We start from the raw sequence: 72,089 nt of genomic DNA, 5'->3' as shown, positions 1-72,089 counted from the left end.
TTGTCTCCAATTAGCACTTTCCTCTTCACATCTCCGTATCTATAATCTAGAATGCCCCTCCAAACAACATTATCTTCCGTCAGCATCCTCCATTTCCACTTACTTAATAATGTCGCGTTCATCACTTCCACGTTTTTAACGCCTAGTCCACCTTCTTCTTGAGATTTGCAAATCAAATCCCAACGGACCCAACTGATTGAGCGGTCAAGATCACTACCATTCCACAAGAACTTCCTTTGAATAGCTATAATCTCCTTTATGACTTTGTTTGGAGCTTTGTAAAAGGAGAGGGAATAAATAGGAGTAGCATTTAATACAGAATTAATCAAACAAACTTTACCCGCCATGTTTAGATGAATTCCTTTCCACACGGCTAGTCTACTCTTCATAACTTTTAATAAATCTCTCCATATTGAAATCTTTCTCGGACTATCTCCTACTCTAACTCCAAGAAATTTAAAAGGAATTCTTTCAATCTTACATGAAAGAAAATAGGAGGTTGCCCCGAGATACTCTTCCCCTACATTGATGCCGTAGACATTGCTTTTGTGGAAATTAATCCTTAATCCCGACATAACCTCGAACCCCCTTAAGATTGCTTTCATACTCCACAAGTTAGATGTGTTTCCCTCTCCGATGATTAAGGTGTCATCCGCGAATTGGAGTGTCGTCCTCGGTTTTTTGTGGGATGCGAACTAACTCTTCTTTTATTTTTGAGTTTGTGAAAATCAGAGAGTCGCCACCGACTTTTATTTTATCTAATTAAGGAAAGGTTTATAAAAGAAACAGAAAAAGACCTTTAAGAGATTTTGGGTTCGGGGGTAGGTTATACAAAGGGAATGTATTAGCACCCCTTTGTATCCATGGTTATCCATGGGCTCTTAATTGCTTAGCTCACTTGTTTGAATCATTTGTCTTGCTTTGAAATGCTTGTATGTGGTTTTAAATACCTTTGTAAATTAACTTTGTAATGATCCTTGTGCGGATGTATACAAAGTGTTCTATCTTTCGAAAAATATTTTGAAAAAAAGATTTTTTAACTTCGTAATGATCCTTGTTTGGATATATACAAAGTGTTATCTTTTTGAAAGTTTTGTTTTGGAAAAACAGTGATATGTGAAACATTTGTTGTTTTGTTTGATTTTGAGCAAGCAATTAGGAGATCTACCCAGGTCCTTTCCTATTTTCTTTTAGAAAATTTTCTTTGACGGGATACAGAAAGAAATTGTTTGAATTGTATTTGAAACAGTAGAATTGATTTTGAAAAGAGTAACAGAGGGATTACCCTAAGAGGTGCAAGTGTGATTGTGTTTTATTTTCAGATTTTTTTTTTTGTCTTTGAAATTAGTGATCTAACGCTTCAGTTATTATCTTTGACATACACGCAGTTTTATATGTACAGAATTTTAAAGTGCGAGAATGTAAAATGCGGAAAATAAATCTACGCTATTACATCGATTGTGCGAGAAATGTAAACTACGCTATTTACATAAATTTGACAACCTATACACTCATCTATGAATTTAAATTGCAATAAGATAAAAGGAGAGTATTTTTTTTTGGATTTTTGGATGGTTGATTTTAATTAAAATTAGTGCATAATTAATTTAATTAAAATGTTAGGAATTACAAATAAAATTTAAACCTAAGAAATTAAGTCTAAAATATGTCCAAATTGTGTGTCAATTAATTTTAAAATAAAATTAATTTTTTTGGGATTTTTGAAATTTTTTTTGGAGATTATTAAATTAATTAACATACAATTATGCAAATAATTATACACATAATTTAAACTTAAAGAGAAAAATATTCTAAATATATACAAAATTATTTTATAATATATAAACTTAATTTAATGAAAAGAAATATTTTTTTCTGATTTTTTTTGATAGGTTAGTAATTAATTAAAGCAATATTTAAAATAATTACTAATTAATTAAACCAAATAAATTATTTTCGAAAAAAATAAAATATTTTTGTGTCATAAAATAAATTAAAATTTTATTAACCTAAAATTAAAATTAAAATAATTTTCTGATTTTTAGAACTATTTTTTTAATAATTTTAGAAGTTATATTAAAAAAGAATTAAAAATATTAAAGGAAAGATCCTGTGTGGTGACTTATGATAGACTATGGTGGTCTGCGTATGCTGGTGCGTTGGATCAGATTACTAGGAGATCTGATGGCTTTAATTGGAGGTCACATGGTGCACGTGGATAGAGAGGCAGCATTGGATCAGTCAGCATTCAAAAATTCCAGGTGGGACCCACGCGAGCTGACCAGCGAATGAAAAGAAGAGGAAATGCCACGCGAGCGGTCAACAAGTCCTCTTTACTATTCATCATCTTCTTTAATGGTACCTGCGGATTTTGTTACGCATTTTCCTGCAGTTTTACCTGCGGATTTCCACCTTCGAATTTCTGGATTTTTGAAACCTACAAAAAACGCGTGAAACAAAAACAACAATGGCCCAGATTTACTAAACAAGACCTCCTGAATCCAATAGTGATGTTAGTTTTTTCATTTGGCCACGTTAAGTATGAAAACGAAAAGGTTGAAGCTTTGAGCTTCAACCATGGCACACCATGACTCAAGGCTTTAAGCTCACATGTGACACGTTAAATCTACTCCATATAATCTCAAAAAGATAACAAAGGCATTAGCTTTCATTTAAACACGCTTATAATGAAGATATTAAAAGTTGATAATATGCATGAATATGTTACTTTTGAAACATGAGTTCTATGAGCATATAACCATGAGTAATGATCCCAACTTACTATATTAGGTCCCAGGAGATGATTAGAATGATTAGTTTGTATTGATAATGGTTGGAAACTAGAAAACAAAAATTACAAAGTTTTGAGATTTTTTTGAGAATTTTGTGAATTTCTTGGCTATTCCTTTGATGGATCTTTGCGTGTGTCTTACTACTGAAGTATCCTAAGTAATATATAAGCAATAGAGTGCTGCAAACTTAAGCTAAGAAGCTTTGATTGCTTTTGAACTTTTGGTTTTTTTAATATTAAAAAGTTTGAATTTCTTGACCATGGCTTCATTTTCTTCATCCCTCTTGCTATAGGCCTGCTACACACCTCTATGCTGCAGAGTTTGGATCAATTTTGATGGCTTATGCTAAGGACAAAAGCCTTGAATCATTATCATGAACCATTTCTCTTTTAATTTAACTTTAAATGGAATAAAATTAAATTAAAAAAGAAATAAAAATGCCATGGGCCTCAAGTTGGTCGTGGAAGCCCTTTAATATCATTAGAAACATGTTTGGATCATGAATACTTGGCCTCTTTTGGAAAAAAAACATTTTTGATCAATGTTGGTTTCATGCATTTTCCCAAAAAATAGCCAACTTCAACAAGGCATATCTCCCTCAATTTTGATCATATGAAGGAGTTCTTGTACTTTTTAGAAACCTCAAGATGTCCTCTACAAGCTACTTTGGAAACTTTTTTGCATTTGGAGAAGTTATCTTGATGTTATGGCCTTTGACAAAAGACCACTTTTTGTTGACTTTGAAAATGACCTGTAATGTCCTGACTCATATTTTTCAAATGGTGAATCCAATGACCATGGGATCAATTTCATTTGAAAGATAATTGAATTTCCTTCAAAACAAGCTTTGGTTGGAATATTTTGAATGAACGAGGAGAGAGTTATGGCCGGTCAAAGTTCAGTTGACTTTTTAGGAGAAAACCCTAATTTTGAAACTTCGGGTTTTGTTGATTTCTGATCTTTTCTCGATGAATTATGATCACCCATTGATCAAATGATGAATCTTTTGACAAAAAATGGATGTTGACAAAAAATTTCATTTTTGACTGTCTGTTGACTTTTCGGTCAAACGGGTCGTCTGTTGACTGTTTGAGCTGCTGATTGTGCGTCTGAGCGAATCGAAGTTTGAAAATTTATCTGGGGGTACTTTGAGACATATGGAGATCCATGAAATCCATTTGAGGTCTCAAAAAACTTGTTCTCCTGAAAAAAACAAAAACCCTAGTTAGGGACTGTTTGTGTAGGAGATAGTTAAGCGTACCTGATTTTTGTGCAGTGTTGAGTCTCTGTTGATCATGTGATTATCAGAAGACTTCTAGAACAAAAATCTTGAAATTTTGAAATTCAAAAGATTGATTTGAATGATGGTACAAACACGGAGAATTTTGCTGTCAGCGGGTTTGACTGTTAACTGGCTGTCCGGGCATTAACGTAACAGTTAAAGTGTAAACTTAACAGTTAAAGTTAATTTTTGTTTTTTTGTTTTTTTTGTTGTGTTAATGGTGAAAATTTATTTACATGAGTTGTTAGAAAAACACAAACATAATAAATAAATAAAATATACCGTACGCGAACGAAATTACCGATAATAATCTTGAAAAATATTTAATGCACAGAAAAAATAAATATTTAACTAGCAATAAACACACATAATATTATCTTGATAATTAAACTACAGTACGACAGATAAAATGACATTTAATACTGACAGTACAAATATTACATAATATAACGAACAGTACGACAAATAAAATGAACGGTACATTATTTGAAAGCGGAAGATACGACAAACTTTAAAAATGACGATTAAAAACCCATGCTATAAATAACAGCATATAGATGCACGGGAGTGTAAACATTCCAGGTCCGCATTTTTCAGGACTATGCAGACAGAAAAAGGACATGATCACCACCAAAACAGTGATGACCATAAGAAAAAACGTATCCATCCACTTTGCTATTTTTGCCGGGGAAGAAGAGAAAATAATTATGAGGTAGAAATTTGGGAAATGAGTGAAATTTGATGTGAGAATTTATGGAAAAAATGAGGGGTATTTATAGAGTGAAAAGAAGGATAGAGACGTTGGGAAATGAAGTGATACCGTACAAAAAAGGAAAATTTGAGTGGTAGTAGAATTTGAAAGAAAGTGTATGGTAGGGTTTGAAAAGAGAGATGTATAGAATAAAGTTAGGATTTGATTTGAGATTTGAAAAGAAAGGAAGAGATTTAAAAATAATAATATAGTACAAAAATTAGTGGGAAACAAAACCAATAATAAATTAATTGTTACCAGTACAGTCTGAATCCCCGGACTTTGTGCGTGCAAAAATTTAATTCTGTACCAATTACGTCAGTATTATTTATCTGCAAATAAATCTCAAATAAACAGCGTGTGTAAAGTGATAAACAGTACTTGGCGTTTGTGTAAGAATAAATTCAACAACGAACCAAAATACCGTATAAGAAATATTCTAAAAACCGAGTATTCATAAAATCAGGATATTTATGAAATAAAATCCAAGATTATATGAAACTCCCAATTTTTTAGACAGAAGTCTGCTGCCTTCTTTCTGAAAAAGATGCGGGAAATTTTGGGGTATAACATGGAGTATACCAACCTCCTCCACCTCGTTGATCTTGAAAGCTTGGAAATCACCATTAGATATAGCCTTTTTGTTAGAACAAGATTTGTTCTGATCAATATTCTTAGTTTTGATGATAACAAGGATATGAATTTTGTGTGAGATAATGTGGTACTCTAATACATTGCAATTTCCCTTTCAGGAAATATATATAAAGAGTATGCACAAATCAGCGCTCAGAAGCTTTGACTCAGAAGGTTCAGCATGCAACATCAGAACATGGTCTGGCAAGACATCAGAAGATGGTCAAAGCAGAATCAGAACATGGGTTTATGGAAGCATCAGAAGAACTTGAGTTCAGAAGTAGAAGCACTGAAGTTCTCATGGTATCACGCTCAGAAGCACTTCAAGGTCAGAAGACAAGAAGATGCTATGCACCAAGCTGTTTGACTCTGATGATATTCAAACGTTGTATACACAAACATCAGATCAGAAGCAAGTACAAGTGGCAGGCTACGCTGACTGACAAAAGGAACGTTAGAAGCTATTAAAGGCAACGTCAGTAGACACAGCGTGAACAAGGCTCGAGGTAGTTGACAAAAGAGTGAAACATTAAATGCAATGCTGTACGGAATACGCAACGCATTAAATGCTCCCAACGGTCATCTTCTCAAGTGCCTATAAATATGAAGTTCTGATGAGAAGCAAGGTTACCAATTCTGAACGAACTTATTCTGAAAAACTTGCTGAAACGTTGTTCAACTCAAAGCTCAGAAACTTCATCTTCATCAAAGCTCACTACATTGCTGTTGTAATATATTAGTGAGATTAAGCTTAAACATTAAGAGAAATATCACTGTTGTGATTATAGCTTTTCAGAAGCATTGTAAAACTCTTATTTGATTACATTAATTTGTAAGTAACTAGAGTGATCAAGTGTTGATCAGGATACTCTAGGAAGTCTTAGCTTGTGTCTAAGCAGTTGTAATTAGAGTGATCACGTGGTGGTCAGGATACTCTAAGAAAGTCTTAGCTTGTGTCTAAGCATTTGTTCCTGGAGTGATCAGGTTGTGATCAGGATACTCTAGAAGACTTAGTCACGGACTAAGTGGAAAACCATTGTAATCTGTTGCGATTAGTGGATTAAATCCTCAGGTGAGGTAAATCACTCTGTGGGGGTGGACTGGAGTAGTTTAGTTAACAACGAACCAGGATAAAAATAACTGTGCAAATTGTTTTTATCGTTCAAGTTTTTAGACTACACTTATTCAAACCCCCCCTCTCTAAGTGTTTTTCTATCCTTCATAGTCAATGCCGTGAACACCTCCGTAACCAACACGAACAAAAATGGGGATAGAGGGTCCCCTTGACGAAGAACCTTCTCCATTTTGAACTCCCTCGTACTACTTCCATTAACAAGAACGGACATAAAGCTAGCAAACACGGTACCCTTAATCCATCTAAGCCAATTTACACCGAAACGCATTTTCTTTAAGACATACTCCAAGAATTTCCAACTTACCCGGTCATAAGCTTTTTCAAAGTCCACTTTCAAATCACACAACTCCGCTTTTCTCTTTTGGCTAAGTCCATTATCTCGTTCGCGACTAGAACCCCATCCAAAATGTTTCTACCTGGGACGAAGGCCGTTTGGGAACAAGAAACCAGCTTCCCGATCACCCTCCTCAACCTCATAGCCAATAATTTTGATATGATCTTATGTAAACAACCCACTAGGCAAATTGGTCTAAACTCCGATAATGATTGAGGATTTTTAACTTTTGGAATCAAAGTTAAAAATGCCGATGAGCAGCCCTTTGTGAGCCTGGACTTCTTGAAAAATTCCCTTACGAATCTTACCACATCAACCATGATGATATCCCAACACTGCTGAAAAAAATTAAAAGTAAATCCGTCCGGCCCCAGACTCTTACTCCCGTCACAATCCCAAACTGCATCCTTGATCTCTTCAATCGTTGGCTCCCTCTCCAACCACTCTTGGTCTTCCAAACTCAAGCTGTTTAAACTCAGATTCTCCGGAACAACCCTCTCCATGTCTTCTTCTTTGAAAATATTCTCGAAATGTCTCATAACTTCACTTTTCACCTCCTCCACCTCCTCGACCATACCGTTCTCTCCATCTAGCCCCGTTATAGCATTCCTATGATACCTCTTCTTAAGACTATTGTGAAAAAATCTCGTGTTCTTATCACCTTCTTTTAACAACAGTTGTCTCGACTTGAGCCTTAACATGCACTCCTTCAAATTCAAATTTTTCTTTACCTCCTCTATGGCCTTCCTTCTCACATCAACTAGTTCTTCATTACTGTCCCCAAACTTTTCTACCAATAATTCATCCATATCGTTGATTGTATCTACCTCTTTGTCCACATTTAAATCACTCCACCCAAAAACCTCCCGGTTCCACTTTCTAAGAGCCTCCTACAACCTTTTTAGCTTCTCAAACAACACAAAGTCGCCTCGACCCCTCACCTCCATCTTCGACCATTCTTCTTTTATGAAATCTTTGAACTTATCGTGTTTGAACCAAGCATTATTGAATCTAAAAGGCTTTGGTTCCCAATCCAAAACTCCAGAATTTAAAGTTATTGGAGCATGGTCCGAAATGTCCCTTTTGCCTGTTCTTTGATCCGCCACCCCCCAAACATCTAACAAATTTCTAGTTATCAAGGATCTGTCGAGTCTGCTCATGGCTTTACCATTATCTTTGAACCAAGTGAACTTGCCTCCTACATAAGGAATATCTATAACACCCATTCTTCCAATGAACTCCCTGAACCCGTCCATTACGCGCCTTCCTCTATGATCTCCTTCGCTTAATCTTTTGTTGATTCTTGTGATTTCATTAAATTCTCCTCCGATACACCATTCCTCCAACGTGTTCCTCTCCTTTAACTTTACTAATGTTCTCCATAACAGACTCCTAGCCCTTGCGCAACAAAGGGCATAAACATTCATAAGGTTGATTCCTTCTCCTTTCCAAACTATATTCACACCGACATATCCTTCACCTGAGAAACTTTTGATCACCTCCAGAGTACCTTTTTCCAAAGAATTTCCATACCACCTGAAGCTCCTTTCGAATTACTGACTGTCCAATCGATTTCACTACCACCCCAAAATGAGTTTGCTAAAACCTTACTGAATTGGGTTAATTTAGTTTCCTGCAGGAAACAGACATCAACCTTGCTGGAATTCAATAAATAACTGATCCTTCTTCTCTTGGAAGCGGATCCTCCTCCTCTGATGTTGTACGATAATATATTCATGGTAAAGATAATTTTGACTCCCTCTGCCCCAATCTCCCCTCCGTTCCTCTTTTCTCCATTTGGTCGATGTCGTTGATGCCCCTCAAGTCATCCCCTCAATTCGACACCCCCAGCTTCACAATAGATTCCCATTGCTTTCTACCCACCTCCGATTTCGGCGGATTCCTAATTCTATGGTTGCATCTGATGACCTCTAAGTCAGTGTGGGAAGCACAAGGAAAAAACGTACCTGAAGATATGTCATCCTCTTCGATATCATTTTTGTTTTTCGCCGTCACCTCCCGCTGAAAACTGTTTAAATTTCTCGAGGCTATACTTGCAAAGTAGGACTGTTTTACCTCCATTACTGTACCCAGCTCCTGCACCTTCTTCTTCTTCTTTCTTTTTTTCTTTTTGCGTTTATCTTCCCTTCCTGATTTTCTCTTCTCAAAGACTCTGTTCTGCACACCTTGGTTAACAAGTTTGGGCTTGACTCATAATTAAAAACCCCATGCGGCCCATTACCATATTCGGCCCTATATGAGTCATCCACTTTTGATGAGTACGTGGTCCTCACTTCATTACTTTTGACTGAATCATTAGATTTTAATTGAGAATTGGAATCCGCCTCCACTCTATGTCTGCTATCCTCGTGGCTAGTAATAATATCATTACATGCATTCATTGCATGACCATATTCACGCACGTTACTTGACTCTGTATCTTCCTCCACGCCTCCTGATTCCTTCCTGGTTTCTATTGCTTTTATGACGTCCCTACGCCTACCATCCTCCCTTCCTATCGAACTCTCCCCTACTACTAGGCTCCTCCTTGCATCCTTTTCGGCTTCCGCCGGTTGTGACTTTTACATCGTCAACTTCTCTGAGACATCTGCCTCCTCTTCTTCTTCCTCACAAAGCTGACAGTTCTCGGACGATGAGGATGCCATCTCCGTTACGATATCATCCCTTCTGGTTTTCTCTCTTACTTCCTTCCAAAAGATCTGAGGTTCTTCTCTTATGAACATTCTAAAGACTTCCCCGTCAATGAGGACCAATATCGCTTCGTTGATGAACCCTTGGATTTTTGTTTGAATGAGAATCCTAGCTTCCGTCATCCTTACTATGTTCATCGTCTATATGTCGTTTTTGACAAAAGATCCCATTGAATCTGCTATCAGCTTGAATAGCTTATTACCCCATGCGTGACATGGAACACCAGATATATTTAGCCATACCAATCTCTCATAGTCTACATCTTTCGGTTCCCATGGCCTAATTGTGTTGAACCAGTTTTTCCACCACTTCCTTCTCTCCTCAATGAAAATCTCGACTTTCCCGAGAATCAGATCTTCTAACAAGCACATGTTTGGTCCCAACACCGTAACTCTAATTGAGAAAATTCCTTCTTCAATAAATAGATTCTTAATTTCTGATGCGAGCCCCAGATCTTTAAGAATCCCTGTATAGGCCCTTCCGTACCTTATCTGGTCTTCTTCCTCTGTTGTCATTGATAGGCCCGTAACCGATGATCTTTTTCCTCCTCCATCCTCTCTAACCTTTAACACATCCGCAAACAAACGCTCTCCCTCCATCCTTGAAAGTATGTTTCCTTCCGTAACTCACCTGTGAAGACTGAGTCGACACCTCCTCTTGTGGCCTTCAACGTGTTGCGTTAAGGTCTAAAACGATTGTTTGGTCTCTGAAACCTTGGCTTGTTAGCAAACATTTTCTTTCCTTCAAGATACGTATTGTCAAGCTTGATGGCCAAGAGGTCTTCATCTACTACGTTTGCAAAACGCACGAAGCAATATCTCTTTCCCCTTTTGTCTCTCTTTGGTGGAATAACCACCTCAGTGATATCCCCCACCTCTTTGAACTCAATAAGAAGGTCTCTATCCCTCCACGAATCTCCAAACTCGATGATGAAAAATGACGACACCTCCTCTCCGGGTTCTCTTTTCTTACCTTCAACTGCAACATCCCATCTGGGCCCCTTATCTCCCACCTTCCTTTTTGACATCGTCCTCCACCCACCGTTATCTTCTGGATTACGATTCATCATAATAATAGCATGTCTAATAAAACCACAGACTTTTCAGTGGATTGTGAGAAAAGATCACTAAAAATAATTGACAATGATTTACATGTTGTGTGGTGTGGTATTTATAGAAAAAATTATCCTATTTTCCATAGAACTATGGTTTATGGAAATGTTGTCTTATTCGTCTAGTTCGTGTGTAATATATATATATATATATATATATATATATATATATATATATATATATATATATATATATATATATATATGACGTATCATATGAGAATGACATTCTTATGTGAGAATATGAGAATGAATCTGAACCATTAGATTTTAAAATAAATGGTGGAGATTATGTATTGATTTTTTTTCTCTTTTCTCAATCATTTATTCTATTAATTAAAGAGAGAGAAAATAGATTCACACATAATCTCCACCATTTATTTTAAAATCTAATGGTTCAAATTCATTCTCACGTTCTCATATAAAAAAGACATTCTCATATAGTACGTCCTCTATATATCTCAACCATTAGATTTCAAATAAATGGTGGAGATTATGTATGAATCTTTTTTTATCTCTCCTCCATTATTTTATATATATATATATATATATATATATATATATATATATATATATATATATATATATATATATATATATATATATATATATATATATATATATATATATATATATATATATATATATATATATATATATATATATATATGAGTGCTTCATTTGATTGAAATATTTGGTGCCCCGCGTCTCACCTAATGTCTTCTATTTTGAAGCATATTATGTTGATCCTGTTTTCAGTTAATGGCTCCATAATTTTCACTCTTTTTGATTAATAAGACTATCTACACGAAACAATACCCTAATGTCCAATTCAACTACGTTTTAGCTAAATCAAGTGTCTTGGTGAAAGATTTGACTAATTCTTATTCATTTATGTTCAAATTGACATGGGTTGCTATTGGTAAGGAGACGTTTTTCTATCAAATTATCGTATGTTTTGATGATTTTGACTTACATGTAATATATTTATGGGTGTAAACAAATGTCCATTGCATTGCGTTAGAACGTCTACTTTAGCTTATGAATGGTCAACCCCCTAACTCTTGTCGATTCAATTACTCCAAATAATAACATTTTTTTTAAATGACTCAACGATCCTCTTACTTACTTATTGGATAATACTTCTTTATCAATAATCTTATCTGAGTACCTTGTTCTTCTTATTTCCTAATCTATCTTACCTAAAATATTTTTGGCCCATTCTTTCTAGAACCAAAACCTTTATTGAGCTCTTTTCCTCGTTCAAGACAATGTCACTTTGAGTCCATGTAAAGAAGACATCAGACTTCCTTTTACCTGCGAGTGGTTTTTTGTTGAAAAGAATCCAAATGAGTTTAAAATACATCTTCGTAAATCCGATGTTTATTTTACTTGGCTTTGTAGGGTTGATGCTGTAAGGCCCCAATTTTTTGTATTTTTGTTTTTAATTAAGTTAAAATTGGCTTTATTTAAATATTGGTGTGCTCAAATACTTTTGTGGGATTTATGGAGAGTGGTAAGAATTATTTAGAAATTTATTTGATTTTAAATGATTAAAATAATAAGAAAATATAAAATTCATGAGATTTTGGTGGAAACTACGAATAATAAAATATTGGGTAAAGTGGTGAGAAATAAAGGTAAGTTGGGGTCAAGGTGAAATAATTATAAATATGGAATTAGGTTAATATTAATAAGAAGGGTTAATGGAGCCTTTGAATTATCAGTACATAAAATTGGAGGACATTATGAGAAAGATCAAATTGTTAGAAGAGGCAAAACAAGGGTTTGAGAGAGAGGAAGTCATAGCTAAAGCTTGGTTTTGCTAGAAACTTGAGGTAAGGGAGTTACTCTAATATTGGTGTTAAATGCATGAAGGGTAAAGAGGGATCCTCGCCCTCTAAAATTTTCCATCTTTTCATGTATGGTGAGTATGTGCAAATATGAGTTTAAATGTTTATGTTCCTGGGATTTTGGTATGATAAACATGTTTTTCGATGTGGAATAGATTGATGATTTAAGTGATGAATCAATAGGATTTTGATGGGATAAACATTGTATGATATATATATATATATATATATATATATATATATATATATATATATATATATATATATATATATATATATATATATTTATGTGTGTGTGTGTGTGATGTTTATGTTCAGTTTGGGTGGTTAGGGGTCAAAATGGAGGCTTTAATGGGGCTCAAATGGTGAAAATCGAGTTTTTGGTTTTTAATATTCTGGGCGTCTGCGTTTAGCAAGGACCCGGCGAATCCATGCTTAGCGAATGATGGATGCGCTTAGCAAGGATGATAGCACACAGTTGGATGTTTCCAAATCAATTTTTCAATATGGTTCAGTTTTAATGAATGTTTAGTACTGTTAAGTACTAATTAACAATGTTTGACATTGTTCGATGTTGATTGATGAATTGTTGATTATTTTACATGGTTTTTAATGATTAATGTTGATTTTTCATGGTGAGTGGCCATGAAAGGGGGAGTTATTGAGATCAGTTGTGTATGATTTTGTTTCACGAGATATTTTTGTGTGCGACTGATGTTTTGTTGTTGTTTTTGGTGAACTTGCCGAGTTGAGTGATATGTTTAAATATTGTGAATAAATGAATAATATTTGAAGTGTTTGTATAATTATATGTTGGGTGTAACACCCGGATATTTAGATTTAATTATTTAATCTATTATTTGATTATTTTAAGGTGATTATTTGAGTCATTGTGATTTGTCGATAAGTAGATGTGATGTTTACGCGACATATGATGTTTATGTTGATGCGTGTGGGGTAGTGGAATTAAAATGTTGGTTAGAATAAAATAATATAATGTCTAATTAGCATTATTAATTAATTAAATAAAAATAAGGAGATGAAATGAAGTAGAGTTAGCAAGAGCAAATTAGGAAGTTCATATTAAGGGTCATAAGGCTAACTAGGTAAAAAGAGAAAAAGGAAGAGAAATCCCATCATCGTAGAATTTTGGAGAGAATGTGAAAGAAGAGAGAGTTAGGGCAAGGAGGAGAGAAGAAGAACAACCGTGGAATCGATGGAAGAATCAATCAAGCTAATAACCTAAGGTAAGGGGGTTATCATGAGTATTATGTTGGATTTAAGGGGTAGATAATTTCATATTGGGGGTTTTGTGTTGTTCTTGATGAAATTGATGAATCCATGATGATTGTTTGTTTGATTGTATGAATAACATGTCGTGTATTGATGATGATTGTTGTATTGATGGTTGATAACATGAGATAGAGTTAAATCCACCATTATCATGATTTGGAAGGTTTAGGGTTTAATGGAGATAATTAAGGATATGATGAATGTGTGTAATTTGATGTTTATAATGAGTTAAGCATGTTAGAACTAGGATAATAGACCTTAAATCGCAGAAAATTATTAATTAAAATATGTTTTTGGGCAAAAGATTGGGACTGGTTTGATGCAGGTCGTGCAGGATTTTCTACAGAAATCGCAGAGCCCGTTTAGCATGGTAGAGCCTGCTTAGCGTGCTTTTGAAAATAAAACGAACCTGATTACACTAGGTATCGCGCTTAGCGGGGTACAGGGGGCGCTTAGCGCAGATTCCTGAATCAAAAATTAATATATTTGAAAAACAATTTTGGAATATGGAAGCTTATATCTTATTATAATTTCTGAGAATTTTCTGGAATTTACTGTGCATGTTTGGATATGTTTAGAAGGCATTTTGTATGTAACTTGGTTCTGTGAATTATTGTGCTCCATTACTTGATTTTGGTGAATGTTGTTGTGTTGATTGAGAACATGATTGATTGGTGATTGTGTGTTGAGTTGGCCAAGATTCTTGTGATGTTGTATGTTGAAATAATGACATGACTTTGATGAATACATGAATGATGATGCCATTTTGACTATTCGTGGTCGTTGATTTTGTGAAGTTGAGCATCATTCATTCATAGCATATTTGTAGGACGATATCTCAGTGATGTTGTAGGACCATTGGTCCAGTGAAGACCCTTAATCTCATTGTGCAGATTGAGTGCAATATTGTGATGTGCTTCGGTTCCAAGCGGGAATCAATCCTATGGTCGGGATCTTTGGAGAATAATGACTGAGTCATCAGTGATGAATTGGTACCACATGCATGAGTCCATTGTTATTGCATTGCATTGTTGTGATATATTGTGAATTAATGATGCTTGATTATTTGTGATGTGAATAACTTAAGTGATACTTGTGATTGAATCATGAGATGGTGTTCTGAATAAGTGATGATGTGCAGGTGTGGGTAAGTATGCGGATATGATGAATATGTCATATCGATATATGGGTGATTAGTTATTTGTATACTACTACTATATCTATTCCTTATGTCTTATATAATATTTATGAAATACTCGCCCTTTTTATTTGAATGTTGCCTCCACATGGGTAACGCGCAGGTAATCAGGAGTAGTTTGTTGAAGTTAGAGGATAGCTTCATGGCGTTCTTTTACCGTTTGTTTAGATTGAAGAGAGTCTTGATCTGATATGTAACACCGGGGTCGGGGTCGCTATGTTTTGGAAATGTTATGTTCTCTTTGACTATTTTGGATTTGATTGCATTTTGATGAGTTGCCTTTCAAAAGATTTTGATGTTTGAGTTATAACTCATGAACCATGAGGTTTAATCGGTGTTTTATGAAGATTATTTTAAAGATGTTTTAAATTATGAATTCCGCTGCGAGATAACACGATTTGCTTTATGATTATGAATGAGATATAGTTTTAAATAAATTTTGATAACCCGTGTTACGGAGCAGGACTTGTTATTGAAAAGTTTATATGACGATGTGACACCCTTGTTGGTGGTTTTAAGTTTATTTAATTTGTATTATACTGCAAATATTCTATGTGGGTTAGAAGGGTGTTACATTGGGCATCATAATTATGTTGAGAAGTGTAGCTCTTATGGGAACTATTATGGTGGCCTCAATTGGCATTGTGTATGGTTCAAAGAGGAACCGATGGTGAATATTACAATGTATGTTATTGTTGCATTTACATGCATCATATGTGTCCATGATTGATGTATGGACTTCGGTCCTGAGATAAGTTGTTGATTCTAAAGTGGGGATCAATGACGAGTGGCTGGTTCAGAAGTGGGAATCAGGGAAAAGTGGGATTTGAAGTGGAACCTGGTTCGAAGAGGGGACATTATTGAGTAGACAATATTAGTAACATACCTCGTATGTCCAAATTAGTACCATGTGCTTTGAGTCGAAGTGTTGGTCGCATGGCATATATAAAAGCATTATGAATTGTTTGGCTGATTAGAATAAATGGTGTGTTTGATAATTGTGTGAATATTTTACCCTTGTTATCTTTGCACCGCTAATATATTTTTAGTGTATTATTGAACCTTTCGATTTTGTTTATGATGTTATGTACAGCGTGGTATCGATAATCAGGAGGAGCATTAGTTGTAGTGAGTTGGAAGACGATGTTAAGGCCTCTTCGTTTTATTTAATCGCTTTCTGTTATTTTAATTTTGGTTGCTCTGATCTGTAATACTAGGAACAGGTCGTTTCGTTAATGTTTGAATTGATGTTTTGGATTATGTATATAATTAAGTACTTTATTTTGAAGAGATAATTTAAAATATGTTTTATATTGAATTCCGCTGCCATGTTTTATGTTTTAACTAGAAAGAGTATACATGTTAAGTATGTATAACACCTTTTTGAGAAAATAAGTGTTTATCTTTTATAAACGATGAGTCGGTATTTTTAGGGTGTTACGTAGTTGGTATCAGAGCTTGGTGGGTGCATTCGGCCTAGGTTATGAATTTGTTTATTTTCGTGGCATACGACATATGTGTGAACATTGTTGATGCTCATTTTCTTTCCTAACCACTTGTCAGCCGAAGCAAGATTGAAACAAGTACGGGAGAAGTTTATGCTTCTCTGAGATGTTTCAAATGTTGAGTGTTAGTTCAGCGTGCCACTGATGCAAGAGGGAAGGTTTGGACAATATTGTGATGTTTCCCAAACCCGAAGAGAGAACAGGTTTGAGATTCATGTCCTCCAGCCATGTTGAGATGTCTTTGAGGGGAAATGATCAGGTACTCTTGATGTTCACTTCTTTGAGAATGAAGAGAGGTGTTGGGGCTAGTGATATGCTTGTGGTGTGTGAGTTTCCTGATGTTTTTCCTGAGTATATTTGTGACTTTCCGCCGGAGCAAAAAGGTTAGTTCGCCTTAGACTTAGTACCTGGAACTTGTCCTGTGTCGATGGTACTGTATAGAATGTTTGCATCAGAGTTGAGTGAACGGGAGAAAAAATTATAATATATATTAGAGGAGAAGTGAAAATTCTGGTATGACAGACTCGGATGTCAATTCTAATGTCAAAACATCAGATCTGTTATTAATGTAGCACAAGCAGAATACAAGGATCCCTCATTATTTGATTACTCTTAGGAAAGAGTCAATGAGACCTGGGATCACACATGTTCAGCATACATAACCAGATTATAATATTACGTGGTTCTGTATAGGAACAACTAACACTTCTGAACCTGATGTTATAGACAAAGTCATAACATTCATAACTGAACAAACAATGCAGAAGATAAATAACACAGCTAATTGTTAACCCAATTCGGTCTAACTACCTACTCTGGGGGCTACCATGTCAGGAAGTAGATTTCACTATCAGTAGTACTATTTTATATAAACAACCTCTGGTTTACAGATAAACAACCTCTGGTTTACCTAGTCACTACCCAATGCAATCTCTATCTCAGAACTCCATCCAAGATAAGAAAACCTCTGCTCACTCCCCGGTGATACCTAACTGTTACAACCCTGCAACAACTATTTACACAATTAACACTGAACACATACTTGATCTGCTTCACAGCTTCAATCAAGCTTACAATACTCAACTCTTACCTACAGGTTTCAAGTGAGGACAATGACTTCTCTAACCTACAGGTTTCGAGAAGGACAAATCAGTGACCTTCCCACAAACCGGGAGGTTCACCTACACGGCAAACCCTAATGGTTACATCTTTCTAAGTGTTGGTTAGCTTACAAAACTAGGTTACAAAGTTTCCTATTTATAACCTGATCCCAATTGGACCCGAGCTTACAAATCGCAGCACTCTGGCTGTTACAAATCACAGAAAATATTCTGCTACAAATAAGGTCTTTTAATCCTGAGTTTCCTAATTTAGAAACTGCTGAATCTTCAATCTTCTGATCTGATTCTTCCTGAATCTTCGATCTTCTAATCTGATTCTTCAATTATTCTTTTGACCTTTAAATATGCGCCACATAGGATTACATAATATTCATATAGAATATTCTGTATCTATTTTAAACCAAACTGAATCTTCCTTCCAGCTCTGCAGGCGCGATGTCATGAGTTGATGTCATGACATTCCATATAACATCTTGCTTGTACCTGTTTTGTCTTTATAAACTTGCAAGATTCACATTATGACCTTTTGCTGCTATTATATGTTTTAGCCAAACATTAGACAATAATACCGGACAGAGCATCAACAATCTCCCCCTTTGGCTTATTTTGGCTAAAACTATTCTTGTACAGTCAGCAACAACTTAGACAACAAGGACTTGGTCAGATTTGCTTTCAGTAGCAAAATCAGCATCTGTATCTCCCCCTTTTTAGCCATAATATGACAAAGACAGACATTATGTCATATATTGCATTTGGATATAACGATTAATCTTGGGAGATACTTGTTGTCTGTGTCAAGAAATCCACTCCTAGCTCGAGTTCTTAAGAGAACCAAGACTGGACTCTTGCCGTTATTCCTTGTAACTCAGAACACAAATCACAATTTGTGTTCATAACTCAGATCACAAATCACAACAAGAATAATTCCTATACTGAAGGTTGTATATAGTGGAATATCTTTGTTGTTATTGCAGAAAAATCCATGATAGAGACCATCAACATCCCCAGCCCGTGTTTTCCCTTTTCTGAGATGGTTTTGGTACAACAACCCATCACAATACCAAACCCATATTATCAAATCACTCTAGTACACATTATCATAGAAAAATCTAAATAAAAACTATTTTAAGTTCTTTTGTTATTTTGTATTCATTTGATGAATGAAAGTAGATTTTGTATGATAATATATAATAGATAAATACGATAAAATACAGTTCAACACGTAGAAAATGACCACACAATGCGGTGAACAAATAATTGATAAAGTTATTAGATTATTATTATTATTATTATTATGAAAATTTTGAACTTATCTATCCAATCACTCTAGTACACATTATCATAGAAAAATCTAAATAAAAACTATTTTAAGTTCTTTTGTTATTTTGTATTCATTTGATGAATGAAAGTAGATTTTGTATGATAATATATAATAGATAAATACGATAAAATACAATTCAACACGTAAAAAATGACCACACAATGCCGTGAACAAATAATTGATAAAGTTATTAGATTATTATTATTATTATGAAAATTTTGAACTTATCTATCTAACCTATTAATAATATAAAAGACTATAAAAAATTTAAAAAACTCTTAAATATTAATTATCTAAAAATTATTAATAAGTTTTTTTTACTATTTATAAAATATAATTTCTTTTGTGCATTATTATTTTTATATATAACAAAAAATATTTATTTATATATAATCAGTTCAACTTGGGTTCAACTCCAGTCAAACTTTAAAATCTTGAACCCATAGGTACACCAGTTCGATGTCCGGTTCAATTTTGATTACCTTGTTAATCAGGTTTTAATTTTAAAGTGAGGGTATTTTGGTCACTTCAACAAGTGAAGTACACATGTGGAATAAACATTAAGTGCCCGTTTGGTGTGCATGATAAAAGACAGGATATGATATCTGTATCATTTCCTATCTTAATCCAGTGTTTGCTAACACAATAGTATATGATAAGTTAATCCTGAAACTCATTCTATCCTACCTGACTAGTTCAAATTGTTATCCTGAATATGAGCTGGGTTAGAATCCGGCAGGATATGATAAGAAAATGATTTACTAATTTACCCCAATAAAATATACTTTAAAATAAAAAATTAAATATGACAAAATATAAGTAAAAATTAATTTGATATTAAATTAAAAATATTTATAATTAATTTAATAAAATAAAAAATTAGAATATTTGAAACCGCTTTGATTGAATTTGAGTTTGAATTTCAATTTTTTTTCGATTACAAAATATGGGGACGGTCGGGTAAAGAGGATACTAGTATCTAACCCGAACTCGCCCCCAAATCCGTTTCGTTTATTTTATTATGTACAATATTATTTATTTTTGATAATTTAAAATATTAAATATACGGTCAATGTTTTGATAATTTGATCTGTATTTATAATTTAAAATATTTGACATGTATGTATGAAATTTGTTGAGATTATTTGACATAGTGGAGATATCCGAACTCAACTCAAACTCGTTTGTGACAGATTTAATTTTTAGTTCTCCGTCCACATTTAAATTTAAGACGGAGAATAAAACTGTTTCAAAATTCCGATTTAAGTTTGGGAAGGTAAAAACCGTCCACAACCCGTCCATATACTCCATGATCCTATTAATAATCATTCATTTATCTATGAAATAGTCTAAAGTTACAAAGTCACCCAATAGTAAAGTCACTCAATCCAATCCCTAATAGATTCTAGTAACATATTAAAATGAACATTAACCAGTATCAGTTCTGCATGTGAAATCTTTTTTCTATGATTCAAATCCATTCTAAACCAGAGTGAATGTTTTGTACTGGGAGATAAACACAAAGTCGGATGATTTTGGCGCCTAATTGTCATGAATCTCATCCCCGCTAACACCCTCCTCCGCCGGCCGCCTTCTCTATCACAGACCCACCCTCATCCATCAACAGTTATGTTGCATCTCTCTCATATTCTCATCTCTCCGTTAACAATTACCCCTTCCGTAAGCTGTTTTCGCCATCCTCCTTAATCGTCACAGCTACTTTTGCTATCGTCCGTTAGGTTACCTTCCCTCAAAGCCCTATTTGCCATCACTAGGTTTTTCTCATTTCACTTCTCCAATTAAACTCCATTCAACTCAAAAAATGGAAGTTATTTTTGTCCCTCGTTATAGATACATTATTTTTAAGATTTATTTATATATCTATTTTGATTTTATGTTTGTTTTGGCGCTAGGTTGATTCGAGGTTTTGGCGAAAATATGTGGAAGAAATCAGAAACAACTTGCACTTGGCGACATATATTTTCTAATTGCTAATTGTGTCATGGTAAATATTTTCTACCCAATGTGGAATCACATGTTTGGTTTGGTTGTTGATTTGGATGGTTATGAACTTGATTTTGCTCCAGGTATCTGTTTCTAGATATTTTGAAAGTTTTGGTGTTAGTTTGTGCATTCTGTTAATTTTGAATGTTAATGATGTAGCCACTGAAACCATGTTTGAGCTTGTAATGAGTGAGATACTGAAAGGTTATAGGTTTATGTATATAGCGTTTCTTTGAAGTAACTATTAGAATATTTTAACATGTTGAATAGTTGAGAAGAAAGAGAAGCTATGATTGTTGAAGGAACTTAAAGTGATGTTATTGTCTTTTGTGAATGATAACTATTAGAGGAGGAGTAATTGACGACGATAAATTTTAGAGAATCTTAGCTGAGGAGTAATTAGCAATGAGAGCTTTTAGAGTAACTAGCAATTTAAAAAATGTAGTTTTCTTTGTTTTTTTTTTTAAATCTTCGTATCCGGTCTTGTGACTGACTAATTCAAGGGGATCAATTCCACGGTCCACTTGCGGAGGTCCAGTTTAAAGCTAGAGCATAGCTCTGTATGAACATGAGCCTACACAAGAATTGTCTCCACTTAGCGGAATTCGAAACTAAGATCTTTAGAGGAGCACATTCTCATGACCCAAAGCTCTGTAATTCTCTTTTGTATTTATCTAATTTCTAGTATACTAACTATTTCATGTGAAGTGCTTTGAAACAATCTTGGCTTGAAAGCAATTAGCTAAGGAAGAGTAATTAACAATGAGAACTTTTAGAGAATCTTAGCTTAGCAAAGGATTAATTAGCAATGAGAACTTTTAGAGTAATTAGCAATTTTGAAATGGTAAGTCTCTTTTGTATTGATCCAATTTCTAGTGTACTAACTATTTCTTGTGAAGTGCTTTGAAACAACCTTGGCTTGAAAGAAATTAGCATAGGATGAGTAATTAGCAATGAGAAATTTTAGAGATTCTGTGCAGCAGAACTATACAAGAGAATGTTTATTGAAAGCTAGCTATCCATAAGATCTATAGAAATTTGTGGTAATCAAGTAGATTAGGATAAAAAGTTAGTTAACAGCTTAGTTAATGATTGTTTATGATGGTTTGGTGATATCAATATTCTAGTTACAGAAGAATTGGCTAATGTGCCACTTAATCACCTCAGTTCTGTTCATCTTGTTTTATGGGCATGTCTAATGATAATGACGACTTGTTTTAATTTTGGTCATCATTCAGTGATAATGATAGATAATGTGAATCGTTACAAACTGAATTGGTATTTGCAGGGTATGAAAGATGATAGCATTTTGTGTTTATAATTTATGCCATAAACCCTTACCTACCTTTTTGAGTTGAAAGTGATTTATAGTTGTTACATGACTTGTCTATCTCATTTCTGTTTGTTTTCTATTTTTGCTTATGCTATTAAAAGATACCTTAATAATAAGATTGATTGATTGATTTTTCAGTTAAGTGCATAAACACCACATGAGAGAAGTATTGTGCATAATCCATAGAAATATTGTGTCAGCTATCAATTTGGACTGTAAGTTGGAGCTAAAACCAATTGTGCTGCTAGCTAATTAATGTTGAGTATAACTACAATCTAAAGGTACATTGTTTTTTTTTTTAAAATTTGACAATGATAGTCTACCAACAATTTATCCCCACACATTTCCTTTGACAAATTGTTTCAAGATTAATGATAGTCTACCAACAATTTTGTTGCTGTCAAACACTCTGTGACATGCTAACAAAAGCAAATAATCTGATGACGATAATGTATACTGTTTAAATATGCACTTTTAATTATCAACACTCAGATAGGAAATATAAAAGTATTCAAGCAATGCTTTGGATTTTTGATTGACAATGCTGATAATAAAATAAAAAGGTATCTCATATGAAGCGCAGAAAATTTTTTAGTCTGCACCCAGTTACACAATTTCCACCACAGTACTTCTACTACATTCTTGGCCTTTATTAGTGGTATCCTACAACAACTTGATAAGCAATGAGAATTCCTGCAATACTTCTCTTTCAACTTGTGTACGTTAACCTTATTCCAAGAAACCTAATAATATTCATGCAATTCCTGTAAACATTAACACACAGCTAAGTCACGTAGTATAAAAATTTAACTTAAGAAACTGTATGAAATACTAGAAAACTTTTATTAGTTGAATTTTAATAATAGAAAGGTAGAATTACCTCAAAAATACAAATGTACTAGATGTATGAAATACTAGAAAACCAAAAGTGCACTAAGCTGGACACTTAAATCCTTCTGGTGGATGTTTGCCACAATCAACTAGAAGCTGAAGAGCAATGGGTAAAACAAGGTTTACATTGAGAAGCTTGAGTTTGATAGTGCTGCAGAGACACACAGCAGCATCTAAATCCGCAAGTCCTTGAATCAACGGACAACACGTCTGTTTAGCACTACCACCAATTCCAATATGTATGATTCCACCAAGTACATCAACACATGCACCCAATTTCAAAGCATCAATAGGGCATGTTGGTTGTGCAGGTGGTGGACATGGAGATCCACTAGGTGGTGTTGGTGGTGTCTTCACAGGCGGTGTAGGTGTTGGTGGACTAATAACTGGTGGTTTTGGTGTTGGTGGAGTAGTTGGTGGCGGTTTTGGAGTTGGTGGTGTAATCACTGGCGGTGTAGGTGTTGGCGGACTAACAACTGGTGGTTTAGGTGTTGGCGGTGTAACAACTGGTGGTGTTGGTGGAGTAGATGTAGGCGGTTTTGGTGTTGGTGGTGTAATCACTGGCGGTGTAGGTGTTGGCGGACTAACAACTGGTGGTTTTGGTGGTGTAATCACTGGCGGTGTTGGTGGAGTAGTTGTTGGCGGTTTTGGTGTTGGTGGTGTAATCACTGGCGGTGTTGGTGTTGGCGGACTAACAACTGGTGGTTTTGGTATTGGTGGTGTAATCACTGGTGGTGTTGGTGGAGTAGTTGTAGGCGGTTTTGGTGTTGGTGGTGTAATCACTGGCGGTGTAGGTGTTGGCGGACTAACAACGGGTGGTTTTGGTGGTGTAATCACTGGCGGTGTAGGTGTTGGCGGACTAACAACGGGTGGTTTTGGTGGTGTAATCACTGGCGGTGTAGGTGTTGGCGGACTAACAACGGGTGGTTTTGGTGGTGTAATCACTGGCGGTGATGGTGGAGTAATTGTTGGCGGTTTTGGTGTTGGTGGTGTAATCACTGGCGGTGTTGGTGTTGGCGGACTAACAACTGGTGGTTTTGGTGTTGGTGGTGTAATCACTGGTGGTGTTGGTGGAGTAGTTGTAGGCGGTTTTGGTGTTGGTGGTGTAATCACTGGCGGTGTAGGTGTTGGCGGACTAACAACTGGTGGTTTTGGTGGTGTAATCACTGGTGGTGTTGGGGGAGTAATTGGCGGTTTTGGTGTTGGTGGTGTAATCACTGGCGGTAATGGTGTTGGCGGACTAACAACTGGTGGTTTAGGTGTTGGTGGTGTAATCACTGGTGGTGTTGGTGGAGTCGTTGTAGGCGGTTTTGGTGTTGGTGGTGTAATCACTGGCGGTGTAGGTGTAGGCGGACTAACAACTGGTGGTTTTGGTGGTGTAATCACTGGTGGTGTTGGTGGAGTAGTTGTAGGCGGTTTTGGTGTTGGTGGTGTAATCACTGGCGGTGTAGGTGTTGGCGGACTAACAACTGGTGGTTTTGGTGGTGTAATCATTGGAGGTGTTGGTGGAGTAGTTGTTGGCGGTTTTGGTGTTGGTGGTGTAATCACTGGCGGTGTAGGTGTTGGCGGACTAACAACTGGTGGTTTTGGTGGTGTAATCACTGGAGGTGTTGGTGGAGTAGTTGTTGGCGGTTTTGGTGTTGGTGGTGTAATCACTGGCGGTGTAGGTGTTGGCGGACTAACAACTGGTGGTTTAGGTGTTGGTGGTGTAATCACCGGTGGTGTTGGTGGAGTAGTTGTTGGAGGTTTTGGTGTTGGTGGTGTAATCACTGGCGGTGTTGGTGTTGGAGGTTTCGGTGTTGGTGGTGTAATCACTGGTGGTATTGGCGGACTAACAACTGGTGGTTTTGGTGTTGGCGGTGTAATCACTGGTGGTGTTGGTGGAGTAGTTGTTGGCGGTTTTGGTGTTGGTGGTGTAATCACTGGAGGTGTAGGTGTTGGCGGACTAACAATTGGTGGTTTTGGTGGTGTAATCACTGGTGGTGTTGGGGGAGTAGTTGTTGGCGGTTTCGGTGTTGGTGGTGTAATCACTGGTGGTGTTGGTGTTGGCGGAGTAACAACTGGTGGTGTCGGTGTTGGCGGTGTAATCACCGGTGGTGTTGGTGGAGTAGTTGTGGGCGGTTTCGGTGTTGGTGGTGAAATCACTGGCGGTTTTGGTGTTGGTGGAGTAGTTGTTGGCGGTTTCGGTGTTGGTGGTGTAATCACTGGCGGTGTTGGTGTTGGCGGAGTAATAACTGGAGGTGTTGGTGTTGGAGGTTTCGGTGTTGGTGGTGTAATCACCGGCGGTGTTGGTGTTGGCGGAGTAACTATTGGTGGTGTTGGTGTTGGCGGAGTAATCACTGGAGGAGTAGGTGGAGTAGTTGTTGGAGGTTTAGGTGTTGGTGGTGTAATCACTGGCGGTGTTGGTGTCGGTGGAGAAACAATTGGCGGTGTTGGTGTTGGCGGTTTCGGTGTTGGTGGTGTAATTACCGGCGGTGTTGGTGTTGGTGGAGTAACAACTGGAGGTGTTGGTGTTGGGGGCGTAATCACTGGTGGTGTTGGTGGAGTAGTTGTTGGCGGTTTCGGTGTTGGTGGTGTAATCACTGGCGGTGTTGGTGTTGGCGGAGTAATAACTGGAGGTGTTGGTGTTGGAGGTTTCGGTGTTGGCGGAGTAACAACAGGTGGTGTTGGTGTTGGCGGTGTAATTACTGGTGGAGTAGGTGGAGAAGTTGTTGGAGGTTTTGGTGTTGGTGGTGTAATCACCGGCGGTGTTGGTGTTGGTGGAGAAACAATTGGCGGTGTTGGTGTTGGCGGTTTCGGTGTTGGTGGTATAATCACCGGCGGTGTTGGTGTTGGAGGAGTAACAACTGGCGGTGTTGGTGTTGGAGGCGTAATCACTGGTGGTGTTGGTGGAGTAGTTGTTGGCGGTTTCGGTGTTGGTGGTGTAACCACTGGCGGTGTTGGTGTTGGCGGAGTAATAACTGGTGGTGTTGGTGTTGGAGGTTTCGGTGTTGGTGGTGTTATCACCGGCGGTGTTGGTGTTGGCGGAGTAACAACTGGTGGTGTTGGTGTTGGCGGTGTAATCACTGGTGGAGTAGGTGGAGTAGTTGTTGGAGGTTTCGGTGTTGGTGGTGTAATCACCGGCGGTGTTGGTGTTGGTGGAGTAACAATTGGCGGTTTCGGTGTTGGTGGAGTAATAACTGGTGGTGTTGGTGTTGGCGGTGTAGGTGGAGTAGTTGTTGGTGGTTTCGGTGTTGGTGTTGGTGGAGTAACAATTGGAGGTGTTGGTGTTGGAGGTTTCGGTGTTGGTGGTGTAATCACCGGCGGTGTTGGTGTTGGCGGCGTAAGAACTGGTGGTGTTGGTGTTGGCGGAGTAGTTGTTGGAGGTTTAGGTGTTGGTGGTGTTATCACCGGCGGTGTTGGTGTTGGTGGAGAAACAATTGGTGGTGTTGGTGTTGGTGGTTTCGGTGTTGGTGGTGTAATCACCGGCGGTGTTGGTGTTGGTGGAGTAACAATAGGGGGTGTTGGTGTTGGCGGAGTAACAACTGGTGGTGTTGGTGTTGGCGGTGTAATCACTGGTGGAGTAGGTGGAGTAGTTGTTGGAGGTTTCGGTGTGGGTGGTGTAATCACCGGCGGTGTTGGTGGAGTAACAATTGGCGGTGTTGGAGTTGGCGGTTTCGGTGTTGGCGGAGTAACAACTGGTGGTGTTGGTGTTGGCGGTGTAATCACTGGTGGTGTAGGTGGAGTAGTTGTTGGAGGTTTCGGTGTTGGTGGTGTAATCACCGGCGGTGTTGGTGTTGGTGGAGTAACAATTGGAGGTGTTGGTGTTGGAGGTTTCGGTGTTGGTGGTGTAATCACCGGCGGTGTTGGTGTTGGTGGAGTAACAATTGGCGGTGTTGGTGGTGTAATCACTGGCGGTGTTGGTGTTGGCGGAGTAATAATTGGTGGTGTTGGTGTTGGCGGTGTAATTACTGGTGGTGTAGGTGGAGTAGTTGTTGGAGGTTTCGGTGTTGGTGGTGTAATCACCGGCGGTGTTGGTGTTGGTGGAGAAACAATTGGCGGTGTTGGTGTTGGCGGTTTCGGTGTTGGTGGTGTAACAACCGGTGGTGTTGGTGTTGGTGGAGAAACAATTGGCGGTGTTGGTGTTGGCGGTTTCGGTGTTGGTGGTGTAACAACTGGTGGTGTTGGTGGAGTAACAATTGGCGGTGTTGGTGTTGGTGGAGTAATCACCGGCGGTGTTGGTGTTGGCGGAGTAACAACTGGTGGTGTTGGTGTTGGTGGTGTAATCACCGGCGGTGTTGGTGGAGTAACAATAGGTGGTGTTGGTGTTGGCGGTTTTGGTGTTGGTGGTATAATCACTGGCGGTGTTGGTGTTGGTGGAGTAGTTGTTGGCGGTTTTGGTGTTGGTGGAGTAACAACCGGCGGTGTTGGTGTTGGCGGTGTAATCACTGGTGGTGTCGGTGGAGTAGTTGTTGGCGGTTTTGGTGTTGGTGGTGTAATCACTGGCGGTGTTGGTGTTGGCGGACTAACAACAGGTGGTTTTGGTGTTGGTGGTGTAATCACTGGTGGTGTTGGTGGAGTAATAGTTGGCGGTTTTGGCGTAGGACCATATGGTGGTGTTATTGGCGCAATGGGTGGTTTAGGAATATGAGGTGGGCTCACCACAGGTGGAGTAGGACCATATGGTGGTGTTACTGGCGCAACTGGTGGTTTCGGTACGTGAGGCGGTTTCACAACAGGTGGAGTAGGACTATATGGTGGCGTTACAGGCACAACCGGTGGTTTAGGACCATGAGGTGGTTTCACAACAGGTGGTGGATGTTTTGGTACATAAGGTGGTTTAGGACCATGAGGTGGTTTCACAACAGGTGGCGGATGTTTTGGTACATAAGGTGGGTGCTTTGTGGGGGGTTTTGGAACGTGAGGTGGATGTACTGTAGGAGGTTTAGGATGATGAGGAGGGTAAACATGTGGCGGTTTTGGTGATGGTTTAGGAGGATGATTCTTTGGTAGCTTTTCAACCGGGTGTTTAACAACAGGAGTGTGGTGCGTTGGTGGCTTAGGAGATGGTGTAGGACAATAAGGAGCAGCAAGAACATTGAGTAAGGTACTCAAGTTTAAGAAAAGGATTAAAACATTGGCTATAGCATAGTTTGCCATGTTTCAAAGATTGTACTACTGCTGCATGCTACTACTGCTTCACACTCCACTTACAATAAATGGGTGAGTTAAGATGTTTATATAGTGCATACAAAATCTTGAAATTTTGATAAATCTTTGTCGTGGGTCACATTCAACACTGTGTTACACCAATCAATGTAGCTAAATAACAATACTGTATATTGGCACTATACTGTTCATTGTTTTTTTATTGAATCATTTACTTGGATCGACATAAAAATCACTGACTTGGAGTTATATGATTGAATGTAATGGTTTCAGAGTGTAGGTTATTGTTGCTTTAGTCAAATATGTTTAGTCTTAAAAAAATGTTTATACTGCTAGAATTATGAAATTTGAAAATGTTAAAGAAATGTTTATACTGCTAGAATAGTAGAATTATAGAATTTGAAAATAAGTTTGGATGATATATTTTTATCTTATAAGCAATATGGTTGTATATCTGTCATAACATTCTTAACTTGTGTATATTCCATATGCTTGTGCATTTCATCAAAGGTGGAAAAGGATTAATCTAGTAGTGTTCCCATTCATATGTTTCCGAAACCAACCACTTAATTAAGCTTAATGAATTAACTTAGATCTTATTTACAATCTTTAACATATATGTATTTAAGTATTCAAGGATTGGGATAATTTTTATTGGGTTATAGAGAGAAACACCACATGATACGATCAGTTCATAAGTGACATGAAAGGGTCATACGACGGAACGGACGGGTGCGATGAGCCCATGTCCATCACAGGCCAATGACAGATTAGGTGTTTTTGAAAGGGGATGTTTTGGACAAGGCTGCTGGAGAAAACCGCTCCTCTGATTTATGTGAGAAAACATATGTAGTATGTACACGTCTTCGATGAGGAGTTGCAGAAAGACTGAGACTGTTTTCTTACCACGATGCTCCCTAATCTTTGAAACTCATAGAATTGATACATTAATTAAAAAAATTTGGATACAGATAAAAGGTGTGCAAAATATTCGGTTATGATGACTAAATTTATAACTAGAACAAAATCTTCATTAAATATCCGGATTTGATTTATGGTTATAAACCGGTTTATTTACGTACGATTGGTTATCCAACCATATTTTATTTTTGAATTTGGTTGAAATCCAATTATCATCTAATGTCCAAATTAAATAAATATTTCAAATTTTCATTGTGCTAAATATTCACCCATATACGTTTTGTCCCCTCCCTTTTATCATATAACTACAATTTATCTTCCAAATAAATATTTAATATATAGATTTGTAAAAGGTTTTGCAGTGCTGTGTTTAAAATCAATATATAATACAATATGTAAAATTTTGAAATGCGCTGCTGTGCTAAAATAGATAATAATGTGACAATTTATTTATCCATCACCTCGGGTGAGAATCCCGCTTAAAACTCCATAATATTCATAACTTCGGAGATGCATCTCCAAAGTCATTTTCCCCCATATTTTTTAGAATTTGGAGATGCATTTTCGAAAACACTATCTTTTGAGTGTTTTCGAATATGCATATCCGAAATAATCTATTTTTAAATGTTTTCGAAAATGTATCTCTGAAAACAAAAACTCTCCAAACTTCTTCTCCGAAACAACAACCCATTTTTTCTTTTTCTCTTATCTTTCTTCCATTATGGTGGTTGCATCAATTTGGTCATTTTTCAATTTTCTGTTATCTTCTCTCTTCCATTACGTTTCCATTACGTTGTTTAAATTTGGTCCTTTTTCAAAAAATCAATGCACTTTCACACTCATCATCAAACAGAATTTCATTCTTTTCAAAAAATCAACTCAATTTTGTACCTACCAATAAACAATAAACATAATTCAGAAATATTAGTTTTTAAAAATGGAAGCATATGAATTATTACAAATCAAAGCTGATGGAGACTTTAATCACTCCATTGCATCTATGTTGTTTAAATTTGGTCCTTCTTCTCCACTGCGCATCTTCGAAGGCACATTTTTTATATATTTTTTGAAAGTGCACATCTAAAATTATTATTTTTTTTTCAAAAAAATGTGCCTTAGAAAATGCACTTTTGAAATATAAGGACGTTTTAAGAATTTCGCGCGGATTCTAAGAAGGTTGGGGATGGATAAAGAAATTGTTTAATAATATAGTATTTTTTTTTACACGTCTTTTAATTAATGTTTTTAGCAAATCAAATAAATTACAATAATTACATCTAGTGCCTGTTTTACAAAAACTGCTATTGTTATTATTATTATTTTTTTTAAATTTGGATAATCTGTTGTATTAAACAAATTTGTGACCAGTAACTAAATGTGGCCGTAACTATTTTAAAGCTTACATGATGAGATCTATAACCGAAGTTTAATATTATTCTATTTTATAACTATTATTTTTTATTTGTAATAATATTATTCTATTTTATAACTATTATTTTTTATTTGTAATAATATTATTCTATTTTATAACTATTATTTTTTATTTGTAATTAGTGGCATTGTGCCTAATATGCTATCAAAATTTATGTTTTAAAAGTTTCTATGTTAAAATTTCAGTTTTTAATATCAAAATTTTTAAAATCATTTGTAGTTTAATATTTACTTAAACCTATTTTTAAAACTAAAAATATTAATTTTTGTGTAAAATTTGACACTAAAAACCAATTTTAACAAATAATCGGTTTTTAAACAAATGAAAAACCAGTTTTTTTTATCCAAATTATAAATAATCGGTTTCAAAATAGTTTTTAAAAAGATAACCAAATTAAAATTGATTATTTAAACATAACCAAATTTATAACAAATTTTGTAATTAATTTTGATTGAAATGTGATTGTGGTAATAATTTTTATCTATTTTATAGTTTATAAATGAATATGGTTTGATTTATAAAAATACTCAAACATACACACCCTTAAATACAAGAGCTCTATAGCTTTCTCTACTTAAAACACTAATAAAAATATTTTTTATTTTTAAAAAACATGAAGTCCTAAATAAGTTGAACAATATATTGTAGACGTTCCACTTTAATATATCAATTTATGTTCAAATAACATTATATTTTACAATTTTAGTTTAACTTTTCAAATATTCACTATTATGATTATGAACACATAAACGACTTTAAAGATTTTCTGCTTAAAATAATATCCCATCCTTTCATTTATAAGTGGGCTGCAATATTACAAGCCTATTAACTCCAATCAGAGAACAAATTGATACAACTTATGCTATAAAACTATAAAGTCACTTTTGGTTAATAATGACAATAACAGCTTACTGTATAATCAAGTTTAAGATTCCCATCATATATATTTTTTGTAAGTAATCACATTTTTAGTGAACAGAATCTATCCATTTTTGGAATGTGTACAGCGCACATGTAGAAAGAGAAACGGATTTTAGTCTAATAATGTCTTATGTGATGTCGGTAATATCTTAACCTTGTATGTATCTCGATGTCGGCTCGGAACTTCTTCAATCATGAGTTGGCTTTCATATGCAACATGTCAGTGAAGTCTTTTTCTTAGTAAAAACAAGTCAAGTGAAGTTGAAAACTTTGAATCCAGGTATCTTAAAGTGACAACTGACGATAACATTAACAGAGTGTATAGATAAGAACTAGATTCGTAATTCTAGATAGATGCATTTCTCTAAATATCAAAATATGGCCATGAATATGAAATCTAGCATTAAGGTTCATTTTAGAAACGTATATGTACAATTAAAATTTTATGTTTGAGTTTAATCGAGTCATTCATAGATTTTCTCATAAAAAAGACAGTAGTTGGAAGGTTCTTGAAAAAGTTTGTTGAAGCAAAAGTCGTAATTCAATTTTAATTACTCATAAAAATAGATTTAGAACCTGGAAAGTGTTAGGAAAATGAAAAGTGTTAAGGTCATTAGGGATTAGGGCTGTTAAAAAAAAATCTAAAAATTGAACCGAACTGAACCGTTGAACTGAATTGAAATTATTATAACCGAACTGTTATGTTTGGTTAATGGGGCTCAAACCATTATGGACAAACAGTTCTAGAACTGAACTGCAACTGAAATCGAACTGAATTGAAACTGAACCCGAATCGAACCAAAATTGAAAATGAAAAATTCTTAAAACAAGTTAATTTTTTTTTTTATAAAAAAATTGAAAAATAGCGTAACGGTTAGGTTCTTTGATAAATGGTTCGGTTTGGGAAAAATCGCTTCTAATGGTTCTGTACGGTTCGGAATTTTGAAACGGTGTACCAAATCAATAATTTTGGTTAAGTTCGGTTCTTGATAAATTGAAACGGTTCGGTTCAGTTCGAGTAAATTTTTACTATGATTTGGTTCAGTTCAGTTCATTTTTCTTACGGACTGTAATATAAACAACCTTAAAGGTCATGTTCGAAAAAGATCATCTTAAACTAGAATTCAAAAAAACAAATCTACTTTTTAATAATTATGTTGGAAGCATACAAGAAAAGATTAAAGAAAAAGCATTTTGTATTTTGAGAATTGCATTTGTATTTTGAGGTATAATCGCAAAATACGTGTGTTTGGATTGGCGGTGGACATAATTGATTCTTGTAGAATTGAGTTTGGTAGAATTGATTCTATCAGAATTGAGTTTAGCAGAATTGATTTATGTTTGGATACATTTATGTAAAAGTGAGTTGAATAATAAATTTCAGTGTAAAAAACATCCAGAATCAATTCTGGAGGCAAAAGCTACAAATTCTAGCTTCAAGTAGAATCAATTCTGGAGACAGAATCAATTCTACTTTTGCCTAAACAAACATCTTTAAATCACTCAAAATCAATTCTACATCTATAGAAGTGCTTTTGACCCTTCCAAAAGCCAAACCAAACATACAGGTTCTAGAGCTTTGTTTAATTTGACATTTAGAGATTTGACCTCTTTTTACCAAACGTGGCAAGTCTCGCAACCAAATCAAATCAAGAGTGTTTTTCATTCTCATCTTTTACCTTTTGCATTGATGAGATAAATGAGAGCTAAGGTGAAATTTAGGCTACCATGCTTGAAACTGCTTCTATCACCAAACAACCATAAAGCCTTCAAAGAAGTAAAATGAATAGGGCTTTGAAGGAGGGAACTGAGTCAGCACCACAACTTTCTAGTAAACATGATATCAAAGAAAAGATACAACCAACGCGGTTTTTTTATTTATTGAAAATTTATCATGTTTTTTAATAATAAGATACAACCAATCATTTAAGAAAAATGTTTAGTAAGAAGAAACATGAAAACAAGAAATGTAAGAATAAATCTCAACTATTTATTATCACCATAATCTCAACTATTTACCTCTAAAATAATGACATGTATGTATTTTTGTCTTTCTTCTTCAATTTATTTCGTACTAAATAACATTACTCATCAATTTAAAGGGTTAACTCCGGCCACTAGGCTACTTGACAAAAAAAATACAACCAATCATTTAATAATCATTTAATGTATCAATTAAAATTAAAATTATTTTAAAATTAAGATTAAAATTGAATTAAATTCAATTATACATATATAAATATTTTTAAAACAGTTTAAATTTAATTTGATAATTAAATACATAATTTTTTTACTATCTTATCATGAAAGTGATTTAATAAATTTTAAAAATAGAAAATTTAAGTTTAAAACTGGTTATAAAAAAAACCATTTATAAAATTTAAAATCAATTATTAAATTTGGTTATGGATATAACCGAATAATAACCAATTTTTTTAAAAATTAATAAATCTGTTTATAACAATTGATTTTAAAATTCCATAATAATAATGAATAGATATGGATTAGTTATGGAGATAAATGGTCCATGAGCATCCCTATCTGTCTATTCTCTTCTCTATTATTTCAATGCTTTTCTCTGCTTTCTTCTACCACCATCTAGTATAAATGTTTTTAAAATTAAATGTTTTATAAATCGATTGTTTGAAAATTCGAATAACTCACACTCTTCTTATCTTCAAAGTTACTTTGTCAATAGTAATTACACACTCAGAAATACATATGTCGTTCTTTAGCTATTTCTATATGACTAAGTGTATAAGTGTATGTTTGGTTAGACTTTTCAATAGTTCAAAAGAAATTTTAAAGATGTAAAATTGATTTTGAGTGATTTTAAAATGTTTGATTAGGCAAAAGTAGAATTGATTCTATCTTTAAAATTAATTCTATTTGATGAAATTTGTAGCTTCTGCCTCCAGAAGGGATTCTAAATAATTTTTATACTATAATTTATTATTCAAATCACTTTTACATAAATGTATCCAAATATAAATCAATTAAGCTAGAATTAGTTCTATCCACTGTCAATCCAAACACAATCTAAGCAATGTCAATGTCGAAGATTGAAGTATTAGCCTAGAACATGTGACGACAATTGGATGATGCGAATTTATTTGCCCGAATGCGTGTTGTTTTCGGTATACTTTACTAATATAAATTAATATAGTTTTCTAAAATAATGTTTCTTATTTCCAATAATGTCACTAATTAAACAAGGGAGGATGATAAAAAAAATCCAAAAAACATCTCTAATTAAGCAAGGGAATTTATTGTTACATCAAAAATTACTTTGGAAAGAGAGCTTTTCAATATTTAGCAGGTCTCCGAATGCTATGTATCATACTAGAAAGCAATGAGCTAAGTCGACATGAAGTTGCATTTGTCATAACCTGCCAAATAAACAGTGAAATGAGAAAAATGTCAGTCTGTCAATAGTCCTATAGTTTTGAATTGAAGCCTCAAAATAATTTTTTTGAAAGCACAACCATAAGAAGACGAGGTGAGACATTGAAATGACATAACAAACGACTAAATAAGGATCTCATTTCAAAAAAAAAAAAGAATCTCAATATGAAACCTGTGAAGTCTTAATTTTGTCATACGATTTCAATAAAATAAATATTTTTCAAAATATTTAATTTATATATTCTTCAGTGTAAATAAATTATCTATTACTAGCTTAACTGATACGTGTTAGTTAAATTAAATACTTTTAACGGGTTGGTTTAAGATTCAATCTTTAACGAATAAACGATATAATTAAGTGATAGCGTAACGGTATTGAAAGATGGTAGCAGAAACTTACTTGGATCAACGTTGACAAGCATAGCAGTACCACCAAAATCACAAGTGCCCCCACCAATCTTAGTGTTCTGCCAGTAGCTATTGAAAGCAAAAGAAGCATGGGCCAACAAAGTGTTGGGCTGAAAGCATGGCCCATTGGGCTGAATTGATTTGCAATCTGCCCCAGACCCACATGCATAGTCCATTGCAAATTGTATTATAGGATCAGGAACTGTTGGCTTTGCAACACACCAAATAGCATAGTGTGGTGGTGAGTTTTTATGAAGTGAGGGTGGTGGTGGTGGTGGATAAGCCTTAGGTGGGCTTGTAACAGTTTTAGGTGGGCTTGGAACATGTTTTGGTGGGCTTGGAGGTGGTGTTGGTGGTGGTGAGATTGTAATAATGGTTTTTGGACTTGGTGGTGGGTTTGGAAGAGAGGAATAAGGCTGTGGTGCAAGTGAGTTGAAAGGTGGTAATGGTTGAGAAGATGGAGAACCATATGAATCAGTGTCTAAGTATTCAAATGATGAAAATTTGTTTAAACTATTTTGAGGTTCTAATTCTAGTTTAACTGCACCTGCAAATATTATATAAAAAACAAAAGTTAAATATTTTTGTTAATAATTAGTAATTATTATAACATTAAAAGATACATAAGTGAATGAAGCAATATACTATATATGCATGATTTACCAGACAAAGGAAAAATAGTGGAAACTAGGATGAGAAGACAAAAATAAGCAATGCTGACTCTAAGAATGAAAGCACTTGAATCCATTGGATATTGAAATTGATACCACACTGGTTTTTCTGAGAGTGAGAGCAATGGAGTGTAATATAAGTAGTTGGCAGCCGTAAAGTATATAAACTAAAGTTGATTCTGTTTGTTGCTTTAATTAATATGTTAGTGAGGAAACAATATGTTGAGATGATAAAGGACAAGTAGTGACGGTGATGCATTGCATTTCTTAGGATTTGGATAGTACATAAGAAATAGAGTTAATTAGTTATTGTTGTGTGGAATATATTCTTGCTTGTATTGTGCATGCACTTTTGTTTTACTTGATTGCCACTCAAAGAACTAGATAGGTAGATTTATGGTCACTTCATGTGCTTGTTTTTCTTCTTTTTTTAATATATTCATGATTGGTTGAAATTAGATGTTTAACTTAGTACATTATTATATCTTCAATAATATTGTGTAAAACACTAAACAAATAAATTTAATAGGTGATTTCTCTTATATTATTTTGATAATCATGTATACAAAATTTCAAATAATTTAGACATTCATTAGTATATAATACATGCTTATAAAATAATATGAGTATATATCATGGCTTGTACAGATAGTGTAGTGGGAAAAAACAGAATACTCTCGATATGTTCGTTTGTTATATGGGACAAGAATTACAAGTTCTTACAAAAAATGTTTTATGGGAATTTCAATATTACTAATATATACTTATTGAGAAAAATAAAATAAAATTTTAGTGGGGGCAGTTGCTCCCATAATGTCATGAATGGTCCGTCTTTATACAAGAGGAAAGCGATTCCTTTATTAGCATTATCATAGAGCAATAAAATTAAAAAAAAAAACAAGAGGAGTTGCAAACTAAAAGAGGAGGAGTTGCAAACTATATCAAATTAAATAGGGTGATCCTATACATCTTGAGAACTGAGGCGAAATTTAAAATTAAATATGATTAATATAATAAAAATATATTTTTTAAATTAATATATTTTTAATGTTTTGGGATGTAAAATCATTAAGTTATTATAATCAATTTCATTTAATATTTTATTTTAATTGATAATAAAATTAACTCATCTAAAAACTCACCTCATTATTTAAAAAAATCATAATTGAAAAAATATCAAAATTATAAAAGATTATTTAGCTATCAAATCTCTTCAATGTTTTTATGACGACATGCACAACAATTAGTTTTTTTAGATAAATATGTTCACTCTTAGACTTTTAATTTGTTTGATGTTCGAACTATGAAAGATAATTCTTCAAAAAGAAGGAAAAGAAAATGAAAATTATTTTCATATTAATCATAATAAAAGAATCCATCTCAACATATAAGGAAGATAAACACTCAAACAACTTGTCATTTTAAAGCAACGAACTAGGCCTTAGAGCTCGAAGAAAACATAAGTTGGTTGACCAAAATTACCAGAAAAACCACTAAATTTTTTCTTAACGTCTCTAATAAAACCCCCACAAGCTGTAAGTTATTTACTATCTATTTATAATAATTCAATTGCCTTAACTTACTAGTTTACTTTTTCACTTCTAAGAAGTTTTTTTTTTTAGCAAAGCAAAACTAACTTCTTTCATTATTAATTAAAGGTTCAATACAAGGAGGAACATTATAGAAACGACTACGTCTAGCCCAAGAATTGGCCGCCTTTGCTAACGAATGTTTTAATTAAAAAACTTCTACAGGTCTCATTACAATACATGTGACATGTTTTTATTAGCTCAATTACACTTTATCTCTCATCCACTTCACCCCAAGTGTCTATTTCAATTTCTTTTTTTTTCTACTCTATTTATTATCACTAAAATACTAATCATCTATTTTTAATTTTAATAGAATTAATAATTTATTTTATCTCATGGTTCACTATTAACACAATGTATATTTTATTTTAATCAACCATTGCGTTAATTTGAGAGAGAAAATCCTTATTTCTAAGTTTATATAATTATTGTTCATTTTAAAATTAATAGCGCACGGACGCACGAGTATTTTGCTACTATATTACTAAATCTCACCCACTCAATAATCTGATTCTATAGAAAGGACTCAAATTATTGTAGTTCATATAATAAAATTATCCCATAATTCCTTAAGTATATCATAATCTTCTAGGAGATGCATAATGATCTCAAAAGCTTGCATATAGTATGGACAAATGCTAGAATATGTTATGCCACAATTTTTTAATTTTAGAATTAGTAAGAAGTTTTTCACGAAACAATTCTCAAATCAAAATTTGGGTTCTAAGAGGACTTTTCAACTTCCAAGTGAGTTTGAAATTCGGAGAAGAATTCGGATAAAATATAGATAAATTAATTACAATAATATATTGAGAACTTAAATTCATAACATCTTTTGAAATTTGGTCTCCCAAAATGCTCTGGCGGAAAATACTACCGTTAACCTAATTGTTCATCATCATTTTCGTTCGTTCTTCTTCAAAGATTCATAATGATAGACACTCATTTCTAGTCTCTATTCCCTAAAATCGGCTCAACTCCTTCAATCAGAAATAACAAGGACACACCAAAAGTCGTTCAACACAAGACTTTCGCTCAAGCTATTCATAACGTCTACAAATTTCCGTAGAGTCAGTTGCATGTACCCTGTGTCAAATGTGATAGAATATAAATCTCAATTACCTGAAGATGAGTAACATATTGGTCTTGAAGCGTGCAAGCACAATCTCCAAGAAATAATCATCTGACCTATGGGTTCTACTCCACTAACAGTTGTTAGCTTGCGTGCCAAGCTAACTCAACGATGGACTTCCATTGGCAAATGGGTAATATCTTCTTTGAGAAAGGGATTCTTCGAGTTCTCCTTTTCTTGTATTGAAGATGTTCAAAGTGTTAGGTCTGCTAGCTCTTGGAATATGAACTCGGTACTCTTAAGTTATTCTTTTGGACCAAAGACTTTGTGCCATCAAACATCAATCAAAATTCTTCACAAGTTTGGATTTGTATACATGGATTGTCTCAGGAGTACTAGAGACCTTAAATTCTATTTGAAATAGCAAGTAGCATCGGGACTCTAATTTGTATTGATTGAACATCAAATAAACACTCATTTGACAGGGCTTTTGGACACTATGTTAGAGTGTTAGTGGATTTGGATTTGTTGAAGGAACTCACTTACATAGTATTGGTGGAATGGGTAGGGTTTTCCTTCTTTATTAAAGTAGAATATGAAAGGCTACCTGACTTCTGCAACTGTATTGGTCATGCCATCAAAAATTGCAAGAGAAAAGCTTTGCAAGATCAAAACAATCAAAAGAGCAATCGTAAAGAGGAGCAAAAAAAGTTCTATATGGAAAATAAAAAGGAAATTTAGGTAATAGATCTTACTAGTAAGGAACAAACTAGTGACTTTCCTAGCAAGAATCGGAGGGAGGCGGGAGAGGCTAGTGGATTGCATAAGCAAATCATACGTGTTTCCCAAGACATTGAAAAGTTGATGTCTTCTACTAATTCAGACATATATTATGAGTTTGTAGATGCGTCACACCAATAGGAAAGAGTCAAAGAAACAAAATTAGAAGATGAGAAAGTCAAAATTCAGGAATTCTTAAATGATCTATAGGCTAACATGGCTAAGCATGAAGAGGAACTAGATGGTGAGGGATTCAAGTTGGCTACCTCAAGAAAGAAAACAAGAAAAGCTAAGAACAAATCCATAAGTAGGTTCAACCCTAGTCCTAACAAGCCTTTTTTACGAAGTGCATTTTCTAGAATATAAGAGGTATTGCCAATGCCTCTTCCAAACCGATCCTTAAAAGGCTGATTTTTGTCAATAAACTAGATATGGTGATGATTGCTGAAACATTGGACGAATTTTAGTAGATTCCCTAAGAAGTGGTTAGAGAATTTGGTTCTCAAAATGTTTGTAATGAATGATAGATAGGGTCTCCTGTCTAACTTGTGGCGTCTTTGTAATGTTGAGCTCAATTCAACTGTTTTGATGAGGGATGACCAACACATTGCATTCACAATTGAGAATAACAATAAAAATTTTGTTTTTTTTTCTTATGTATGCTTCCACCTATTACATCACTAGAAGAAATTTGTAACTTCAACATGATTGACACTTGTTCTTCAACCTCATGTCATACTCTTATCAAGAATAAATCTGACCACTACCCTCTCCTTTTACACTTCATGTTTAATGACGTCAAATATGCCTCTCAGTTCAAGTTCATGACACATAGACCTTGCACAAAGAGTGTAAATATATCATTTTTCAAGTCTAGAGTACCAACATTAGTGGCTTCCCCATGTTCGTCCTTGACAAGAACTTAAAGATACTTAAGGAAAAACTTAAAGAGTGGAACAAGAGTTGCTTGGGCAATGTTCAGGAAAATATGAAGAAAGCGGAGGAAAATCTTATCAGTATTCATAATTCTATTGAGGTTCATAGTAACATTGACTACCTTTAACTGCAACAAAAATAAGCCCAACTCAAGCTGGATGAAGTTCTCAATCTTGAAGAATCATTTTAGAGGGAGAAGCTAGAGTCAACTGGTGTACTAATGGTGACAGAAACACAAATTTATTCCACATTATGCATTTATCAAAAGGGCCACTAATTTGATCAATTCTTTGATCATTACTGATGTTGTAACAACTGACATGGACAATATTGAAAATCACATTCCTAGCCATTAAAAAAATATTCTTAACGAAACTGATGCTTTGCAAAGTAATGGACTGATGGAGGAGACAATTCGTAACTTGGTCTCTAAAAAATCCAACAAATTCCTCATTCTCATTCCCACTAATTTGGAAATCAAAGATGCAGTTATGAACCTCAAAAGAGAAAGTGCACCAGACCCTGATGGTTTTGGAGTAACTTACTTTCAATTGTATTGGGATCATTGGTTAAGATGTGATAAAAGTTGTGACTCAGTCCTTCAAAGAGGATTGGATTTTACCTCATTACAACTCTAACACCATAATGATCATCCCTAAAATTCAAGGTTCTATCACTGTGGAGCACTATAAGCCAATCTCCCTTGCCAACTTTAAACACGAGATCATAACCAAAATTCTGGCTGACACACAGGCTTACTTGCTCCCGAAGATAATCTCCAAGGAGAAAAATGATTTCATAAATAGCAGAAGGATCAGTGATTGCATTTTTATTACTTTTAAAGCTACAAATATTTTAAACAAGAAGGCTTATGTTGGGAATGTGGCTCTCAAAATAGACATTTCAAAGGCTTTTGACAAACTTCATTGGCCTTTCCTTCTTAGGGTCCTTAAGAGGTTTGACTTTGACTCAAATTTTGCAAGTAGATAGGTATTTTTATCAACTCTACATATCTCTCTATTGGTATCAATGTGAAGCAAGTATGCTACTTCACTTGTAAGAATAGGGTGAAGCAGGGTGATCCTTTATCATCTTTTTTTGCTTGGCTGAAGAGGTTATGAGCAAGGGCATATCCAAATTGGTTGATTTAGGAGAAATCAAGTTGTTAAGGGGTGCTAGAAATTTTCAAGTTCCTTCTCACACTCTTTTTACAGATGACATTATGGTGTTTTACAAAGGTGATGTTAAAACCATAAGGGCCATAACCAATCTCCTCAAGAGATATGTTGATTGTTCAAGGCAATTTTGTAACACATCCAAATATCTATCTACGTAGGGGCCATGACTCAGACCAAACATAACTTATTAGCATATATGCTTGGCTTTACTGTTGCTCACCCTCTCTTCATCTATCTTGGGATGCCAATTTTTAGAGGTAGATAAAAAAATAAATATTTTCAACACATTGCTGATAAGATCAAAACTAACCTAACAACTTAGAAGGCTTCTCTTTTATATATGGCAGGAAGGTTGCAACTTGTTAAATCTGTGGCTTATAGCATGCTTCTTCATTCCATCCAAATTTATGATTGGCTTGCGAAGCTCCTTAAAGACATTGAAAATAGTTCGGGAAATTTTTGTGGAGTGGTGATATGGAGAAGAGAAAACTCATTACTGTGGTTTGGCACAAATGCTGTAAAACTATTAAGGAGGGAGTCCTTGGTTTCAGATCCTTACGTACTCTTAATAAGTCTACAAATATAAAGAAATGTTGGGAGTTTTACAATGATACTAGTAGCAGGTATGAACTTCTAAGAGTTAGCTAGAGTCTTGAGGAATGGTAGAACAATAATAAATAACATCTGTTCATCCATTTGGAATGGCATGAAGGGACAATGTTTAACAATTTTTCATGATTCATCTTGGCTCATAGGCAATGGTAAGGATGTTAATTCCTGGCTTGACTGGTGGTGTGGTTTTCCTCTAGCAACTAGGTACAATATACCATCCATTTTTTATAAACATTTGCAAGTGAAGGTTGCTAGCTTCATTGCACACAAAAATGGGTCCTTGCATGATCTTCTTTTGGCCTTCCTGACATAATGGAGCACATGGGCAAATGCACTATCCCTCTTGATGATAAACATGATGCTAGAATGTGGAAGCATTATGAAAATGGAATCCTATCCTTGAAGTCTGCTTATAATTTCTTTCATGGTCACTTTAACGATGTTCCCTAGATCAAGATAACTTGGCACAATTCTATCCCTCCTTCTAAATCTCTTATCCTTAGGAGAATAGTTCACAATGCCTTGGTAACTGAAGAAATCCTTCAAAGATGAGTCATTATCTTTCCTTCTCAATCCAACATGTGTCACATTAAGGAAGAAACCACTCCTCTTCTTTTCTTCCAATGCAGGTTTGCTTCAAGAATTTGTAATTGGATTTCCAACACCTTTAACTTACAATTCACCATCTATAGCCTAGCAGACTGTTGGAAAGTTATTGATAGAGGCTTGTCACCCCAATGCAATATGGTCATCATGATTGGAATCCAACTTTGTATAGATGAAATATGGCTTGCTAGAAAAAATGCTAGATTTGAGGGCATTACTACAAATTGGAAAACTTGCATCATGAACATTGCAGGCTTAGTAAACTTGGTTGGAAACAACTTCAAGATATTGGGTCTAGTCACCATGCCTGAGTCCATAATCCTTAAGAACTTCAACATCAACGTCCATCCTCTAAAGATGAAAACATCTTTGTAGTAATGCCTGAGTCCATAATCCTTAAGAACCTTTTATATGTGCTTTTGGAGCTATATTTAGGAATATGCTAATGGTGATCATGTTGGTTCCTTCTCTTTCTTTATTAGGGAGGGAAATACTTTAATTGTTGAATTCATTGGAGCTATCACGGGAATGAAGGCGGCCATTGACAATCATTGGGATAATATTTAGATCGAAACAGACTCTTTGATTGTTGTTAGAGTTCTTTACAATAAAAATCTTGTCCCTTGGACAATTAAGAGTCGATGATTGAATTATTTGCATAGAATAAAGAATTTTGGTCTCATAATAACTCACATTTATATGGAAGAAAACATATGTGCGATATTCTTGCTAGTATAGGCTTGAACAATAAAAATGTCATTTAGTATAATCACGTAGTTAGAGAGGCTAAGAACGCTTTCTTGCCTCTTTCGGGGATTTTGATTTTGGTCACCCTTTTTTGTTTCCATTTGTTTTTCAATGAATATCCTCTGTCTAAAAAAAATTACAACAATATATTTCTTTAAAAAAATTCCAAACGTAGATATAATAAATTTGATAATTTTCTATTTTTAATGAAATAAATGAAAAATCAATAAAATTGAGGAGAACAATTAAAAGAGTGTGTTTTTTTTTAAAAAATATTTATTTAAATTTGATAAATATATAAAATTTGTTCACTCAAATTCAACATAGTTAAAAATGAAAATATCACAAACTCACAGCACTCAAATTTATAATTAAAAAAAACATGTCGATGCTATAAAATTAAAAAGAACACAAATATTTAAGTAGCTGAATCAATAATTATGATGCCTACATCATTTATTAAACATATAATAAAGAGTTAAATATCTTTTAAATCTTTTTAAATTTAGATATTTTTTTCGTTCTTCTAAAATTTTTATTAAAGGATTGTCTATTTAAAGTTAAGAATTTTAACTTTTAGTCCTTTATGCAACTTAGCGACTGTTTTTACAACTTAACAACTGAATTAACGACAGTTTTTAACAACGATTTATTATTTAGTGATTGAATTAGTAACGATTTTAGCAGGAGTGATCAAAAGTTTAAAATTCTAATTTTAGATGAATGATCTTTTAACAAAATTTTTTAAATAAACAAAAAAAAATATTTAAAAGTTTTAAGTTATAGGAATCTATCATATAAAAAAAGTCACTCTATTTTAAATATATTTAACTCTATAAGTTGTTTGTCAATTTAAATCAATTTAATAGGTGAAAAAATTAATCATCTTCGTAAAAACCAGAGCAGAGTAAGGGGGAGGGATTAAAGACGCAAACGAAAAATGATTCCAAACAAAAAAAAAAGTTTTCAAAACCTCCTCTCTTTAATAAATGAACAATAAATAAATAGGAGTTAAAAAGAATGTTAACCTTCTTTTTTGCCTAGTTCATTTTAATGTTGATTTTTCAAGTAAACAAATAATCAAATTTATTCATTCTATGCACATATTGACAATAAAAAATTATCGGGTTTATAATTATTATAAACATAATATAAAATAAGATAAGATATTGAGTTTAATAGAAATATATCATTTTTTTAACCACAAAAAGAATATTTCAATAAAAAAAAAGGAATACAAAAAAGAAGAAAAGAAGACCTCCAACTACAAAGCCTAAATTTAGGACTGCCTAACAAAAAAATTCCTAGTTAATCCAATATAAATACAAGAAAATCAAATATAAAGTTTGATTTGAAAGTTAGACATAAAATTGGTACAAAAATTGACTTCGCGATATATATGCGATATTAGAAATTCATGTCTAAAGTTATATTGTTTAGATATATCTCTTTTGTCTAAGATAATATAAATTTAAAAAATTAATACCTTTGGAAAGATGTCTGTATTTTCATAATTAGGGAAAAAATAGTCTAATTATTTCTTAAACTAAACATCTAAATTATATAATTAAATCACTGTAAGTTTTTTACATATTACAAACATAATTAATGTGACAATACATCATTGAATATATTTATTAATATTTTTACATAAAAAAAGTATATAAACTAATAAAAATACTTTTTAGTACGCCAAGTTAAAACCAAATAATACAAAATTTATTTTCCCACTCTTCTACGTTTCCGTATCATTTGACTAACTAATTATACAACAAGTAGTCATCATTCTTTCCTTCTTCTAAATTTTATTTTTACTAAATATCACCACACGTAAATTAAATACACAATTCATATAGTCTATAGTTGTTAATTTATATTTAGTACAATACAAAAAAATATTAAAAAATGCAGTTGGTAATGGTTGATGTTGAACCAACTGTTCGTATCCGTTTATGACAACCAATAAATATCAGATGAACTATTCCCACATACTTGAATATGTATAAATTTAATATAAAATGTTTTTATATAATTAATCTATTAATAATAATTGCATGTTTGTACTAAAAATAATTATCTTATGATATTTAACACAATTTGATTTACAATTTGCGACAACGGCTACTTTTCTTGTCGTTTATTTCTCTCTCCACCTTTTCTATTCTACAATGCAACCCCAATCCAACCAAAACAGAGTGTTTATAGAAAAGTAACTAACCAAACGGTCACTCTGATTTGGCAATGAAATCCGCAAAAGAACAACAACCAGAGGTACCCCAAGTACCAGAAGAAGAAGAAGAACAACAACCATTGTTGCTGAACACTACAAAGGTTGTCGAGTACTTAGAGCCATTCATGTCCTTAGAGCTTCTCTGCAAATTCCCAGATAACTCTGCTTATGACTTTGACTACTCTCAAAGCACAATCTGGTCCCCTTTGGTTTCTAGGCCCTACTCTCCCATGGATTTGGATCTCATCACTCCGAAGAAACTTTCCTATGATTTGGCCTTAGGAGCTAGATGCAGTGTCAACAAGGTTGGTTCTAAGGTTAGAAAGAAATTCAGTTCTAGCTCCTTCAATCTCAAATTTAGTTTCATTAAGAAAGTTAATAACAGCAAGAAGATGGGTTCTGATTTCTCACCAACACCTTCAAGGGTCAAATGTGCTTGGAACCCCATCATCAATAATAAGGTATTTCTTTGTTGTGTTTGTTTATTTGTGATACAGTTTAGAAATCTGAAAGTGGGTATTCATCAAAACTTTTTTTTTTTTTACTCAAAGTTTGAAGTTAGTAAATTTGACTTTAAGACGTTGTTTGAATTTGATGTATTTGTTGGTAATAAATTGTGGTTGCTTTATGATCCAGCGATGGGGCAGGGCATTGAAAGCTGCTTCTAAACAGTTCAAGAAATGGAAGGTGAAGAGAGACCCTATTGCACATGTGATGCTACAAAAGTCTTTCAGAGATGGAGATTTTTAACTATATAGTGATGTTAACATTGTTATTTTGATTTTGCTGATATTGATATTGGTTCGATAACCAATGTATTTAGTTTCATGATTATCTCTTCTCTTAGCTAAATTATTTATTTATTTTTTGTATGAATGAAAACATGCAAGATTGAATTAAAGCAGGCTTGAATTTTGGGCTAACACAAAATGCAATATCTATGGGGTGGATCTAGCAAAAAAACAATTGTACTTAGTAATGGCTAATATTGCATGTTTATGTATAATAGGTTGTTACCTCAAACATTTGGAACATACATTTGGAACATGTTAATGTTGGAATTGTGAAAACTCGTGATAAAGTTCAAATGTGGATATTTAATTGAAAAAACTTAGGAACAAGCATGTGCTCAAGTTGAATTGTGGATACAAATTCTTTAAAATTGGGATTTGACAACTTTCCCATCTTTCGGAGTGTTCATAAGGTTGAGATAGTCTTTTTGGGTTGGGTATAAAAGTTTTGGCGACGGAGGAGCGATGTCAATGAAATTAATCCTATTTCATTGGTATTAATTCTATTTTTTTTATACTAGAAACTAATTTTTTAAAAAGATAATAAAATTTAAAATTGTCATTTCATTCTAAACTATCAGTCTTGATTGAGTGACATATCAATTAATAGTGGCTGAGCAAATTATAATTGGGTGTGACAATCATATTGACTACACGTCTTAAAATGACATTTGTACATATTTGATTCTAACATTCATATCGTAGATAATATGAAATCGTTGTTGTGTAATTGTTTCAATATGAAAGACCTTAGAGAAATGATTGTAATCCTTCGTATAAGATGATTAGGCCACATAAAGGAATTTTTTTGGATCAGTCTTACATAGCTGAAAAGATATTACAACAACAACAATGTCTTATCCCGCTAAGTGGGATCGGCTACATGCCTACATGGATCAATTTACACCATAATGTTATATCTAGTAATGCTCCCACAAACAAAGTCATTGTTCTGTGTTGGAACCAAAATGATTGGTGCAACTTCACGACGAGGTGAGGCACACTACTCTAGTGCGGTGGTGGACTTACAAGGTTAGCACTCCAACGCTCAAGTCCGTTTTGAATAATGAAAACAAAGTAAGTTATGAGTGAAACAATCGTACATGTTTTTATTCCAATAATAAGATTTATAAGATGACAGGAATTGGGCCTCTCCAAACCTAACGCTTTAGGGCCGACCCATAACAAGTATCATACTTTTATCCAAATTGTTAATCTCGAGATCTTTCTTAATAACTTCTTTTATAGTTTTTTCTAGATCTTCCTCTAAATCTAGTAGTTTGACTCCTCTCCAATGATATATTCTCCTTACCACATAATCTACTGGCCTTGTATCTACAGATCGAAATCATCTAAGTCTATTTCCACTATCTTTTCAACTATAAGTGTTATCCCAACACCCTCTCTGATATTATCATTTATAATATTATCTTGTCTAGTCTTATCGCACATAAATTACAGCATCCTCATCTCTTCTAGTCTTACTTTATTCTCGTGTTGATTTTTAATCGTCCAACATTTTTGTCTTGTACAACATCGCATGTCTCACTGCATTTCGATAAAATTTGTACTTCAACTTTAATGGTATCTTTATGTCAGATAAAATACATGAGGTTTTCTTCTATTTCAACCACTCGGGTTGAATTCAATGGTTTATATTCCCATCTTTTTTCAATCATTTTATATTACTGGGCTGATATATTTAAACCCCGTGACTTCTGAGATGATAAAGTACCAAACTTTCACCTTTACATTAGAAACACTAATCTTTTTGCTGAACTAACATTTTGTATACCCTGTCTTACTTCTAGTCATGCGAAAGCCATGTATTTCTACAATTGTTCCCAAGTCTTTAACCTTTCATTTCTATTCCTCTTGCGACTCTCCAAGTAAGACTGTATCATGTGCAAGAAGCATGCATCTTGGTGCTAGCTCTTGGATGTGTTCCGTGAGTACATCCAAAATTAAAGTAAAAAGATATGTACTTAGGTTGAATCTTGATCGAAACCTATTGTAATAGGAAAATCTTCTACTTCTCCACCCTGTATCCACACATTAGTCAATACCGTTTCATGCATATCTTGTATAGCTCGAATGTATGCAATCTTAACCCCTTTATTCTCTAGGATTTTCTACAAAATATCTCTAGGCACTATATCAAACGCCTTCTCTAAGTCATAAATATAAATACTTTCATTATAAATATGCTTTCACTACATATAATACAAGTGTTAAATTCTTCTAGAACACTGGTGGTAACATTTGACAATATGAATATACAAGCATCATTAGAACTGTCGGGTATGCTTTTGATTATGCTATACCCAATATTGTTTATATCATAGGATCGTTGTGCAGGTTTATCAATAGACTTAGTATAAATAATTGGCATACTATTTAGAACATCATGAGGTACCTTAAGAGGATCCTGAACCTCAAGTTACAGTATGAAAAGTATCTCGCTCATCTTATCAAATGATTCCAAAGCAAATAGAGATTAAATCTTCAAAATAGATGGAGGACCGGTCTCATTGAAGTTTAAGAAATAAATGATTCTTGTTTAATCCATTATAGATTCATAAATGATATCTCTTACAATCGGTATCAAAGAATTAGAAAAGTTGAGATGATTAATAATAGAGATTTCCTTTTTAGAAAAACCAATGCATGTTGTCTTAATCCATTATGATAGTGCCATGACTAATGTAAAAATTAAGAAGAGAGAAGAAGAAGAAGAAATATTAAGCTTGGTTGTAATTGTTTTTCTATTCACTTTCTCTATTAGGGTTTATAGATTACAAGTGAATAATAACAAGCAACCTCTCTCAACATCCTGATAGAACTAGTCTATTTATAGACTACTCAGCTAACTCAAGCGACAAGCTAACTTAAACATTTGGGCTAAACAAATAGTCCGAATTTGACATGCTAATAATCCTAGCATTATCGACTACCGATGCTAGAATAATTTTTTACTACAACATACATAATTTCGAGATCAACATGTGAACAAACGTCGACAACATGTTTAAACTATGTCAAACCAAGAAAATATCCCTATCGAGATACTAGAGTTCGATCCAAAATCTCACACATAACCATTGTTGAGTGGACAAAATCAGTAACAAATCTCTGATGTCCAACTGGTACCACATGCATAGAGTCGAGTTGTGATGCATACATAAAGGCTATGTGAAGTTGATCATACTTGTGGGTTGTTGTGTAAATGAATGTGTGTCGTTGTTTTTGTGATAATCTATCCTTGCATTCTTGTACACTATTAATATATTAAAGTGTATTCTCACCCTTTTCTTGTTTGTTTTGTGTTGCTCGATATAATGTTGTACAAATACTCAAGAGGAGTAAGTTCCACTGAGATTTGGAAGATGTATTTTGGAACTTTGTTCGTTATTTTATTATTTATTTAAATTTAGTTTGGTTATGCTCTGATATGTAACATTGGGAATGATGCATTTTATTTGTTTTTGAGTTAATGATTTTGGATCATGTTATTTTCATTAAGAATTTCAGTTGAAGAGATTAATGAAGTTATGTTATTATTTGAAGTTCCGTTGGGAGTATGTGAATTGATTGAGATATATGAATGTTTTGTTTTGAGTAACATCCTAAAGTGTTGATTATTCTTTTAAATTAAGATTCGGGGTTTAGGGTGTTACACTATGAGCGTCTGATTTTTGCTAAGGCTTTTCAGTAGATGAAGCGGTTATACGAGTGATTCTTAGCTTTCAATTATATTCCACCATCTCTCATATGTAACACTAGTTATAAAATATGGTATGATCTTACGTTGGTTATTCTTCATTAGGTGTGTCATATTGTCTTGTATAGAAAACTCCAGGTTAAGATGTGACATATAATGCTAATGACATTATCAACCAAACTAATATGGTAATACTCAATTGAAAATTCATTCCACCCTTTCTAGTTCTCTTGTCTTCTAAGCCTTTTCCAACATCCTTAATTAAATTAATGTGATATAATTCAATTGAGTATATATAATATAATTTGTAATGTAGTAAAAAAATGTTTAAAACCACTATACCAAAAAAAATTATAGAAAAATGTTTAAAACAACTACAACAAAAATATGGTGGCAAAATGATGTAAATCATAAATAGACTAGATGAACATTAATCTTAGAGGGTTTATTGGAGGGACAATTAAAACAATTTGGCCTTAACGAATTTTCTCAATCCTAAAACGTGGAATTTGAAAGTAAAAAAATGGAAGAAATGATTTGGTTGAGCTTATTTCTATACATTTCTTTTTGATCCAAGAGGTCCTAAGCCCAAAACAAAAGAAGAATACTACACTCTAACAATCATACTATAGGAAATCCCTGCATGATCTACTAAATAAATGGAGCACATATCTCAGGGAGAAACATCATAGAAAAAGGTTCCTTCTCCACATCTCACTCTTACACCAAATTTGGACTATTAGTTTTTTATTTTTTTTATAGAATCATGTGTTTCACTTCTATTATCTTATTCAGAATTTTCATATTCTCCTCCTCGCCAACACACTAGCATGTGTTTTTGTTTTACATTACTTTCCTCAATGGTAGGATCTTGCTCATCAATAATAAAATTAATGTTTTCCTCTCTAAGAAAAATAAATTGGGATCCGTTAATTTTCTCACTTGCATTTATTGCACCTTTATCCACTGGAGCTCCTTTCCCATTTGTCGTTTTTTGCCGTTCCCAATTTCTTGTTTGTGTTTTCATTGTCTCCACGTCTTTTGAACTACAATCCATGGTCCTGTAGTTTCTGTTGCTATTTTCTCCTTACCTCCTCGCCTCACACTTTCTCCCTCGTATTCTACTCTACTCCTCTATATCATATATTCTCTTTTCTCCGCACATCTTTCTATGTAGCTTCCAAACTACTACAAGTTAGGCATAAAGGATATAATCCTTCAAAATCTACCTTATAGTGTATGCCTTTGATAGAGATTGTTTCCAAAAGATGTTTATTCATATCAACTTGAATGCTCAACCCAACATACTTACCTTTATCCCTTGTGAGTTTATTTTTATCGACTTTGACCTTCGTACCTATGCAATAACCAATGAAATTAAGGATTGAATCGTCATAATACTTTATTGGTAATCTAGAGATCTTGGCCCATACAATAATTTGTTCGATAACATCACCTGAATGACAAAAATTGATGCTACATTCCCTTACAAAGGGTACTGATCACATATTAACCATAAACCTTCCATTAAAGATGAATGTTGATCCTCTTTACTTGTAACAGTGACTAGGTAGTATTATTTCCCTAGATCCACTATATTTTGAACTCCTCTTCTAACCAACATATGATGGAGTCTGTTTTGAACGACCTTATAACCTATTATTCTATGCGGAATATTGACTATAACACCTCGATTCCACGACTTTGTGATACTTCTGAACTACGTATCCAAGAGTATGAATGTTGGGAACTCATACTCCCAAAATTTCTCCTCTTCGATCTCCAACACTCCATTAATGTCGCTTCCACCATTAAATCATTCATTTAATTAATTATGTTACGTTGTCTCAATTGTTTCCTGCATATTCTCTCCTGTCACCATATCCTTATACATGATAGTTGTAACATCCCAATTTTATTAGCTATTTTATTAATTAGTTAATTTGGTGTTTTTATTAATTTTTTAGTTTATTTAATTAATTGGTGTGATATTTATTTAATTGGGGTTTTGTGTTAATTGGATTAATTGAACTATTAGTAAATATTATGAGATAATATGTTATTGGGCCTAAGTGGTAGAAATAAGACACTAAGTGGAATTATAGGTTAAACCCAAAATAGAGAAAACAGATAGTAGGAAAGAGTTAGGTCATTCTTTCATTTTCATAACTTTGGTAAGAAGAATAGAAGAGAGAAGAGAAGAGAAGAGTATTGTGAGATTCTTGAAGATAGAAGGAGATTAACTTGAGGTAAGGGTTAGAGTCCAAATTATCATATGTTTATATGATTGGGTAATGTTGTGTGTATGCTTTGTGTATGATCTCTTACTTTCACAATTTCATAGATTTGGAAAATGTTAGGGTTTATGTTAAATCAATGAGATTTTGTGATTTGTTCATGTTCAATGTGTTGTATGGATGACCCATATTTAGAAACATGAATAGGAAGCCATAATATGTGATAATTTGTTGTTGGATTGAGTTTTGTTGAGATAAAATCAGATTTGGTTTGGTGTTGGAATGCTGAAAACGCATCAGTATTTTTCTGTTTCTGGTGCGGAGCGTCGGGCGAACGAATTACTTCGCCGGGCGAGCGAGCGCCTACATGACTTCGTCGGGCGAGCGTAGCGGGCGAGGGGGTGGAAAGTTTCTGCCACAGAGCGCCGGGTGAGCCAATGTGTGCGCCGGGCGAATATGTACTGCTTTTGAAAAATTTCAAATGTTCATAACTTTTGATCCGTAGCTCCATTTTATGTGTCGTTCAAAGCATTAGGAAGCTAACTTGATGTTCTATATGATATGATAGGATTGATTAACACTTGGTGAATTAAGTATGGTGTTGTTGTGTGAATACCAAGTACTTATCTTTATGAATTCTACGAATTGGTAAATGGTGAATGGCAATGGTTGGCGTGATATGTGGTATGATATTCATGATGAGTGTGATTGAATATATGCTAGCTGTTGTAAATTGTTGTGATTGTTATTTGACATGTGTGTTGTGTATAATTGATGGATAATTCATTGTGTGAATTATTGTGGTATGCGGTATGTTAAGATTGTATAATAATCTTAATTGCATATGTTTGGTGATAGTTGTACATGCATGCATGGTTGGCTTTGAAACATAGGCGGTGAAACTTTGGGTTCACAATGGTTGGCTTTGAAACATAGGCGGTGAAACTTTGGGTTCACAATTGTGGCTTTGGTCTTGTCCGGATCGGAAGCGTGGCTTGGATTTTAGAAATGGAATCGGAAAACAGTGAAACTTCTTATGTGATTGTTTTGAATCAATGTGAGTTGCTTTGCGTGAAACTTGATATATAGTATATGAATGCATGTTTTGAGAAGAGTGATGAATTTGTGAAATGTATTCTTGTTGTGTTTTGCATTTCCCATTATTATGTTTATCTATAATAATTTGAATTCTCACCCTTCTGTTTGAATGATGTTCATCGTGACATCGTGCAAGTTCCGATGAGTAGTGAGCTTGTCCGAGGATTTAGCCGAGGAGCTTCTGAGTTTGTTGTTTGATTAGGTAGCGAGTAATATGCTCTGATCATGTAACACTTGGGGGGGAATTTCATTTGAACTTATGCTTGTGTTTGGATATTGCTATCTTGTTTGTATTTGAGCGAAACTTTGGATATGTTGTTAACGGCTATGTTGCTTAGATTTTGATTTGGTTTAGCATAATTGAATATGTTATTTGAGTTTGGTAGATAAATATAATATGAGATATATTCATTGAAATTGTTTGATTAATTCTTATTCCGCGTGCGATATGCATATTATTTGGAAGCATGAGATATTTAATTGTGTTACAATATGATTAGTGCATGTTTGGTATGTTTATTTTGGATTTTCATTACGGTAAAAACAACATGTGATGCCCTTTTTATTTTATGCATGCTATTACTCTATGAATATTTGTTATATTTGAGGTTTAGAAAAGGGGTGTTACAATAGTCTCCCTATTAGTATTTTCATCAGTATGCTCATACCCTAAATCATCATATACCAAAGGTATGATTGGGAACCTTTGACTCTTTTAGTATTGGGATCCTTCAAGTCATCTTCTCCAGTTTGGTTCTTGTGGTTTGCAAACGTAAACCCTAGTAGAGGAAGGCTTATGGTTCTCCTCCATATATCTTATTACTAAAACTAGAAAAAATATAAGGCAAACACAATTGCAATGTTAATTTTGTTCATGTGTTACTGTAAACCATATAAATACAAGAAATGTACTCTTTTTTTTAATAATAATTAGACATAGTAGAATATTTTTGCAGCCAAAACATAAATAAAAAATAATAAGTTATTAACTATTTATTTATACAATTACAAAATGGCACAAATTGGGATTTAATAATAAAGATTTAATGAGTAGACAAAAACGAATTTGAAGACTAAAAGTCAAAATAAAATAAATTGTTTTGTAATAATTTAAAAATATCATATTCTTTATCTCAAAATTCTTACTTCAACACTAGTCGTATGATCAATCATAAAATCGAGACATGAGTCCCTTGATCATTAGCTGTTAAAAATGTCAATATTCTGACACTAGCTTATATGATCACGGACAAAAATCGAGACATAAGTCCCTTGACCATTAGCTATTAAAATATGTTAGTATTTTAAGACTAACTCATAAGATCAATCACAAAACATTTGAGCAGCGCTAATTAGGCTTTAAACCTCATGGTAAAAAAAACACTACTATGGTATAACTTTATGCGTTAACTTCCTAACACAATTGACCGTGTCTCAATCGATGTTTCCTAACTCCATATATGCAATTTTCTAGGTGATCAAAATTTCTAGTTAGAAAATTTTATAGCTGGCCCTTAATAAGGCATTTCGGTCGTAACTATGCCAGGAATTATTACAGTCGGGCTGTAATGAGGCCTTGCGACCGTAATTTCTCCAAGAGTACCATGGACTGGATGTAACGATGTCTTACGACAGTAATGTGCCCAAGAGCCCTCTAAAACCTATATTTTTACATCTGAATCCCAATATTCAAGGTTCTATTTCCAACACTAACATTTAACCAACGATTCACAAATCATTCAGGTTTTGAAACACATCAAATACATAACATATGCATCAGTTATCGATCCCACATGCAATTAACCCTAGTGCACTATCCAAGATCATTGCTTAAAAGAACCTCACCTTCAAGTGAAGTTCAGAATTTGATGAAGATGAAGAGGAAAGATGATTCTTTATCATTTCTCCTAAACAAAATGACTTATTTTCTTTGACACTACGGGCAAAAACTTGACTTCTTCCTCTTCTTTGCACAAGCTCCTCATTCTCTTAACTCCCTCTCTATTTATGAAATTGAATTTGAAAAATAACGAAATTGTCACAATTTTGATCCTTATACTCCTCTTGGGGCAAAGAAACAAATGCCCTTAAGTTCCACTAAAATTCCAAATGAGTCCTCAAGCTTCTAACTTAGGAACTTAAATAATTAGAGATAATTTTATTTTTGTCTCACGATAAACAAATGCTTAGAAATAATGTGGGACATTACAAATAATAATTTTTATTTTGAAGTAAAAATTTAAATATAAAAAATATAATTTATTTTCTAAAATATATAGTAAATAATTAATATTTTGTATTCTCTCTAACATAATAGTTCATTCAAGAGACTTACATTTTAATAAGAAACACACTTTATCATATTGAAAAATATTTACTGACGCACAACCCCAAATAATTAATATTTTGACACACAGATTAAAAGAAAAAATATTAATCTTAAATGATTTAAATAAATTATTTTTATTTTAATATTTTTTATTTATGTATATGTCTAAATAATTTTATTTTTTATTTTGAAAAAAATAATTATTAATTAATAAAGTATATATTATGAGTGATTGGGATAGTTCAACTAGTATGTGTTAGTTAAGGTAGATGGGTGTGAGCTATTGATCTAAGGTTTAATAAAAAACAATTTAAAGACAAACAAAAATTAAAAAAAAAGCCAAATATTTTAAAGGTAAATTTTACTTTGCAATCTCGTACATATAAGATACTTAACTTAGACAAAAATCAATCAAATGACTACAATTTGAGGCATTCGAAGTACTACTTCTATGGATAAACACCCTAGTTTTCATATTTTTATAAGTAGAATCAAAAGATTTGGCTTTAACTTTATTATGCAAAAAATTTAAACATGATTGGCTTTTGAAAAAACTTGTTTCTCAACAAGCTAGGTAGATTAATCCTTGTTACATTAGTTCTTACTTTTATTCCCTCTTAATACATTCAAACCACTTGGCTCCCTCATAACATATGTTACACTATTGATCATGTGACTGATAAGTTTATTTGGAAGGGAATGAACACACATGGTATTCATTTGGTTGGCTGGAAAAAATCATACGCCCAAGGTGGCATGGAAGTTCAAATCACTAGAAATGCCAACACAACCTTCCTGAATTCTTTTTCTTATTGGTCCCATAGATACTCTTGTTAAGTATGTTCACATCCATGACATAAATTTATCTTTTAAATATTTTTACTCAACGACATCGCCCCACATCTATCACTTGTATACTCAACTCCCTCATAATATAATAATTATGATCATTACCACACGTATTAGTTCAATCCTAATACAAAAGATCTATTCATTTGATCTGATCAAATAAGTGGATCTTTCAGTACTAATAGTGGCTATACTTGGATCCTCCATAATAAAGAAGATTTTCATTATCCGAACTTAGAATCGTAATCATGGAAATGGATTAAGGGAAACTCCCTCAACTACACTTGCGTCATTTTTAGTCATTGTAAAAATTGTTATCTATGCATTATAATTGGCGGATTAAAGTTTTCCATTATAATTGTTGGGTTCAAGTGTGAATGATTGAGTCTCATATTGTTCATAAACGCACATGAATGAATATAATGTTTAATTTATAAGAGAGGTAATTCATATATCAGATGTATTAAGATTTTTTTTAATGGAAATGTGACATTTTCTTACCTTGTGGTCTTGGAGTATTTAATCTTGTTGTTGCTCTCAACTTTCTCAGATTCTCCAACAATAATAATAATAACTCTAGTGTTATGTTTAGTATGACCACATTTTAACTAACTTCTAACTAATGAAAAAAATACCATATTATATTTAACACATTTTGATTAATGATATATTATAAGTTTTCTTCTCATTTGCTTTTAAAAATGTAATAAAAAAAATACATAGCTTAATTAATGTCATGATTTTTTTTATAAGTTTGATCTAAAGAGATTTGATTACAAAAATCTGAATAAATGTTTGAAAAAGGAGAAAAATTAATTAGAAGTTGTCAAATGAAAGAGACTTTATCAATAATATTTACAAATAGGTGCTTTTCTACGAATTTTTGGCTTTACATTTGAACACTTAGCAGATACTTTAGACCCATTAAAATGTAGATCTACGTCATTGAGTACCACACGTTCACATGGGACACCCTGACTACAAATCATAGTCACTCCTTCTTGAGTTGCAGAAGTTCCTCTAATGTTTTTGAAGAGCACTTTCCGTATTTTTATTTTTGATGGACTCTAAAACAATTCAAGAGGAAAAATACCTTATTAGAGACGGATTATGAAAATGTTCATTTGTGTGAATAATTAAAATTAGTATTACCCAGTCAAAAAATATTAAACTCAATACAATGACTGAGTATATGCATATAGTATTACAAGATAGAACTTATATGAACATTATGTTCATTGAATGGTCAAAGTCAATGAAAATTTACATTTTATTATGCAGGGTGTAGATATCGATTCCCAGTTTTTATTTTTTTAATCACTTAATGTGTCAGAATAAAGTGACCCTTTTTACATACTTTAACAATTAAAGCAAATTTTCATATAATTTACATGCGAAAATTATCTATTTTTATATTCCTTTAAGATGGTTTATTATTTTTATAAGTTATGACTAAATTGGAGAGAGGATAATATTTTTATAATTAAATTAATAATTTCTTTGTATGAAATTGCATAGAAAAGTAATATTTAGTTGAAGAAATACCTTTTTTGAACACTGATTCCAAGGGCAATACTCTTGATCAATAATCACAGGATTGCTAACATTAACCATTACAATATCTTCAAAATGCAAATGAGATGCAATAGAAATTACTGAAGTTCCAGGCCATGTTTTGATCCTCACACCATTATCTGTATTATTTAGTGTGCAATTTTTCACAATGAGATTCAAAACCGGTTCTTCATTATCATATTTTCCTAAGCTTCCAACACTAATACCATGTCCTGGTCCACATGTCACGTTTCGAATGACAATGTGTCTGCTACCATCACCGAGAGAGATGCAATCGTCGCCTGTAGCAATGTTTGAGTTGATAATATTAACTTTAGTTGATCTTCCTATGTGAATTCCATCCGTGTTTGGACTGTCTTTGGGCGCATCAACGTTGAAGTTTTCGAATGTAACATTATTGCATCCAAAAACATTGGCATGAAAATATTTGCTGTCTTTTGAGTTTATGTCTTTAATGACTGAGTTGTTGAGGAAAAAGAAACCAAAATTCTGCGAAATATTATATCAAAATCAAACAAATTTAAACATAAGAAATTATACTGATTATTATTTTGGAAATGAGTACTTTTCTTACCATGGCAAATCTTATGCAATTGGTATTTTTTCCACAATTATTTTTCTTCCAAGCCATTTCACCTTGGCCATCAAATGTTCCTTTACCCGATAAAGTAAGGAAATTGATATATTTAAATCTAACCCATTGATCTTGTCCATTGAGGTTGTAAGGGTTTTTTGGTGATAAAATCATCCCATGAACTTGAACCTCAATTGGAGCATTGCATGGTCCTTCAAGATCTATTTGTTGCAACTTGTACCAGCTAGCTGGAACCACGACTTTACTTGGAATTCTTGATGCACAAGCCTCTTTCCATGCACTCTTCAAAGCCTTAAGAACAAAAAAATCATAAAAAGGTTATGAAGAACAAAACATAAGATATAACAACTTAAACATAGCTCTTATTCATCCCATTTTTATATTACGAAGTTAAAATCTATTTTGTTTTTATAATTTTGTTTTCATATAACCAAATGATACATGTAACTCATTTAAATTTATACTAATGTATCTTTTTATTTTTATATATATAAAAAAAAGATTTTATGATATTATAACTTGCATGCTAAATTCATGTTCTGGAAAATTTGCAGGCTAGATTTTCAAACAATCATTATAGAAAATTTGTGAAATAATGTTCGTCGTCTATGGAAACCCATAGGCAGTAATGATGTCGTCACCAACAACACTAGTTACAAATTAAAGCATGTTCTTACATTGGTTATGTCTCCATTTGGTATACCATACGTTCTTATATTGAAAACACCCGGTTGAGATGTGACATATGAAGCTAATGATAATATCAACCAAACTAATACGATAATACTCAATTGAATATTCATTTTTCCCTTCTTGTTCCCTTTTCTTTCTAAGCCTTCTCCTACCTTTTTAATTGAATAAATGTGATAGAATTCAATTGAGTATATATAAAATAATTTGTAAAGTAGTAACAAAATGTTTAAAACCACTACAGCAAAACAAATGTGGTGGAAATATGCTTAAAACAACTACGACAAAAAAATGTGGTGGCAAAATGTTGTAAACCATTAATAGACTAAAAAATTATTAATACTAGAGGGTTTTTTTTGGGACAATTGAAACAACGAATGAATTTTCTCAATCATAAAATGTGGAATTTACGAGTAAAAAAAACTGTAAGAAATGTTTTGACTGATCTTGTTTCTATATATTTTATTTTACTAAAATTAAGAAATAGATAAGACAAACATGATTGAAGTTTTTATTTTGTTTGTATATTGGTGTTGACTATAAATAGATATAATCACAAATATAAATATTTTGACCATTTTACTAACTAAAAAAATATGACATTAATTTTTTGTAAAATTAGAAGACTATACATCAAAATAAAATATATTTTTTAAATGATTTAAGAAAATCATATTCTTTATCGTAAGATTCTTATTTTTGGGTTGTAAATCATATGATTTTTTAGACTCAATAGCGTTAAGAGTGTCTGATCTTTCTCTTGGGCTAGAGTGTTATTGGCGTCTCACGAGATAATTTTATTTATGTTAATGGTGATTCTCTCTGATTGAGTTCTATCCTGATTTCTCCTGCTTTTCTATGGTGGCTTTTACTTTGATTGTTTAATCTCTTGGTTTGTAAGCTAGGGTGTTTTTATCATCATTTGTAAATATAATCTCTTGTTGGCTTTGACTTTTTCTTTGTCTTTTGTTACTTTATTATTTAAAAGCCGACTCAAGTTCACGTGAAAAGGAGAGGATAAAGAGTAAGAAACACTCAAGTTGACCCTCCATTTCCATATCTAAAAGGATCACTTGATGAAGAAGAAGTTGTGTTTGAGTTTCATCTTCAAACTCTTTTCTATATTGGAAATTCAGAGGAAAGTTCGTACCTTTATTTTCATTTTCCAAAATTCTCAACAAGCTTCTCTAACCTTCTTTCATTCATACGTCTCAAGGGGGAGAATCATTATGGGATGAAGTGTGATCATCAATCCTTTCATAGAGAGAAGTAGCTATGGCCTCCAAGATTTTTAAGAATTATCATTGTGGAGTTTGGACATCATTTTACTTGTGGCATGGAGGAAGGAAAATAGTGCTCTTCACCATCATCCTGTACAATTATGGAAAAGAAGGTGGGGTTCCTCTCCCTTAATAATTGATTCTCCCATTTTTCTTAAACTATAACCTTATATTATAATGCATGTGTTAATACTAGTTTTGAGATTGTTTAATTGATGTAGTTGTTGCAAATTAAAGTGGTATTATAGTCTTGATAATGTGTGGTAAATAAATTGAAGATTAGGGTTGAGGATGATGCTTAAAGAATCATGGGCTTCTGTTGGGCCTATTAAGGGTTGTAATGGCTATTACGACTAGCCTGTAATGAACCCTAGTGTTTCTACTAGGTAATGTTGTGTTTGTGTGTTGAATATTGGGCCTGTTACGACCATAAACGTTGTTATGGCCACTATATAATGCACCCTACTACATGCTTAGGCTCGTGATTCTCTTGGTAAGAACCATAGACTCGTGATGATTCCAATTCTCTATGTTATTATGACATGTAATAGGCCTAGATGTTATGAGAATCGGGTTAAAAATGGACAATTACTTATATAATTTTCAAGTGAATAATTAGACGTAAAACCAAGTTAACACCAAGTGAGTACACATCATGACCACGTAGACACCTAATATATTAGTAATCTTATGATATGCGTTGAGTGGTTGAGTGCTATCCACACACCTAGGTAGAGACTGAGTGTTGGCTAGTGACCCCGTGTTAGTGCTTTTATTGGCTGATTGACATCTATGTTTAGCTAAAACATAATAGCAGTAAAACATAATACAAGTGTAATCTTGCAAATATAAAAAGAACAAAACAGGTACATGCAAGATGTTATATGGAATGTCATGACATTAACTCATGACATCGCGCCTGCAAAACTGGAAGGAAGATTCAGTCTGTTGCTCAACAGTTACAGGATATTTGTGGAATATTTTGTAATCCTATGTGGCGCAAATTTAAAGGTCAAAATAATATTTAAGAATCAGATCAGAAGATTGAAGATTCAGGAAGAATCAGATCAGAAGATTGAAGATTCAACAGTTTCTAATTTAGGAGATAAATTAGGAAACTCATGATTAAAAAGACCTTGATTGTAGCAGAAGATTTCTACAAATTTGTAACAGCAAGGAGTGCTGTGATTTGTAAGCCCAAGTCCAATTGGGAATAGGTTATAAATAGAAATCTTTGTAACCTTGTTTCATATAGAAAACCTTGTTTAGAAAAGATGTAGTCATTAGGGTTTCTATAGGTAGACCACCTAGGTTGTGGGATGGCTGCCATGTCCTTCTCGAAACCTGTAGGTAAGAGAAGTGATTGTTCTCACTCGAAACCTGTAGGTAAGAGTTGTGTATCTTGATTGAAGCTGTGAAGCAAGATCAAGTTATTGTTCATTGTTAATTGTGTAAATAGCTGTTGCAGGGTTGTAATAGTTAGGTATCACTAGGGAGTGAGCAGAGGTTCTCTTGTCTTGGATGGATGTCTGAGATAAAGGCTGCATTGGGTAGTGACTAGGTAAACCACTAGTTGTTTATCTGTAAACCTGAGGTTGTTTACATAAAATAGTACTACTGATAGTGAAATCTTCTTCCTGGCTTGGTAGCCCCCAGAGTAGGTAGTTAGACCAAACTGGATGTTATGACATCGTGTATAACATCAGGTTCAGAAGTGTTAGTTGTTCCTTTACAGAACCATATAAACCTTACAATCTGGTTATGTTGACTGAACATATGTGATCCCAGGTCTCATTGACTCCTTCATAGGGGTAATTAAAATTTGGGGGATTTTTCTGTTCTGCCTCTGCTACATTAATAACAGATCAAATGTATTGACATCGTGAATGACATCCTGAGTCTGTCATACCAGAATTTCACCCTGTACATAAGATAAGAGTGTGTTGTTTCCTTAACTTATTGAATTGATAAAGTCTATGAAGGTAGGGGTAAACCTTAATTACCGAATCATTTTTACACTTAGGAATTGGCTAGGGTTATGAGGAATACCATTCTAAAGGTTGGAATACCCCTAGGTATATCTATTTTCTATGAATGACCATATATATGAGTAAGTACCTAGTTAACATATATGTGTACTGTGTGAAAGACCATATATACAAGTAAGTACATGGTTAGCGTATATGTGTATTGTGTGAATGACCATATATACAAGTAAGTACATGGTTAGCGTATATGTGTAATAAGTGAATGAATGCATATATGAGTAAGTACCTAGTTACCGTATATGTGTACTATGTGAATGACCATATATACGAGTAAGTACCTAGTTAGCGTATATGCGCATTATGTGAATGACCACATATACAAGTAAGTACTTGGGTAGCATATACGTGTACTATGAGAATGATCACATATACGAGTAAGTTCTTGTTTAGCATATAAGTGTACTGTGATAATGATAACATGTACTAGTAATTTATTGTTTAGTGTATATGTGTACTATGTTAGTGACCACATATATGAGCCAATATCTAAATCTCATAAATGTTTAACGAGTGAATGATCATGTATATGAGATAGCGACGTGGACGAGTATTAACAGGGAAAACTTGGAGTAACCATATCAAGTGCATGCAAACCCTGGGTACTCGATTAATGAGGTAGGTTGTGGAACCTTATTTTGAAGGTGATATGCTTTTAACAAGGACATCTACTTTTGATGATGATAACTTATGATAAGTCAAGTGAACGGTTAAACGGATAAATATACAAACCTTATCATTAAAGGGTTTTGATGAACTTAACTATTTGACGATGGAAAACAAATGGAATTGAAATTTTGTTCCTCAGGGGACAGATGTTGAACACGATGTCCTATAAATTTGGTCCAGCTTATTAAATTAGAACTCACATAGTTATACCAGTTTAACTTATGAAATATGATGGTGTAGAAAAGAAATAAAGAACACAATAATTGGTAACCTAGTTTGATGCATCAACATCTACATATGGATGGTTGACTTCCAACCCAAGAAAGGAAATTCACTATTATTAGTTTAGTACACTTAGTCTTATTAGGAAAACAACCCCATGTAGTTTAATGCCTCTTCCTAACACTACCCAATGACTTTCAATTTAGGACTCCCCCTAAATATGAGAATCCCTCTCACTTTCTCTCAATCACTATCCTAGTGATTAAACTCAATCAATGTGAATGAATATTGAATTACAAGGCAACTAGCCAAACCTACAACTATGCCAATTTACTGAAACATAGTGTGGTATACATACATCAATACTAAGGAATCAAACAAACCCTTGCACTCTAAAGATCTTCAACGTATTGCTTGCTTTTGAATGTAGGTTTAGAGCTTAATATATATAGTAAAGTATTATGGGATTTTCTCATTGGTTATTTGATTTGATTTCGTCCATAATAGTTGCCCAATCAATTAATATGATTTGTTCCATAAATTTCTGCAACAAAAATATATGATTTGTTACAATTCAAATCTCCATAACTGTCAAACAAATCACATAATCATATTGATGAATAAAAGCAATAAAATCTAATCGAATCTTCATCAGAAAATCTTCACAAAACACAACACTATGGCCAGTTAGGCAAGGGTCAAATGTCGTACCCACGTGTTAGGACATCACATCCTGCATGTGTCCCTTCAACAGCAAAAAAACAACATGACACATCTGAGAAATCTTGAACACTTCTCCATATTTTTTTTTCATAATATAGCCAATCCCAAAAGGAAAGAAAATCTCCCTCTTTGGAAAATTGTGGAAAAACACCTCTTCAAGATAAATAACACTGATTCAATCAAAACAAGTAACATACAACAGAAGACTATAAGAGCATACAATTTCATCAGCAACAACATTCATCAGAGTTGTAGCACATCAATGTAAAATTAGTAGCATTCATAAAGATGCCACAAAATAACAATGCTCCAAAACCAACCATTCAGTCATGCAATCATTCATAGTCTTAGTCGTGCATGACACTTAGCTAGCATATAGTTAGTAGCATACAATTCTACCAACTAACTGTTATCAGCATGCAATATTTCATATTCTTAGTCATGTCTAACACAAATAATTATTATTTAGTATCAAAATATGCATGATACTACTAACACAAAAGAATATGAGCACATGAGCATATCTTTAGTACTTACTTACAAATAGTTTGTACTAAGCAATTACCTGTTACACTCTTCAACACCATACTTCTACTCCCCCTTTTAGCCATCGTACTTTCTTTTGAAACATCAATATATAATTCAAATATCACACAGCGGAATCTTAATCTCAAGTAAATTAACAAATATCCATCACACTTTGATCATTCATGAGTTATAATCTCAAAATCAATCAATGGTAGTTCGTAGTATCATATTAACAAAACAAAAAAAAAATCATATCACATGATCCCAACCCGTTGTTACATATTAGAGCAAGACCCTTTATTCAACGGAAACAAACTAGACGACTCTGGAGTTGTCCTCCCTCTTAAACAAGCTAGTCCTGACCACATGCGTGTTACCCACATGGAGGTAACATTCCTACATAAAGGGTGAGTAATTACAAACATTACAAAAGATATACGAGATAGACATAGTATTTATTAACAGTAATACTATCACCATATCATTTATTCACAAACATCATCAAGGCATCATTCACATCACAACATCGTTAAGGCATCATTTATTCATTCATCATGCAAATACACGAAGTATGAAATGCAACGCCACTGACTCATGCATGTGGTACCAAAACGTCATTGATGACCGAGTCATCTACCTTCAAATATCCCCACCAATAGGATTGATTCCCACTTGGACTCAAGGCACATCACAAAACACACTCAATCCAGACAATGGAATTGATGTCAACACTGGACTGGAGTTCTAACTTATGTCATGAATGCATGATACACACATTTAAAATAATACAACCTCGACTGGTTACAATGCATCATCATTCATATACTCATCACAACGTCATATTCACAACACAACATCTTTTAAATCCTATCAATATTGTAATCATCATCACAACATATATATGTCATCAAACACACATCTCATTAATCTCATCTCACAATATTCATTAAATCATCACAACAACTTCACATTACATCATATTCATCATAAAATAAGGAAACATCTCCAACGATATAACCCGAAACGATATAACCCGAAACGTATGGAAACCCATCTTTGAGTCGAATAGTTGGAATTATGATATCAAAATTATTGTTAAAACAAAGTACATTAAAACATCTTTCCAACGATTCAAACCGCGCGTCGATTGGACGTTTCTAGCTCAAGTTATGATTTTTCAAAGTTTTTAAAATTTGGTTCAACACAATGGTAACCGGTTACCTCCAGGGTGGTAACCATTTACACCCCTTGCAACTAAAATACACACCTCTGTTTCTTGACATGGTAACCGGTTACCTCCAGAGTGGTAACAAGTTACACCCCCCAAAAATGCCCAGTTACGCTATTGTTTGGTCTGGTAACCAGTTAAATCCAGAGCGGTAATCGGTTACCATCAGTATAGAGGGAAAAATCTGATATATTTAAAATATGAATTTTTAACTCTTTTAACCCAAAATCACAATTGTTCATGCCCAAACTATACAATTCATATCCCATTATCAATACATCACTTATAATACAATCCAACGCAATTACATGCGATAACTTCACGAATTAATATTAAGCAATCACAAATCATGAATTTCACCACAATTCATCATGTTCATCAAATCCCACACAAACCTCATTGAACCTTACATATCTCTAAACCCCATATCAATTATAATGAACGAATCACCCCTCTTACCTTAAATTTTCCTAGCTTTGACCTTCTGTTTGCGTTTCTACATAATCCCCTTGGTCTTAGGTGCCCTAGTTATCCTCCACAGCGTATTCTCCCCACTTTTACGACTGTAAGAATGAATAATAATTCTTTAATCCCTTCCTTTTGTCATTCATACCCCTTGGACCCTTACTATGGATTACCAACTTTGCCCCCAACTTAACCTTACTCAATTACTACCTTGCCCTTAATATCTCTACTCTTGTCCTATTTTAATAATTTAATAATTATTATTTTCTAATTATGAATCCCCACTATTATCACTAATCTTAATTAAATTAAATAATTACCAACTAATTTCTATTTAATTAATTATCTCAACATACCACTTAATCCAAGATACTACCCTCTCAACCTAATGATACATACCTCTAAACCTCAACAAAAATCATCAAAATTCACAATTTTTCACAACAAAACGTCAAAACAATATAAATTATAAATTTGGGGTGTTACAATTTTCCCCCACTTAAAGGATTTTCACCCCCGAAAATTACCTGACGGAAACAGAGTTGGATAAGACTCCCACATCTGATCTTCGCGTTCCCAAGTCATGCTTTCACCATCTGGTCCTCCCCACACTACCTTCACCAAGGCTATCTCCTTACCGCATAATTGTTTCACCTCTTAGTCCTCTATTAGGATGGGTGATGTTTCAGTAGCCGGGTTATCTCTCACCTGTATATCATCCACTTGGATCACATGAGAAGGATCTGAAATGTATATCCTCAAACGAGACACATGAAACACATCATGAAGGTTAGCAAGCGACGGCGGCAAATCAATCTGATAGGCCACACCACCTACCTTCTCTAACATCTGATATGGACCAACAAAATATGGTGTAAGCTTCGTTGACTTCAAATCTCTACCAACACTTATTACTAGAGTAACCCTAAAAAACACATGATCCCCCACCTAGAACTAAAGTGCATTCCTCCTCTTATCATGATAACTCTTCTGACGACTCTAAGAAGCTTTCATCCTTTCTTGAATCTTTTTAATCTTTTCAGTCGTCTCTTGCACAATTTTCAGGTCCGAGCACGACATTCTCGCCTGACTCATACAACCACAATGAAGTTCTACATCTTCTACCATACGATGCTTCATAGGACTCCATGCCAATGCTCACATGATAACTATTGTTAAATGTAAACTCAATTAAAGGTAAGTGGCTGTTCCAAGCACCTCCTTGTTCCAACACACAGGCCCTCAGTAAGTCTTCTAAAGACTGGATAGTTCTCTCAGTTTGATCGTCCGTCTGCGGATGATAAGCCGAACTTAACCTCAACTTAGTACCCAAGGCAATTTGCAAACTTTTCCAAAACCTCGACGTAAATCTGGGATCTCTTTCTGAAATAATACTCGAAGGTATACCATGTAATTTAACAATTTCTTCAATATACATCTCAGCTAATCTCTGCATGGAATGATTAATCTTCATCGGTAAGAAATGCGACGACTCAGTCAACCTATCCACTATCACCCAAATCGAATAATTACCTTTAGCATTCTTCGAAAAACCTGACGAAATCCATCAAAATGCTATCCCACTTGCATTCTGGAATGCTCAACGGTTGCATTAGTCCCCCAGGCTTCTGATGTTCAATCTTCAACTTCTGACAAGTCAAACAAGCATAAACGAATTCAATAATTTCGTTCTTCATTCCGGGCCATCAAAACAGTTTCCTCAAGTCGTGATACATCTTTGTAGCACCTGGATGAATACTTAACCCATTTTGATTTCCTTTTTCAATAATACTCTTTTTATGCTCTGGCACGTTTGGAACACACACTCTATCTTCGAATCTTATTACACCACTCTAATCAACTCGAAATTCACCACTCCTACCTTGGTTAATCGACGTCAACTGATCAATGATAAGTGCCAAAATATCATTTTGAGTATATATTTGTGGCACTTATTGATTCTATTCTTTCGGTTTTTATAGTAAAACCCCAAATTTTGTGTAAATAATAGTATATTTGAGTTTTTGATTCGTTTATGCACCGTTTGACCATTTTTCATTCATTTTATAGGTACTGGAGCATATTAGACCCTCGAAAAATAAAGTGTCGAAGACACGACTTCGGATACGCAAGTTTAAATCAATAGGAAGAAAATTATGCAGAGCCCGCTTAGCCCAAGTCCTAGCGTGCTACCACTTTTACTTCCAGTGGCAGAGTTGAGTTTTTAAGCCCGCTTAACGCGGCCATACCGCTAAGCGCGGCCAATGCACTAAGCGCGGTCTCTTTTCCAAGCCCATATATTTTCCTCCAGAGGCGGTTTGATGTGTTAATAAATGAAAGCCCGCTAAGCGCAGCTAAGAAAGTTTTGCCTTCATATTTCTTTTTCCAACCATTTGTTAGGTTATGGTTTTGGGTTGTTTTTTGTCCCAATTCCATCAATCTCATTCTCAGGTTAGATTAGCTTAGAAAACAACAATCGGTTCGTGCATTTGGATGATCGGAGGTGTATTTCTTATCAATCGGAGCTGACAACCCGTGAGATGTTTGGTTTATCTCTTCTCATCTTTGTGTATTTCTCTTTTGTTGGGTTTTGTTTATATATTTACTTTGAACATATGTATATTTATTGATCACGGCGTTGTATAAAACGTTCTTTACAAATCGTTATTGTTATCTTCCATAATCTTTTTTCATTTATGTTTGGATTTGTGTTGTTGTAGAGATATACCTCACAGATTCTGATTAGGGATAGATTTTTGTTAGCTCTAGACTCTAGAGATGGATTTAGAGCTAACAATCATGTGTGTGTCTAAGCTTAATGCTTCTGTGTTTGAGTTACGCGCGAGAGATCACCGACGCGAGAATACAGATGTTCTTGCAAATTTGCGGTAGAGATAACCTCAATAGTTATACGTCTCATTGGTACTTTTGAGATGAACACTGATATGAGAGATACTTGATGGTAATGATGAGTATTTTACGTTGAATGCAACTGATCGATAGGTTTAAGTTTGTGATGAGTAGTGTATATTCATGCCTGATAAGTTATTCTCTCTGAAGAATGTATTTATTTTCTGTATGTATTTTATTTTCCACATTTTTACTTTTAATTCAACCCGAACTCAGAAATACAGAAACCGTTGAATGGAATTCTAACCAGACATTCTCTGTGGACACGATAATTCTCGGAGTAATACTTCCAAATCTTTTGCTTGCCGCTTTACTGCGTCAACAAAATGGCGTCGTTGCCGGGGAATGGTGTTTTGTGTTAGAATTGCATCGTAGTAGTTTCTATGATTTTGAGCTTTGTGTCTATATATATATATATATATATATATATATATATATATATATATATATATATATATATGAGGAGGGTTATATTTACTCTAGGAGTAAGTTATTATAACTTACTCCAAATCTAGACCATTGATTCTTTTCAATCTAGTGGTTAAAAATAATAAATAATTAAATGTGGAGAGAGAAAACCATTACTTATTAATTTTAACCATTAGATTGAGAAGAATCAATGGTCTAGATTTGGAGTAAGTTATAATAACTTACTCCTGGAGTAAATATAACCCTCCTCTCTCTCTCTCTCTCTCTCTCTCTCTCTCTCTCTCTCTCTCTATATATATATATATATATATATATATATATATATATATATATATATATATTGTATATGTTCACTTTTATATTTTCACTTGTATATGTTTACTTGTATATGTTTACACATGAGTATACGTTGTTGGTGAATGTTGGCTAAACAAGTTGAAATTGGACCAGTTCTTAAATTCAAATCTTCACTTCTCAACTTGCGTATCCAACATTCACCAAATCTTTTAGTATGTTTATAGTTGTATTTGTTTCATACTTGTGTATATGTGTTTGTTTTCATACTTGTATATTTATGTTTTTCTTTTATGTTCGTGCAAGTGTTGTATATATTTGTACTCGTAACTTTGTTAAGTGTTTGGTTATGACACTTTATTTAGGTTTGCGCAGTGAGACATCACCATCGAATGACGAGGGGAAGTTACTATTCGTGCACAATAAAGGCATCAAGCTAACGACATAAAACAAGCACTTGTTGGGAGGCACCCTAACGGTTGTAAGTTTTGTTTAATTTTCTATTTTGTAGTAGAGAAGTGTTAGTGGAGGTGTTCTTGAAAGATCAAAACCCATTATTATTTTTATGCCACCTCTTAGCACGATATAGTGCGCTTAGGAAATTTTATGCCACTCCTGGGTGAGGCTGAAGGATCAGAGCCTTTTCTGAGTTTTCTGTATTTTTCTGCTACCGCTTAACGCGGTATAGCGCGCTTCGCAGGCTCACAAAAATTTCTCCTCTTTTCCTTGGCGCCAGTGTAACCACTTGGCCCTATATTTTCCCACTTTCACCAATGTTGTTTAGTAGTAGATAATAGTTTTATTTTTCTAATTCTTTTGTGGTTGTTTGTTGTCACAATTTTGGTCCGTTCGCTTGAGAAATATTTTAGGTGATTTTCCAAATTTGAGGGTTTCAACCTGCGAATGTATGGTAATGATATTTTTGAAGTTGTGTCATTCAAGGTACTCATTTATCGCTTTCTATAGCACAACATGTTTAGGAAATTTTTCATTTGTATAATTACCATGTCTTTCATTCTTTTGCATTACCTGCTTATTGATTGAATCACTTTAGTTTCCCAACCCCAAATGTGAGCTAGCTTTCCATTGTTCATATATGTTGGAGGCCATAATCTTTGTTTTAACTAGATTTTATTATGTTTAATCTATTAGTTGTGTTGATTGTATGAAAGCATGAAAAAGATCAAGACATTTTGTTTCATTTTGAGCACAACTACCGTAGCCAAATAGTCATTTCACCTTGTGAGTGTGTGAGCATTTGTTAACCCTCTTTGAGCTTTTATTAATATCCATGTTTCATTAGAACATGATGCTTGTATATGAGTATTTAGGTCTCCTTTTTTGTATGGACGTTGGTTTTTCTTGTTTTCTTGAACCCTTAACCATGATTTTTGGTTTGAATTAATACTACTAACAGTAAATTTCCTTCATGGGTTGGTAGCCCCCAGATTAGATGTTGTTGCACTAAACTGGGTTAACAATT

General features: G+C 33.9%; 4 protein-coding genes across 6 annotated transcripts; 2 read left to right on the top strand and 2 right to left on the bottom strand.

Moving 5' to 3' along the window:
* Positions 1-20,409: 20,409 nt before the first annotated feature.
* On the top strand, positions 20,410-33,831 carry LOC131627245 (uncharacterized). 2 transcript variants are annotated; one of them, XM_058898085.1, is made up of 4 exons: positions 20,410-20,816; positions 20,955-21,046; positions 22,517-24,930; positions 25,015-33,831. In XM_058898085.1, exons 3-4 carry the CDS (start codon positions 23,511-23,513, stop codon positions 27,897-27,899), a joined length of 4,305 nt encoding a protein of 1,434 aa, XP_058754068.1. In that variant the 5' UTR covers positions 20,410-20,816; positions 20,955-21,046; positions 22,517-23,510; the 3' UTR covers positions 27,900-33,831. The 2 variants fall into 2 exon arrangements, with proteins under 2 accessions (XP_058754068.1, XP_058754067.1); XM_058898084.1 differs by having other exon boundaries at positions 22,517-33,831.
* Positions 33,832-34,916: 1,085 nt separating this feature from the next.
* Positions 34,917-36,393, bottom strand: LOC131627216 (major pollen allergen Ole e 10-like). 2 transcript variants are annotated; one of them, XM_058898059.1, is made up of 3 exons: positions 36,168-36,386; positions 35,497-36,051; positions 34,917-35,080 (listed from the first exon to the last, which is right to left on the bottom strand). In XM_058898059.1, exons 1-3 carry the CDS (start codon positions 36,250-36,252, stop codon positions 35,049-35,051), a joined length of 672 nt encoding a protein of 223 aa, XP_058754042.1. In that variant the 5' UTR covers positions 36,253-36,386; the 3' UTR covers positions 34,917-35,048. The 2 variants fall into 2 exon arrangements, with proteins under 2 accessions (XP_058754042.1, XP_058754041.1); XM_058898058.1 differs by lacking the exon at positions 34,917-35,080 and having other exon boundaries at positions 35,408-36,051; positions 36,168-36,393.
* A 9,352-nt stretch (positions 36,394-45,745) lies between these two features.
* On the top strand, positions 45,746-46,977 carry LOC131627215 (uncharacterized). Its single transcript, XM_058898057.1, has 2 exons — positions 45,746-46,389; positions 46,565-46,977. The coding sequence occupies exons 1-2, from the start codon at positions 45,940-45,942 to the stop codon at positions 46,676-46,678; spliced, it is 564 nt and encodes a 187-aa protein (XP_058754040.1). The 5' UTR covers positions 45,746-45,939; the 3' UTR covers positions 46,679-46,977.
* Positions 46,978-57,798: 10,821 nt separating this feature from the next.
* Positions 57,799-59,926, bottom strand: LOC131627229 (polygalacturonase-like). The gene is made up of 4 exons (XM_058898073.1): positions 59,801-59,926; positions 59,103-59,414; positions 58,499-59,017; positions 57,799-58,020 (listed from the first exon to the last, which is right to left on the bottom strand). Exons 1-4 carry the CDS (start codon positions 59,924-59,926, stop codon positions 57,799-57,801), a joined length of 1,179 nt encoding a protein of 392 aa, XP_058754056.1.
* Between the last annotated feature and the right edge of the window lie 12,163 nt (positions 59,927-72,089).

This window comes from Vicia villosa, unplaced genomic scaffold (assembly GCF_029867415.1).
Source record: "Vicia villosa cultivar HV-30 ecotype Madison, WI unplaced genomic scaffold, Vvil1.0 ctg.000352F_1_1_1, whole genome shotgun sequence".
Taxonomy (NCBI): Eukaryota; Viridiplantae; Streptophyta; class Magnoliopsida; order Fabales; family Fabaceae; genus Vicia; species Vicia villosa.
Note: the sequence above shows the minus strand (reverse complement) of the source record. Positions and strands in the feature narration are given on the sequence as shown.

Excerpts from the sequence above, each read along its gene's own strand:
- LOC131627245 (XM_058898084.1), top strand. The coding sequence starts at position 23,511 with ATGATTCCACCAAGTACATCAACACATGCACCCAATTTCAAAGCATCA.
- LOC131627216 (XM_058898058.1), bottom strand. The coding sequence starts at position 36,252 with ATGGATTCAAGTGCTTTCATTCTTAGAGTCAGCATTGCTTATTTTTGT. Across the intron at positions 36,052-36,167 it reads CACTATTTTTCCTTTGTCTG|GTGCAGTTAAACTAGAATTA; the intron begins GTAAATCATGCA and ends TAATATTTGCAG.
- LOC131627215 (XM_058898057.1), top strand. The coding sequence starts at position 45,940 with ATGAAATCCGCAAAAGAACAACAACCAGAGGTACCCCAAGTACCAGAA. Across the intron at positions 46,390-46,564 it reads ACCCCATCATCAATAATAAG|CGATGGGGCAGGGCATTGAA; the intron begins GTATTTCTTTGT and ends TTTATGATCCAG.
- LOC131627229 (XM_058898073.1), bottom strand. The coding sequence starts at position 59,926 with ATGAATATTCAATTGAGTATTATCGTATTAGTTTGGTTGATATTATCA. Across the intron at positions 59,415-59,800 it reads CAAATGGAGACATAACCAAT|GCTTTGAAGAGTGCATGGAA; the intron begins GTAAGAACATGC and ends TTTGTTCTTAAG. Across the intron at positions 58,021-58,498 it reads GGAATCAGTGTTCAAAAAAG|AGTCCATCAAAAATAAAAAT; the intron begins GTATTTCTTCAA and ends GAATTGTTTTAG.